Genomic DNA, 71102 nt, shown 5'->3' with positions numbered 1-71102 from the left:
AGAATGATAAAATACATATATATATTTACATGGTTTGCCCGGTGGGATCAATGCATGAAATATTTTTAAAGCAACAAGAAGGACACTGAGAAGGTAACCCCCACTGAACTTATTGCTCATTTGCTTATTTATTTTCCTTTGGTTTGCGTGCGTAAAATGGCTACAAAGATCACATCCCATTGTTGTTTCCTCAGGCTGACCACTCTGTAGTGCAGTTTGTTAGTCTGTCTTCCCCGACAAGGCAAGCATGGCAATATTTTTTCAAAGGCTTTTTAACATTCATATGTAGGTGTTTTTATTCAACCACTGACCATGTTAATGATGTACTGTACATACAGCATAGTGTACTAGTGAAGTACCAGAGCTATCTGTGATGGTCAGATGCCACAAATAGCAAATGAACATGTAGCTTTTCTTACATCTCTTTCAACAGGCCTGTGAATTATTCAATACATATTCAGCTTTTATTCAGCTAATTTTTTAAGAGCAAATACAAATTATTTTTCTTACATCTCTCGCTCTCTCTCGCTCTCTGTCCTTGCTCATTGTTTTACACCATTGTTTGATATTCGGAGGCCCAGTATAATAAGAGGTGTTTTGTGTATTTTTGTGTGTACACACATGGCGAGTGTCTTTTCTAGACAGTGTGTCTCTAGCCATCTGTTAACTTGAGTGTGTGAATTAAGCTGTATGTCAACAGTCTTTTGCAATGGTAACAGGACATGAGTGTATGTGACATAGAGAGAGAGAGAGAGAGAGAGCTATAGAAACAAGAGAAAAATGTGTTGAGCAGCTCTGGGTAAAAACGTTGTTGTTATTTCTCTCTTTCTCTGGCCTTCTCTCATTCCTACAGGAAAAAACAATCAAGCTTTAGGACATTGTACATGTAACATTGTTTGTATGGTGTTCTGAAACTCCATGGTAGGAGGCTGGAAGCCTATCGGTCAGTTTTTATGTGTTTACCCACATTTGAACATATCACACATCTGTCTGCACGGAAAACCTGACTTTATGAGTTACGACAAGCACAGCAAAGAGAGGGGTATTGTAAGTCTCACTTTTCTGTCACTGCTACGTGTAATGGGACAATAAGGGCATGTCAGGAATTGTGTGTGTCTCACTGTCGGTTTAGCTTTAAGTGTACCAAGTCTCAGATATCCGGGATATTTTTTTGTCATACACAGGACCATCACGATGGAGAAAGAACGAATGCCATTATGCTGCACAATATAATATAACTTAAAGAAACTCTATTTGCATTGCTGAACGAGCATACTGGAGTTTCAGTATGCCATAGTGAACTTCATCTGCAGTAATGGACTAAAAACCCAGTGGAGCAACACTAAACAAGAGGGAAGACTGTACAAACAACAGCTACTACAAGAAATTCATTTTGAGGTCTGAGAGTATAGTTTGGACCTGTGGATACATACCATCTGTGGACTTTATGTGGTTGTAGGTATAACTGAACTCCATTTTAAACAAACTGAGGAGTTTGCAAACAAAAAACAGCCTCAGTTCTAATAATCAATACCAATTTAATGAGGGATGAATTTAGGATGCTTTGTTATTTTTCTTGTTTGTTTTTGTACATTCAGCCACTAGAGTGTTATGTTGTGGTACATACAGAATAAAGACTCTACATCCATAATGAGCCATTCATTGGGTCTTCAGTGGGCGTACAGTGAGAGAAGGATCCATTAAAGTCAATTGTACATTTTTAAGTGTAAAAACAAACCAACTGAAAATATTTGTAAATATTCAGTTACTTGGTTGTTTGATGGTTTGTTTAGTTTTTTCCTTTGCTTTTTTTCTGGTAGAATGAAATATGAAATAATTTGTGACCAGGACAACAGGTGCAAGTTGTAATTCAGCCACCAGCAAAATTGACAAATCTCATTCATAAGAGATTCAATTCTCTTTCTGCTGCTTCATTTAGTTTTGGAATCTGTGGGTGAAGATGATTTATTGCTCTTGAATATGAGCATAAGAAGACCATGTTGCATATCAATGTCACTTGAATCATCACAGCTAATCAAATATCTGCACAAGTATGATTAGCAATTTCTGATACTAACCTGCCATTTCACATATAATGTGCAAGTTCCAAAATAATCATTGATATGGAGATGGACAATAACCTCTAAATTTTATTAAGGCAAAGGAAACATTGAAAAATATAGTAGTTATGAGAAGTATCTCTGCTGATATAAACTCATTGTAGCATTAAATTCTTATCAAAATGTACTATGATTTCATGAAATATCTAATATTGGGGGAAATATTACTTTATGGGAACATTTTACACTTAACTAGAACAATTCATCAATTGTGATTGAAATCAGGAAATATTGGCATAATGAAGATGGAATTGAGAGTGAATGAGGATCTCAGTCAGTATGCCTGGAGGTTTAAAGATACCTGAATAAGTGAAGCACATGTTAATCCTCTAAGAAATTTTGTTTTATTGTGCCCTAAAGCAAATTTACACCTGTTGCCCTGTTAAACTATATTAAGTATGTTCAGAATCAAAAAGACACACTTGAGATGAGGAATAAATGTTAATAAATGATCTTTGAAAAGAACTAAAGCTAAAATATATTAATAAGGTGATATTTCTCTTCATTTAGAAGTTATCACACACTGTATGCTGTGACTCTGATCTGGGGAACATTAAAGAAATTCATAGCCAGACATCAGACTCTGTTTCCTTTTAATCAAGCTACAAATCATCCAATCCACTAATTTACTAAGTAACGCCTTAAGTTATACACATACACAATAACTGCAATAAATGGCCTTGCCTTAAATGTATTTTCCAACGATAAATTATAAAAAATGTCCTCTCCGACCAACAAACTGCATGTGCTTTTCTGTGTCCCAAAATACGCACTATACTCTGCACTCACACTATGCACTCGGCCACCTAAGTATGAATTTTCAAAGTGTAGGATCGTCTCTAATAGAACACTGTTTTGTTTTTTATCTAAACTGAAGGATTTGCTGTTTTTCAGCTGACAGAAGTGACTTTTCAAATGCACTAGCTTTAGTGCGTTAGCAAAACTCAATTCAACACTCTCAAATAATACAGGTAACTCCGCCCCTTCCACTATGTAGGGCAAGCCATGTGCACTGAGTGCATGAATTTCCAACATTTCCAGCCTGATCTTATAAACATTTTGTGACCATGGCAACAATTTTTGCCACAACAAAATGACATGCTTCATTACACGTTTGACTGCAGTTTCCCAGTGAAATGTCCAGCAGGGGATGCCAAAACCCAGTGAAATTGTGTCACAATCAGACAAGGTTTAAAGGTGAATATTAGAGGGGGACAGGGTAGCTCAGTGAGTATTGACGCGGACTACCAGCCCTGGAGTCGCGAGTTAAAATGCAGGGCATGCTGAGTGACTCCAGCCAGGTCCCCTAAGCAACCAAATTGTCCTGGATGCTAGGGAGGGTAGAATCACATTGGGTAACCTCCTCGTGGTCACGATTAGGGGTTCTCACTCTCACTGTGGCGCATGGTAAGCTGTGTGTGGATCGAGGAGAGTAGCATGAGCCTCTGCGAGCCATGTGATAAAATGCGCGACTTGACAGTCTTAGAAGTGGAGGCATCTGAGACTTGTCCTCCACCACCCGGATTGAGGTGAGTAACGGCGCCACCTCAAGGACATACTAAGTAGTGGGAATTGGGCATTCCAAATTGGGGATAAAATAAAATAAAACATTAAAACAAAAAGTGAATATTAGATGTAAGTTTTAATGAATAAAACTTACCAAAATTGATCTAAAACAAAATTAGAGTTGAACAAAACAGACATCCTTACCCTTTACCAACACCTAAACCTAACCAATAGTTTCCTAAAACAAAATGAGAAATTATAAGCACATTTTCCAATCACATTAGAATATGTGTGTAAATGTAGGTGAGTCTGTAATATAAGTTTTAAAATGTATAATTTGTCAAATGATGCATTAGAGTAAAAGTGTTTATCACAGGGTCTGACTAATAGAGTGAAAAAGAAATAGTGTTTATGTAAGGAATAAATGATGACGGACCGTTGGAGTGACTGTTACATTATTTTTAAACAATTTAATGGGCCGGAGTCAATTATTCCACTTATACCACAGTTAGCACACCTTAAGATATCATTTTTTCTCAAGACATTTTCTGGATTTCATCACTAAAACGTTCTTATGAGAGGATCTACTTTCTGTTACGATCCCCTGTTGTCTGCCCTATGTCCTCTGTCTCACTAGTCACGTTCATGTCACGTTTCCTTGTTGTCTGCTCCGTGTTTTACATTTCACCCGTCACCGATCCCGTTCCATGTCACGTTTTCCCTGCTGTCCACCCTGAGTCTCACTGTCCGTGTGTTTAACTGCACTTCCCACAATTCTCGGATCACTCTCCCAGCCCTGATCATTGTGTTATTGTCCGCACCTGTCGGTTATTTTGTCATTACCATGTCTGTTTATTTAAACCCCGCTTTCTCCCCTTCCCGTTGTCGTTCGTTGATGTTCCATGTCTCCGCTCATGTATGGTTTCACTCTCTCTTCGTGTTCCCTGCCTTTCTGTCACCCCGCACAAGGTTACCCTGTTATCTGTCCGTCCGAGGTTACCCTGTCGTTCTCCGCCCTCCGTATCCTCTAGTATTTAGTTTGCCTTTCTCCCATCGAGGACTTTCCTTTGTTCCTGTGTTTTGTTTGTTCTGTTTTGTTTCAATTAAAAGCCGCATTTGGATCCACACCCCCGTCTGCCTTCTCCTGCTTCCACATTTCATAACACTTTCTTTCGCCACAGAATGCTTACGTTTATCCTGTTATTCACTATGAGATCAACATGCTCATCTAAGGAGACTTAAGGAGACTAAATTTAGAACCAGCTGGATAAAAACAGGCATATTAATACTAATAAAGAAAACCCGAATTCAGATTAGACCCATTCAGAATGATTAAAAGATTGATAACAAAAAACAGTAGAAAATTATTATAAATCAAAATTAAGACATGTGTATTTGATCTAAAAACATCTGTATTCATGGTTTAGAATTCTGCTGCAGTACTACATAGTTGTTATAATAAAGAAATAAAACATAAAATGAAGATTAGAAAGAAAGGTAGAAAAGTAGAAAGTAGTGCATAATATTTTACCACAAAATAATAAAAATACATTTACCACATGTACTAACATATGAGACATTCAACCATGGTATGTCTGCACCCTTGCAATATGCCATGCACTTGGTTCATTTTCTTTTTAATTTTGAAAGATTATTATTAACTTCAATATAGGTGCAAGTGAAGTTGTTGGTAACTAGCTTGGGCCATTTGCAGGCAACCACTGACGTGCGGTCTGGGTAGGCAAACTAGGCACTGCCTACCCTGCCAAAATTCAAAAATAAAATGTTTATTAAATAATAAACTTGTATTTGTATTTTTACTTTTTATTCTTGTGATTTATATATTGTGTTATTCCAGTTGTTTAGACGTTATGATGACAAATGTAGCAGTTACGCATAATCAACTAAAAACGAATGGTAGAATAAGCAGTGCTTTTACGGTCCATTCATTGCAGACGACAAGCGGAAAACCCATGTTGCGCATGCGCGCTCGATCCTGTATTCTTTAACATGTACGGCAAAAAGCACAAATCTGCTGTGCCTTTTGACGTAAATATGTTATGCCCGTAATCATCTCCGTTACGTATCAGACATGGACCAATTAAAATCGAGATATTCCTGGACATTTGCGTAGCTAACGTCATTACACCACAGCTAGCGTAGCCTACATGCCTAATCCCCGCCAAATTCAAAATCAAAATGACAGCACCGGCCGTAATCACGGAATTAAGAAATTTTTCCAAGCTCGATTTTAATTCCAAATATGAGTTAACTGCAAGAGGGAGGTCTACGCCAGCCTTAGATTGACTAGTACAGCAAAAGGGCCCAAAAAGTATCCGATCATTTCAAACTGATTGGTATGTAAGAAAAGATTGGCTATGTGGCTGTGCTAACAATCACCGGCTGTACTGCTATCCCTGCCTGCTTTTTTCAACCAGTCAGACTGTTTGGACTTCAGCGGGATATTGTCGATGATATGCCTCGCTTGTGCGTAACATTCACCGTTTACGCGCTTGTGTGTGTGTGAGAGAGAGAGAGAGAGTACACGATAAACATCCTGATTTGTAAATTTCTTGATATGCCGCGCTTGTGCGTAACGTTCACTGTTATTACGTATTATTAGCTTAAACAATAAATCAGGTAATCTGGCTTTCATAACTCAGTGCCTAGCCTCTTTAAGACATCACCGCACGTCACTGCAGGCAACAATAACATTTTCAGAATGGTTTCAGAAAGGTTATAACCATTGTTAATATTTGTTCCGATGACAATGATACTGGTGCATATTTTTTTTATATTTGTAGGCTGAGAGGAGGAGACACATCATAAGATAAAGATCTAATTTTGAGAAAGAGCATGATGGTTTACTTGATGTTGAAAGACACTTTGAGACTGTTCTCTGCTTGCTGCTTTGTGATTAATTTCCAAGTTAACGGTATATCAGCAGGACATGCATTGTATTCTTCAGCAAACTGTGTTTTGAACCGAACCATCACATATTTCCAGTAGCCTGAGGCCTATATGCTAGCATCAGCAGGGATGTGCCAGTCAGGAAAGATTTCTGTATCTTTTGCAAGGATGGCATTCTTATTCATTCTCAGCACACTTGAAATGTACTTCACTGTAGACATCAGTGCCGTCATATCTGTACCAACCAAGTCCCTGAGGTGTACTGAAGCACAGTGATTTGTGTGAGCCTCTCCACCCGCCTCATATGGAGTTTTGCAGAATGGACACGGTTTCCCACATCCAAACACTCGCTTGAAGAGCTAATCCTGGGGTTTGATTTTGAGTTTGCACAGTTTGCTCTGTATGTTGTCTTTCTTTAATTTTTCCCTCAGTATCTGTTCCATTTCTTCTACAGATCGAGATAGCCATCAAGCAAATGGCTCTTGAGATGCATTGTTTAGAATAACCACTGTTTCAAGTACATCCTTGGGAATTCTAAGTTTCTGTCCAAGCTTTCTATAAATGCAATTGATGAATCCTTTAATACTATTGTAAAGGGGAAAATGGAAAGGAGGAGGCAAGAACCAGCTTGACAATATAAATAATATTTTAATATAAAACTAAACAAAAAGACAAAAACACACTCATAGGACGGACAGTTGCCCGTAAATGTTCTCTCTCTGTCACACCACCGTCCGCATTCGGCCTTTATCCCTCTCGGAGGCTTGATTAGCCTGATAAGGGGCCGGGTTGTGATTTTACACTCCCTCCGCCCTGTCACAACTATCTTAATTTGTTTCATTCTGTGCCCTTTTGATGGCTCCCAGTATCTCATTGGTGATTCCTCTGAGGTGATGTTCCTCCAACTCAGACACTTCATGTCCATTTGAAAACTGTTCAGTGATTTGATCTAATACCCAGCTCTTAACAAAATGTTGATAGGAGCAAATGTATTTCACAAACTATTTGAAATTGTCTTCATTGACAAGCTGCTTTAAAAGTGAGTACTGGAAAAATGTGCAGGTGCTGAATTGAAATGCATTTTTACCCTGAAGCATTTTGTAAACGATGAGCTGTAGATGAATGTCTCAACTGCAGGAATCAAGCACAGTTTAGTGAATTCTTCAGCCTTTCTCTGATACGGATCACGATCGTGGAAAATATCTTTGAAATCATTGCAATATTTGTCTTTAAACTGATCAAGGCATCTATGTGGGACATTCCCCATAATTAAATAATCATGCATGTTTTGAAATTTTCTTGCAGAGAACCCACAAATGTACAATTTGAGGGATAGTTCAAATTCTTCTGAAAATCAAATTTTTCTTATTAGAATCCAAACTTTCATCAATTATGTTCAGGATCTCCTGAATGTAGGTGTTGTGATAATCTAATCAGGTCGGACTCTTCAATTTATTTTTAAGGTCATAAACAGCCTCAGAGTAGCCAGCATTCCCTGGTGCCATTGGAGGATTTCCATGCCAGAGTCAAAGAATGTACCAATTATAAGTCTCTGGATCATACTCCATACCATCAATAAACCTTTTCTACTCCTCCTTGTTCTCTGTTTTTGCTGCTGCCTCAGTCATCTCATTCAGCTGCTCCAGAAGAAGCTTTCGGTCTCTCATGTTCTTGTCATAGGCTGATACATCAGCAACATTCTGGTGGACAAACTGACACTTGGGTTTTTCCTTCATTCTGTGGAACACATGGACCACAATCTGCAGAATATCCTTCATCTCTGTGGAGTATTCCATTGCAATATTGATGATTGCAATATCATTAAATCCAACCACAAGTGAAGCTCTGGGGATTTAAGGCCTTCAGTGTCAATTATCACTAAATATTACAGCAGAGTTCTTCTCTTATGTCCTCTGTGACTCTGATCAGCAGCATGAAAGCTCCTCTGGTGCATCTTCCTCTTCTGACTGCAAACTGAACTCCAAACGTGGTGTTCAGCAAGGTGGACTTCCCTGTGCTCTGGACTCCCAAAACTGTGATCACCATGGTTTTATTATTGGGCTGCACCAAATGCAGAAGCACATCACTGACCCATCTGAGATGGATATTTGATGCATCCTTATCAACCAGTTCCAGAGGGAAGCCAACCAACATCAGCTCAGCACATAATCTAGGTAAGTGAAACATTTGTTTAGATGATTCTATGTTTTCTGGAAGATACACTGCGGCTTTATAAAGCTGACCCATTTCACACAAGAAGTGCTCTGATCCTAAGGCATTGTTAGAGATCTGTTGGTCAAGTTGTGAGCTTTCCTCTTTGTTTTCTGAAAATTGCTGACACTATTCTTTGTACTGCTCTCGAGGCTAGAGAGGCTTTTGCGAGAGAGATTGTCAAGGTCCATCTGCATCCACTTCAGGAAGAAGGACCTCTCCTTGTTCGAGCTTGTTAGTGCACTAACAAGCAACTCATTGCCCCTGAGATGTCACATTTACTCTGTTTTTTCCTATGTTCTGTCTTTTTAATCTGGAGGTCACTCTTATTGTCACGTTCCCTTGTTGTCTGCCCCGTGTTTTCTGTTTTACTCAGCACGTCACACTCCATGTCACGTTCCTTGTGATCCGGCCCATGTTTTCACCAGTCCTTGTCTAAGAAAACTACACTTCCCATCTTTCCTTGCCCTCACCACCTGCCAGCACTCACTCATTGTTTTCACCTGCTTATCGTTTAGTTCCATTACCTCGTGTATTTAAACCCTCTTGTTTTCCCTTTCCTTTGTCGTTTGTTGACGTGTCATGTTCTTTGCCAAAGTACCCTGTGATTGCTGTCTTCCACTTACCCTTCATAGATGTTTTTCCCAACCTGTGTTCTCCTGGGTGTCGTTTTGTATTTGAGTTTAGTTTTCCCATCGTGGACTTTTTCCTTTGTTCCTGTGTTTGTATTATTATTATTTGTTTGTTAATAAAACCACGTTTGGATCCGCACCCCCCGTCTGCCTTCTCCTGCTTCCCACACACGCATAACAGAACGAACAACCAAACAATGTATCCAGCGGTTCAGCAAGCGAACTACCGGCTGCTCTGCCTAAAGCAAGAGGACCGACCGATGGAGGACCACATCCGCGACTTGGGCGTTGCTGGGGAAGACCCTACCTCTCCATCCACGGCGGTGACTCTCCAGTCGTCCTTAGCGCTCCCTGTCACGCCAGCCCCACCGGTCTGCGAGCCAGAGCCCACGCCTGTCCCGGTCTGCGAGCCTGAGCCCACGTCAGCCACGGTCAGCGAGCCTGACGCCACGCCAACCACGCACAGCGTTCCAGCATCGCCAGTCTCATCCGTCCGGAGGAAGAGGAGAAGGGGAAAGTCCTCTGCTCTCCAGCCTCCGCCTCCCGCAGCTCTGTCCCCAGAACCCCCAGTGGCTCTGCCCTCAGTGTCCAGCGGACCCAAGCTCACGCATACCATGGTTAACCAGCCAGAGCCTGAAGCCTCAAACATCAGTGAGCCAGTGCCAGGAGCCTCAAATGTCAGAGAGCCAGTGCCTGTAGCCTCGACCGTCCCTGAGCCAGCGCCTGTAGCCTCGACTGTCCCTGAGCCAGCGCCCGTGACCTCGACCGTCCAAGAGCCAGCGCCAGTAGCCATGACCGTCCAAGAGCCAGCGCCAGTAGGCATGACCGTCCAAGAGCCAGCGCCTGTAGCCATGACTGTCCTAGCGCCAGTAGCCATGACCGTCCAAGAGCCAGCACCAGTAGCCATGACTGTCCAAGAGCCAGCACCTCCCGAGCCTTCCAGGGCTCCGCCTCTCGAGCCTCCCAGGGCTCCGCCTGTCGAGCCTCCCAGGGCTCCTCCTCTCAAGCCTCCCAGGGCTCCTCCTCTCGAGCCTTCCAGGGCTCCGCCTCCCAAGTCTCTTGAGTCTTCTAGGGCTCCTCCCCCCGAGCCTCCCGAGCCTTCCAGGTCTCCGCCTCTTGGACTGCCTGATTGCCCCTTGTGCCTCCTTGGTCTGTCTCTGTGTCCCTTGTGCCCGCTTTGGTCTGTCTGTTTTCCCCCTTTTCTAGCCCCTCTCTCCTTGAACATTTGTTTATTTTTGCTATTTTTTTGTTTCTTAGGACCGTCTGGAATCCGGTCCTTTTGAGGGGGGATTATGTCATGTTCCCTTGTTGTCTGCCCCGTGTTTTCTGTTTCACTCAGCACGTCACACTCCATGTCACATTCCTTGTGGTCCGGCCCATGTTTTCACCAGTCCTTGTCTAAGAAAACTACACTTCTCATCTTTCCTTGCCCTCACCACCTGCCAGCACTCACTCATTGTTTTCACCTGCTTATCGTTTAGTTCCATTACCTCGTGTATTTAAACCCACTTGTTTTCCCTTTCCTTTGTCGTTCGTTGACGTGTCATGTTCTTTGCCAAAGTACCCTGTGATTGCTGTCTTCCACTTACCCTTCGTAGATGTTTTTCCCAACCTGTGTTCTCCTGTGTGTCGTTTTGTATTTGAGTTTAGTTTTCCCATCATGGACTTTTTCCTTTGTTCCTGTGTTTGTATTATTATTATTTGTTTGTTAATAAAACTGCGTTTGGATCTGCACCCCCCGTCTGCCTTCTCCTGCTTCCAAAACACGCATAACACTTATATGTCTCTATGTTTTGATCACCAGCTTTCTGGAGTCTGCATTCCTCTTTTTCCAATTTTGTCAAATCTTTCCAGAGTTTACCCTGTAGGGGAAGATGATCCTCTTGAACTGCAGAGTGTCCTCTATAAGTTTTGTAATGACAAATGCATTTGTTTTTGGCATTCTGACATTTTATGCCATCTTCATTGACCAGAATTCCAAGTTCATGTGCTACAGTGTCTATTTCTTCCAAACATACAATTTAGTTTATTGTAGAATGAAGATTTTTTTTTAAATATGCATCATTTTGCTTGGTGTTCAGAATTATATAGGTTTTTTTCAAACTCATTTCGGAGGCTATTCTTTTAAGTTACTCCAATTTGAAGGCATTCCTGTGTACATTTCCCACTAAAAACAATTGTGCCTTAGCATGTTGATTGGTAAGTAACCTGTAGTTTGTGACCAAATTGTCAAAGAAGAAGTACTGTGTTTCAAATGTACGTATGTTTGCAACAGCCACCGCTTCAGGAAAGACATCAATGTTCTTGTTTTCACATATCATAGATACCAACTGATCTCCACCAACCCACTTGATGTTCTTCTTGGGATGTCTCCACAATCCATGTCATGATGTACAAATATATCATGATACTGTTGAGGATTGCTGAGCAATTTTTTCAAGATCTGAGATATAGAAACTGAGGGGAAGGGGAAGCTGAGAGTGAACAATTCTGTCTTCAGCAAAGCCTCTTGGATCTGACACTGAGTGTGGTCTGAATATCTTCTCAAAATCTCTCATTACCTACAGTTTGGAAGAAGCAAAAGAACAGAGAACTGGCACATTTACATTTTTGAGACCATTTCCTGCTGTAGGAAACCATCTGAACAAAGGAAGAGGGCAGTCACTGCGTCTAAATGGTTCACACTGTTGTTCTGACCATTAAGATACTCGTCTAGGTTACTGTAATCGTCTAGGGAACAAGACGTTGTAACGAGTGAAGCGACACTAGGGGACTTCTTTGAAGGCCTCGGTTACCTCTGAACTTGAGAAATCGCCAATGAGAAATTGGCAGACAGGATTTGCATGTACCTCCCCCGGACATAAGGGCATAAAAGGAGGAAATCATGTATCTGTCCATTCAGGCTTTGCCTTGAGGATCCGAGAATAAAGTTCGGCCATAGCAGTGGCTCGGTTCAGCGTCATGACGGTAACAAAGCGAGCATGGGAGCAAGCCGCGCCAGCCGCGCCTTTTCTCTCTCTATGTTTCTCGCATAGAGTTAAAGTGGCTGGGGCCATCTCATCGCTATTACATGCATTGGGGAAGGCATTCTTTTCCAACTCCTAATCTTTTAGGGGGGAAAACCCATGGAGACCACCACCTGCCCAGGCTGGGGGGAGGTAAAGAGTGGCGAAATACCTCACATGGGTTTTCAGGCCACATATGGGAATGGAGCGGTTGTAGATCCTACCTGCTGCGAGGAAGGAGTTGCTAAAAAACCCGTGATCACCTCAGTGGAGGGCAAAGGTGCTGTGTGCAAGCGGAACACCCAGTCAGACATTCCGTATTCCTGAGTTCTACGTGCTCGGACATGACAGTACACGGGACGAGACCGACTCAACCCTGAGATTGTAAAATCTCGTAAAGGTATTGGGTGTTGCCCAGCCCGCTGCTCTGCATATTTACATTTACATTTACATTTATGCATTTGGCAGACGCTTTTATCCAAAGCGACTTACAGTGCAATTATTACAGGGACAATCCCCCCGGAGCAACCTGGAGTTAAGTGCCTTGCTCAAGGACACAATGGTGGTGGCCGTGGGGTTTGAACCAGTGACCTTCTGATTAACAGCCCTGTGCTTTACCCACTACGCCACCACCACTGCATATGTCTGCTAGGGAGGTGCCGTTGGCCAGTGCCGACGAGGATGCCACACGTCTTGTCAAGTGTGCTCGAACACACAAGGGGGCGGGCACAGCCTGGGTGTGATAAGCCAATGCAATGGCATCAACGACCCAGCGGGAAAGCCTCTGTTTGGAGACAGTGTTCCCTTTCCGCTGTCACCAAAGCAGACAAAGAGCTGCTCAGAACATCTAAAGCTCTGCGTGTGGTCCACATAGTTACGCAAAGCACGCACCGGACACAGCAACAACAAGGCTGGGCTTGGGCACGTAGCACTATCACAGTCTTAGGAAAACATGGGTGTCTGCGGGACCGAACTCCAGGAAACTGTCGCTGACAGAAAACGCTTGCAGATCCCCAACCCTCTTGATGGAAGCGAGCGCGATCAGGAGAGCCGTCTTCAAGGAGAGGGCTTTGAGCTCGACTAATTCTAGCAGCTCGAAGGGGGGTCTCTGAAGGCCTGAAAGGACCACGGAGTGATCCCATGAGGGGAACATGCATGGCCTGGAAGGTTTCAGCCTCTGGGTGCCTCTAAGGAACCTGATAATCACATCGTGCTTCCCTATGAACTAACCATCCTCTGCGTCATGGTGAGCCGATATGGCGGCTACATACACCTTTAAGGTGGAGGAGGACAGCCTCCCCTCCAACCTCTCTTGCAGAAATGAGAGCACTGACCCGACTGCACATCTCTGCGGGTCTTCAGGAAGGAAGGACACCAATTTGCAAACAAGCGCCACTTTAGGGCATAAAGTTGCCTGGTAGAGGGAGCTACGGCTTGGATGATCATGTATATGAGACAGCAGGTGGTAGGCCAGTTAGATCTTCTGCATCCCAGCCAGGGGCCAGACGTGGAGGTTCCAGAGGTCTGGGTGCAGATGCCAGAGGGCACCCCATCCCTGAGAAAGAAGATCCTTCCTCAAGGGAATTCGTCGTTAGGAGCGTGAGATCCAAGAACCAAGTCCGTGTGGGCCAGTAGGGGGCCACCAGAGTGACTTGTTCCTTGTCCTCCCTGACCTTGCACAGCACCCGTGCAAGTAGGCTCATTGGGGAAATGCATATTTGTGCAGCCCCCGGGGCCAGCTGTGTGCCAGTGTGTCTGTCCCGAGGGGAGCCTCCGCTAGGGAGTACCAGAGCGGGCAATGGGAGGTCTCTTGGGAAGCGAACAGGTCTATCTGTGCTTTGCTAAACCGCTCCCAAATTAGCTGGCCCGCCTGGGGGTGGAGCCTCCACTCTCCACTAAGCATACCTTGTCGTGACAGCATGTCCGCTGCAGTGTTGAGGTTGCCTGAGTTGTTGCTGGCTCCAAAGGAGTAGATGGTGGGCGAGTTGTGACATATAACTCCTTTGCGATTTATGTATGCTATCATAGCGGAGCTGTCTGAATGGATCAAGACGTGCTTGCCCCGCATTAGCAGGAGAAACCTCCGCAGGGCAAGGATTACAGCAGCAAGTCTAAGCAGTTGATGTGCCAACCCAGCCGGGGCCCCGTCCAGAACCCTGTTTGCAGGCGTCTGTGGTGACCAGAACGCATCGGGACACCTGCTGTATGGGGACTCATTTCCACAGAAAACAGAGCTCTGTCCAGGGGTTGAAAGTCTGGTGGCAGGCAGGGGTGATGAACACAAGGTGCATTCCACGGCGCCATGCCCATCTCAGGACTCCAGTCTAAAGCCAGTGCTGAAGCAGTCTCATATGCATCAACCCCAGTGGCGTGACCGACTTAGAGGAACCGCTGTGCCTGGCTTGAATAAGGTTAGGCATTTCATCACTGACTGAGTGCGCTCGTTGGTGAGGCACGCTGTCATTGAGACTGAGTCTAACTCCATGCTGAGAAAAGAGATGCTCTGAACTGGGGTGAGCTTGCTCTTTCCTAGTTGACCTAAAGCCCTAGATGGCTGAGGTGCCTGAGCACCTGGTCCCTGTGTGTGCACAGTGACTCTCGAGAGTGGGCTAGGATGTAGTCTGCCTCGATGACTGTAGTCCAGTCATCGAGGTAATTGAGTATGTGAATGCCCACTTCCTTTAGCAGGGCAAGGGCTGCCTCTGCAACCTTTGTGAAGACGCGAGGGACAGGGACATGCCGAAGGGCAGGACCATGTACTGATACACCTGGCCGTCGAGCGCGAACAGTAGGAAGGGTCGTGTTGAGGCAAGATAGAGACGTGGAATTATGCATTCTTCAGGTCTACCGCTTTGATTGTTACTCATCTCCCATTTCCTCCTTGAGAGAGTTGAAAGAACCTTGTCACAGTGGTGCCGAAACCTGGGATGGAGGAAGGATACGCTGCCATGACGTCCTCGCCGCTGGAAGAAGTCTTCAAGTCTATTCTTCAAGTATCTACTTGGCAACAATGGCTCTTTGGATGAAATGATGGTTTCTCTGATAAGAAAAACATTTTGAGCCATTTTAGAGCAAATACATAATTATGGAGATATACACTCACCTAAAGGATTATTGGGAACACCATACTAATACTGTGTTTGACCCCCTTTCACCTTCAGAACTGCCTTAATTCTACGTGGCATTGATTCAACAAGGTGCTGAAAGCATTCTTTAGAAATGTTGGCCCATATTGATAGGATAGCATCTTGCAGTTGATGGAGATTTGTGGGAGGCACATCCAGGGCACGAAGCTCCCGTTCCACCACATCCCAAAGATGCTCTATTGGGTTGAGATCTGGTGACTGTGGGGGCCATTTTAGTACAGTGAACTCATTGTCATGTTCAAGAAACCAATTTGAAATGATTTGAGCTTTGTGACATGGTGCATTATGCTGCTGGAAGTAGTCATCAGAGGATGGGTACATGGTGGCCATAAAGGGATGGACATGGTCAGAAACAATGCTCAGGTAGGCCGTGGCATTTAAACGATGCCCAATTGGCACTAAGGGGCCTAAAGTGTGCCAAGAAAACATCCCCCACACCATTACACCACCACCACCAGCCTGCACAGTGGTAACAAGGCATGATGGATCCATGTTCTCATTCTGTTTACGCCAAATTCTGACTCTACCATCTGAATGTCTCAACAGAAATTGAGACTCATCAGACCAGGCAACATTTTTCCAGTCTTCAACTGTCCAATTTTGGTGAGCTCTTGCAAATTGTAGCCTCTTTTTCCTATTTGTAGTGGAGATGAGTGGTACCCGGTGGGGTCTTCTGCTGTTGTAGCCCATCCGCCTCAAGGTTGTGCGTGTTGTGGCTTCACAAATGCTTTGCTGCATACCTCGGTTGTAACGAGTGGTTATTTCAGGCAAAGTTGCTCTTCTATCAGCTTGTATCAGTCGGCCCATTCTCCTCTGACCTCTAGCATCAACAAGGCATTTTTGCCCACAGGACTGCCGCATACTGGATGTTTTTCCCTTTTCACACCATTCTTTGTAAACCCTAGAAATGGTTGTGCGTGAAAATCCCAGTAACTGAGCAGATTGTGAAATACTCAGACCGGCCCGTCTGGCACCAACAAACATGCCACGCTCAAAATTGCTTAAATCACCTTTCTTTCCCATTCTGACATTCAATTTGGAGTTCAGGAGATTGTCTTGACCAGGACCACACCCCTAAATGCATTGAAGCAACTGCCATGTGATTGGTTGATTAGATAATTGCATTAATGAGAAATTGAACAGGTGTTCCTAATAATCCTTTAGGTGAGTGTATATATAGAATATCGTCAATAGGCTGAAAAATATTGAGATATACGTTTTTTCATATCGCCCAGCCCTAGTATATACTATATATATATATATATATATATATATATATATATATATATATATATATGCAATTTCAAGACATAAAAAGGTCAAAATGTGACAAAATTTATGAAAATCTAATGATAAAATAAAAATGTGTTAAGTTAATATTTTCATAATGTACCAAATTAGAAGGCCCCCTGTATAATGAACAGCATTAGCTTAAAGAGAATTTCTTTCATATGTAAGAAAAATGGACATTATAACTGAAGTATGCCCAACTGAATCAGAATGGAATCTATTAAAAATTGGAATTGAATCAAGAGCTTGTAAATCAAAATTTTATTCTGGAAATCTGTATCAATATCCAGCCCTAGTGTCCTCCCATTAACATCATTCTTATTTCATGTTTTAAGTATTGTAGACACATGAACAGAGATGTTATCATCTTCCAGAGATTCCTGTAAGTCTCCTTAAGGTTTTTCTTAATATCACTTGAAGCAGCCTCTTCAGAAAAGATGTTATGCTCTTGCAGTCATTTTTGCAGGATGTCCACTTTTATCCAGACTATGATGAAGAGTGCTGACCATTCTCCTTTACAGAAAGTTTCTTACCATTGACCGAAATAGTCAATTCTTAATCTTAGATCTGATATCTCTTTTGTTCGAGACACTAGGGATGGGCGGATCAATACTAAAGGATTAATACTTCTGATACTGATGTGGTATCAAGAATATCGATCCTCACATAAAAATATAGATTCTGACGTTTTTTTTAACAAGTGATCTTATCATTTAGATTACTTGAATATTAATGCATCTCATAAACATTGAAGTGGAAAAATTATAATATAAGTGAATTGTTGCATGTTGCAAACCAGAAGACACAGACAGTGCTCACCCTTTCAGTCATAGTGCTCATTCAAAGAGGGAGCAGTGCTTTCCTGAGGTAATGACAGAAATACAGCATCTGGATTTATTCTCACAAGTAATGACAATCCTAGACGTGACTTGTATTATAATGGGCTTGTGTGACCATTTTTACAGGTTTATTTAAATTCAGAGTTGTTAAAACATTGATAATGATCTGTAATCCTCGTTAATAAATAATACCCTTATGAAAACTTACAATGGCTTTACTGTAGTAATATTGTATTAACCATGTTTTTGTTTTCTTTCTTTTTGGCAGTAACCAAGAATTTGATACAATTAACCATGGATTTACTACAGCATTACTGTAGTATCCATATTGTAACTTGGTATTAGTAATAATAAACATATAATAATATCTATGGTTAATTTTGTTGTTTTATATGTGGCTTATACTAACAAGTTATTAAAGAGTAAACAAAGCAGCCTAATCATTATAATAATAACCCCCAAGATTTGCCTGAATTCATTTGACTCCAATTATCACTAAAACAGTTGTTGTTCTCCTTATGGATCTTATCAGATATAACAGATTAACTGGTTCATTATATTTTTTACCTTATAACCTGGTAACTTCTTCCTTTCGAAATGACTCAACAGAATGTGCTCCTGAATAAATGGTTTGATGTTCATCTTCAAGGTGTACACTGGCATCTTCATATTCCATCATTTAACGTTTTTCATGCATTAGTGGCATGCACCAAGGTCAATCTTGACAAAATTTCTATTTAAAGTCCTATTGTGTGTCTGAAAAATTCAGCATAGAAAAATATCTATGAGACATCGCTTGCAAAGCTAATGCAGAAAATCAAAGAAAGAAAGACAATATAATTCTTACTTCTTCCTTTCTTGGGCAGTCCATTGCAGCCTTCGGAAGTTGGTTGAGGCACTGAAAGAGAAATTGATTCTGTTTTGATTACATAATTTAGTGCAGTATATTACCATAACATAACTGTAAATAGTGAATTGTTAAAACGGTGGCTTGATTTACATTTATGCATTCGGCAGACGCTTTTATCCAAAGCGACTTACAGAGCCCTTATTACAGGGACAATTCCCCTGGAGCAACCTGGAGTTAAGTGCCTTGCTCAAGGACACAGTGGTGGACACATGTGCTTTAGCCGACTACGCCACCACCAATCAACACGTTTACAATGACACAACACTAAAACTAAATTGTATATGTCGCAAGCAATACAAGATTTTGAGATTTGACCCCATCAGCCTCATTCAGTGGTAGTTAAATATGGTAAACACATGTGACCACATTGGGCTCCTTATATCTCAGCATCTTTGTGCATCATGGAAATTATTTAATTTGTCCATGAAAACCTAAAATGCAGTTTTATTTGCCAGATACACAAAAATGCAGGGTAAGAGAGGTGATGCTTTGTATATGGTGGCTTTCACTCTTCCAGGTTATCAGTCTGACATGGAAAACCATGAAAGAACACATGGACCAGCCTGTCTTTGCATTAAAATGGGATATTTTGTTATAGAACCACCTGATAATTTATCAGCTTCCTGTTTGGATTCTTTCTTTGATGGCTGTTTTCAATATTTCACTCCTTACATTTCTTCTATTGATAGGATTGCATGTAGCACACACCACAGTCTCTGCCAGCTTTAAAGAATGCAGTCACTTCTTCTACATGTATAAGCATGCAGATATTTTATTTAAAAAAACGCCTTACAAATAAACAAAATGCATGCAGTCCAAGAAAGAAAACAATACAAGTACCATATCACATTTAAATTCAGTTCTATTATAGCACAACAAATCTGTAGTGATACCACTGATAATATTCAGTACTGAAAGGTTGCCACATTAAAGGGATAGCTCATGTGAAAATTCTCTCATCATTTATTCACCCTTGTGCAACCCAGATGTGCATGACTTTCTTTCATCTGCTGAACAAAAACAAAGATTTTTAGAAGAATATCTCAGCTATGTTGGTCCATTTATTGCGAGGACCTACAGAGCTGAGATATTCTTCTAAAAATCTATGTTTGTGTTCAGCAAAAGAAAAAAGTCACACATCTGAAATGGCATGATGGTGAGTAAATTATGAGAGAATTTTCATTTTGGGTGAACTATTCTTTGAAAAGTTTTCATGTGAAATGATCAGCCAATACAAAACCAGCCGAAAAGCTGCCTGAGCAGTGAATAAACTCACCTAGCAGATTGTGTCTATGTGGCTATTTCCATTCTTATCATGCCATACAGCAGAACAGTGTATATACAACAGGAACATTATGCTCATACTTTATATCACTCTTTTCAAATATCTCTTAATTGATAGTGAATGTAAAGATACAGTGTATTTAATGGCTGAAATGGTTCCACTCTAATCATTTCAATTAGCTTTACGTTTTTCACAAATTTAGGTGGGGACTAATCATGTAGTTACAGACAGTCTGCTCTAACATTGTTACTGTTCGAAAGTATCACTGCCAGCCGGTTAATTGCAGTAATTATTGAATTTTGATCAATTGAATTGAACACAATATCAGGTCCAATATGTAGAGAGAAACTACATGGAACAATGCAAATGTATCCTCTTCCTATGTCTGCCTCTTTAATAGTAACTCTTCCCAGCCCATCCCATCCCATCCTCTCTCTTTCATACCCTGTAGATGCCTTCCATCAGGAGTGCACAGTTTGGAGCAGTCATCATGCCAGAGAAGAAGATGTCTACTCTATTTCTTCCTTTCATTGTCTTCTTGTACTTCTCCCTCAGCCCTTAGTTATACATGACACTCTGAGAGGCTGTCCACGCTCCATCTACCACCTGCTTTCCTACCACCTACAGGTCCATCAGATCTATTACAACATACTTGGTGTGCCACTTTATGCCAAGCTCTACTAGTAATTATACTTCATGCACCTCCAAAAGCTTCAATGGAAAGGAAAAAGGAAAAACATACCCCTGGATACATTAACCATATGCCGATTCTGTTCATAAGCGTAGCTCATTAATTTATTTTATCACACTGCTTTCGTAGAGTATTTCATGAAAGCAATACTCAGTAACAAACTATGCAATTGCGTGGGGCCCCGGACATCGGACGTCCTTTAGTGCTGTACCGTGTCTCACTGTTTCTTCGGTGTCTCTTGCTGGACTGGCACATTATTAGACACTGTTTGAAGTTAATAAGAACTTCAGGTCTCAAAAATGCATGTTGATTTCATTCATTGCACTGCGCCTAGACTGTTTTTAGCGCAGGTGTCACAAAGATTTAACGAGAACAAGTTCAGGCTGCAAAGAGGTGACTGTTACAATTTTTTATGATTCCAGATTATTCTGCACCAAGAAAGGTTTCAGCTCTTGATAAACGGCAATGGCTGAGGGGTCGCCGTGGCTTGTATTTTTACTGTTACAATACTGTAACGAATGTTGCCTACAATGCTTAACCTACATAAATTACAGACTTTTGCAACATGATGAACAATACACTGCTGCATTAGAATATAAGCTCCAGGTGAAAGTAAATAAGACAGAACTATATTACTATTGTATACATCAAATCCTCAAAGTAATAATAATAATAATAATAATACTGTATCATATTATAGTGACAATCTGGACAACAATAAATAATTGGCTACAATGGCTGATATGAATAAATTAATAAATTGTCTTTTTTTTTTAGCAAAGTTTTCGGAATGGGGCCCCAGGTTGGTTGGTTGCTCGGGGCCGCAGAAATCGTAAATTTACTGGCAATACTGAATCATGTCCAACTGTACATTACCCTACTCAAACATTGTGTGAAACTAGATGTCTTTAGTTATGTGTGCATTTTCAAAGTAACACATTTGGAAGGATTATAATAGTTTTGACATACAGTAAGTGGTTAAGATGTCATTTAAATAATGGAATATTTCCATAATATAAGTCCATAATGTCTTAATTTGGCCATTGTCTTCTTTTGGTGCCATCAATGAACTAATGAGGACATAAGACAGCTCTTTGCTTTTTCACTTCTGAAATTAAGTTAAAGGAGACTGTGGCTGTTCTGGCTCTCTATACAAATGCTTTGAACTATAACCATCTTCAGCAAACCATGATTATACATTTAGTTTTTCACAATCAACACTCCAAGCTAATGTCAATACTGATTCCTAGTAAGATTGATGTAAAGTGTTCGTTCCTTTACTATTGGCAGGCCTGGTTGGTTTTGTTCACATCAATGAACAGTAAGCCTGTTGTCAGCATATTGACCTTGCTGATTTGCATTGAGAAAAGGATAATGGCATACTGAAATTTGGTTATCTCTGTGCCTCCATGCAAGTTTTACTGTAGATCAGAGGTTCCCAACCTTTAATGACTTGTAGTCCATACAGCCAACCACAAAACTCATGGCTCACAATAAGACCTACTTGTAACTGTTTCAAAATTAAAATACTGTACATTAATGTAATATAATTGTGAACAGGTTCGTTGAGCAATGGAGGAGTCAGGAGACAGCGAAGCAGGTTTGAAATCAGCTGTTTAATTTCTGGCATGAACATACGACGGTCACTGCCGTAGAAATGTAAATATACACAAAACAATAACACACTCCGTCTGTGGAGCTCTCTGGATCCACTCTCTCTCCCCCTCTCGACACTTGGCGTCCCTTTTAAATGTCTCTCTCCGTATCACTACAACAAGACACAGGTGTTAGAGATAATTACAAACCAGGTGACAAGCCTTACCGCTCTCTCTCTCCCGCAGATCGACACACGACCACGCCCCCATGCCACATGCCCCCACCGCTGACTCAGGCCAGGGCAACATCCGGCCTGCCTATCAGTCTGCAAAATAAGGGGGAGAGAGAAATCAGGTTCATGTAAAAGCAGCCACCCACACAGTGAAGGCCTGTTGGCATGACTCTGTCCACTGGACTGGATCGGGAGCCCCCATTTTAGTAAGGTCAGTCAGCAGGCTGGTGACATCAGAATAACTAGGCACAAACCTTCGGTAGTAGCCAGCCAGCCCCAAAAACTGCCTTACCCCCTTTTTGGTCTTGGGTGCCAGGCAGGCTGCGATCGCTGCAGTTTTGTCAACCTGTGGAACCTTGGGTCACACGCACCTGCCCGTGACCCAAGTGGAACCCCAGATACCTAACTTCCACCCGTCCAATTGCACATTTCTTCGGGTTTGCCGTGAGTCCCGCCTGCCTCAGCGCTCTCAGGACAGCCCTCAGATGTTGCATATGCCGCCGCCAGTCATTACTGTAAATTATAATGTCATCTAGATATGAGCCGGCATACGCAGTGTGTGGTCTGAGGATCTTATCCATAAGACGCTGAAACATGGCCAGGGCTCCAAACAAGCCGAACGGAAGTGTTACAAATTGGTGTAATCCGAATGGTGTGGAAAAATCGTTTTTTTCTCGGGACATTGGAGTTAAAGGGATCTGCCAATACCCATTTGTTAAGTCCAGCATCGAGTAAAATTGAGCCGCGCCCAACCGATCGAGTAACTCGTCAATTCACGGCATTGGATATGCATCAAATTTGGACACCGCGTTCACGTTCCGATAGTCAACACAGAAGCGGACCGAGCCATCGCAAACGGGCGGCCGTCCTTCCTGAAGCTCGATGAGCGGAAAAGCTGCCGACTCTGCTCCGGGGTCTGACCGACCCGTTGCTGGATGGCCTTCTTCAGGTGATTATAGTCCAGGAGGCTTGTGGCGGGAAGTTGTTGTGCCGCCAGCCTCCCCGGAAAGCAGGGGCAATAGGCGCGCCGCCCACTGATCGGGAGGCCACCTCCATACCTCCGCAGTTCTTTCGAACAGGTCGATGAAGGCCTCCGGATCATCGCTTGGCCCCATTTTCGCGGGGAGTTTGGGCCCCTGGCGATCAGGCTCCGCAGCGTTTGCCGGTCCTCGGCTTCCTCGGCTTGTGCCTGGAGCAAGGCTTGAAAACGTTGTTCTTGCTCCCAGCGAACCTCCAAACCCGGGTTCTGGCACCACTGTGAACAGGTTCGTTGAGCAATGGAGGAGTCAGGAGACAGCGAAGCAGGTTTGAAATCAGCTGTTTAATTTCTGGCATGAACATACGACAGTCACCGCCGTAGAAATGTAAATATACACAAAACAATAACACACTCCGTCTGTGGAGCTCTCTGGTCCACTCTCTCTCCCCCTCTCGACACTTGGTGTCCTTTTTAAATGTCTTTCTCCATATCACTACAACAAGACACAGGTGTTAGAGATAATTACAAACCAGGTGACAAGCCTTACCGCTCTCTCTCTCCCACAGACCGACACACGACCACGCCCCCCATGCCACAATAATGTATAGTCAAGAGAATGCAGGCCTATCTAATATTTAATATGTACTGTAAATATCTTACAATTTAAATTATCCTCTTTAGTTTTGACTAATATTTTAACAATTCTATACAAAACAAATACAAAATATATTAACTGACAGTACCCCTGCTGTAAACCACACACACAATATGTAAATCATTAATATAGTAATAATACACAAATTGAGGTGCATGGTGTGGCTGAATCTGTTGCAGAGGCTGAGCTAATCACAGACTTTTGTGTTAAAACCCCAAAAGAAGCCTATAGGGTGATCAATAACATTGTGTACTGTAATATAAGCATTTAATTTAGCAAACCAGAAGAGCCTTAATAAAAGGACACACAAAGTATTTTTACTTACATACAGTTAAACACTGCGGTAGCACTTTATTTTACAGTACTATTCTACATTTACATACTATATAAATACAACAACTACAGTAATTACTAGGTACTAACCCAAAACCTAGCCCCAACCCTAACCCATATTAAGTACATGTAGTTACCTAATATTACTCAGTACTTTCTTGGGTACTGTAAAATAAAGTGCAACCAACATTTCCATTCCATGCATTGGATAAATAGATAATCAAACACATTGTGTGTATTTAAATATTAATATTTCACAAATACAGCAATACAACTCCATATCAGTTGAGTAGTGAGCTGTAAATCTATCTGCATCAAAACAAATGGGGTTTTTAGGATTCTTATCACTATTTGAATTGTATTCATATTCCTATTTGCAACACATTTCCTGCCACACATACTCAAACATGCCCTTCCTGAATAAAGAGGAATAAAGAGTTGCTGAAATGTTCAGCTCTTGCAGTTGCTTAGAGATGACAACCATGTGATCGTCACAAACTCCTATTTTTCACCTCTCTATAAGAAGACATTTACATGCATTTGTACAACGTTCATGATATCTAAAGACAGCTTTTACAAAATACATGACTTTTTAAGAAACAAATTGAAAAAGACTTATGGTAACATTCACTATGTCAGATGATGGTGTTCTTCAGTTATATCTTCACTACAGTAGGCAATCAAACTCAACAAGCATGGTTTTGCATGTTCTCTGCATGAGCACATTATATGGCTGGTTAATCAGGGCTGAAATCAGACTGCTGTTGTATTCTCCTCCTACCAGAAGTTGAAATGAAATGAAGACAAACTAGGAGACAGTGGACAGCCACAGAGAAAGCAGCAACCTTTTTCTGAAATCATCTGTTGAGATACTGTCCTACTTTGAACATTCCAAAGAAGATTTCACAGAACAGTCAACAACTGAAAACTCTGTGGAATAACATGAAGCTCATTTGCCTTTCTGTAGCCTTGTTGATCCCACTGCTGTCTCTGGTATTGAGATCACAGGCTGGAGTGGTGTATGACTTCAACCACGTAGAGAGCTGTAAGGATTTTCTTTATATGGGCACTCCACCAAAAGGCTACCTTAGTGCCTCTTTAAAAAAGATTTGCCAGCGATACATGGACAAGCCTCGCTTCATCACCTTCTATGACCCCCAAAAACACATTCCCATATACTCAGCCTACACTTTCAAGAAATCAGATGGGGAGAAACGAGTAGATGTTCCCTGGATGTTTGAACCGCAGGTGAGTGTGTGAAGAACAACATATTGGATAAACTGGCTGAAAAATACACTGGTTTGTGATATGTTTCACTAAAACAATGATACAGAATAGAATTGTTGAATATTTCTCTTCTGAAAGATTTGAATGTGATCTGGGCATTATTTACATTGTTATGTTTACAATACATCTAGCGAGGGTGTTAACTTGTGTGTTATATCTATCTGTACAGCTGGCTATTGAGAAAGGTAGCAGTAGCATGGAACCCTTCCCCCAGTCATCCTTCATGCACAGAAACTTTGAAGACACACAGGCTGTGTTGGAAGACTATGCTGATGTGATCCAATATGAACGTGGCCAACTGAACCCAGATCAGCATCAAGCAGACCCGCTGGACAAGGCCGCCACATACACCTTGACCAATGTGGTTCCCTTGATAAGGGAGTTCAGTATTGGTCCCTGGAGCACACAGGAAGATGCGATCCGCAAACGGCTCAATAATTTTTGCCACGGTAAGGCTTATGTGATTACTGGGGTGACAACATCTGGTAACATGATCCGGCGTGATAACCTGGATCGTGTAGCCATCCCCGAGTACATATGGACAGCTTATTGCTGCACAGATTATGATCACAATGCTCCTTACTCAGAGCGCTACAAGTTTCCAGCATTTGGTGCCTACGGCCTCAATGATCGTGTGAACAACCAGATAGTGGAGGTTCCAATCAAGAATCTAGAGAAATTTCTCAAGGGCAAAATGCAGGTGGACAGGAACTTCCAGGTCTTTTACAGCGACTGTGTGTCTGATTTATAAGGGTGTTACAAACCAATTAAATGGGTTCATTATCATCAGAGATATTAATACACATGGTAAAACTTAACATTTGTGGTGTTGCATTTAAGACACATATAAAAAATAAATATTAATTTCACAAAGGCCTTTAAACCCCTTGAGATTATAGATAAATAATTTATACTACAATTACTTATAACATTACATTAAAATTATTAATGTTTTATATATATATATATATTATTAATACAAATATAATTTATCAGCCATTGTGTATGTCTTGACCTCCTACTCAAAGTGTTAGGGAAACAAGAGGTCCAAATTGGTCTTGGTTGTAAGTGTGAGATGCTGGTAAATTACAGCTTTCATTAGATTAGCAATATCTGTTGTAAAAAAAAAAAAAGACAACTGAGCAAGTTTTGATCTTTTCATTACAGGCTGCATCTGAAAGTTTTCATAATATCATGTGATCACCATGTGAAAATTAAATCCCATTTTAGGCTTTGGTTAAATGACTTAAATGAAAGCAAATAACAGTGTGACATAAACATTAAAATGGTCTTAACGTGTAAGAATCTTATCTGTGCAAAGAAAAATATCAAAATAAAATGTAATGCTTTCTGCCCAGTCATGTGCTTCATTTATCATTTTTTTCCTGGTTTTATATTCAAATATTTATTTATTCTTGCTTAGCATAGCTTTGAGGTTTATCTTAAACATGCACTATGCAGGGAGACGATGTGCATGGAAGTCTATACCATTTTATTAATGTTTGGTGGGAAGAAAAAGACAACAAATAGACATACTCTATAGCCCTACTTTATTTATCCCCATGGAGAAATTATTATTTTTCTACACCATACATAACATTCATATTTGGTAGAATGAAACTGACAGAAAAACTAATCGGCATACACATTATTTATCCCCATGGAGAAATTCAGAAAACACTATCACTTCTTTGCAGTAAGAGGCAGACAAAGATTGTAGAAAGAGCACTGATCCAGAGAACCAACTGCTTTCCATGAAACCCAGCCCTGCTTTTGCACAGAGTTTTTATCTAAAGGACAGCCGAAGTAGTGTGGATCCATCACAAGCAGATAGCTCCCCCGTATTCCTGTGCACACACCTAAGACACCCTTAGAAGAGTTATCCCTGTCTCCTCCCATCATTACAGGTGACCCGTACATAAGGAAGTGCTTATGGAGGTCCTCCACAGCTTGCTCAAGCTCCTTGCCACACCGCACATGCACAATGCGGCAGGGAACATTAAAGAGCTGGTCAAGAACAAGACTTGCCTCGAACGTGCCTATCCACTCCCTGGAACCCAAAAATGAATCAGGCTTGTCCCCTATTTTCACCAAAGTTTGTTGGATTTCTGAAAGGCTGGGAGGGTGTTTGGGACTCACACAGAGAGACTGATTAAGACAAAACCATGAAGACATGGTCTGAACAGTCCTGTATCCACAACCCCAACCTCTGTCATCCTTTCCATCACAACCATAATGGTAATAGAGACACTCTCCTGATATGACTGAGCATCTGTCACAGTCTGAAGATGGCAGGGGCAGTCCATCATGGGAATTCTTTACTAATGTATCCTTCCAGGTTTTGTTATTGACTGTCATACGAGTTTGTCCACAAACCTGTCCACCCCAATCTATACACTCAGTTTTCTGCGTTATCCCTGTTTCTTCTGTCTCCTGCATGTTGTCAGTGGCCTAGGCTCAAATGTATATTAGCAATGATCAACTACAGTACGCACACACAAAACAAATCTCTCTAATTCTGCCGTCTACGGACATACCAAAAAGGAGCAGAGGGAAAGGAGGTCCATCCACGAAACTCATCCCCGTGTTACAAACTCGTTCTGAAACAGTTCCGCCTCAAATTCGCGCTCTTGACGTGTGTACATTACACACACTAAATTGTTTACATTAGACTACCAAAAGACGTTTAAAAAAAACGCAATGATAACATTAATCTATGAATACAACACTGGTGGGACTAAAAAGAATAAGCGTTGAATGAGCGCGAGACTTTCGCGATTTAAATATTGACATTTTAATGGCTTATTTGCCATTTTTGATGAGGACTTTTATGTGACTCTAAATACTAAGTATTTAAGTGCTTATTATAAAATTAACGTGTTTGTACATTTAAATGTATGATAGGAAGTGCTTATTTTGCTCTTAATGTGGTTAAACAGAAATGGTGAATGTGTACAAAGTTTACAGTTAAATATGCGTTAAGCATAAAAGTATATAAGGTCACAAATCTTAACCAGGTGGGTCGGTGCAAACAGGGTTACTGTCCAACAATGGCCAATGGACAGTTTATACGTAGTTGCCTATTTGTAATTTGGATTTTACAAAGCGCCCGCCAAACGACACATTACCTTGAAAACTTTCCCCTTTTTACGTCTGTTTAATGAAAGGTTTACAAGTACATATTTATGCTGGCGTTTCAGGGCACTGGAGCTGTGCTGTTAGTCCGCTTACACACCAGCAGAGGGAGCCAGTGCTTTAGGAAACCCGTAGACACCCCGTGGACAAAACGGATAAATGTTTGATTTTGACCCTCAGTTTGGCCCAAGCTATGAAGAAGGTACGTTGTTACATGAGTTATTGAAAATGTAATGTTTATGACTGGCGTAATTGTAATTCTTAAATAATCACTGTCATATGTTTCAGGAAATGCTATGTATTTTTTGTTGCCTCTATTACCAGTGTTGTCATAGTTTACCTCTCTAATCCATGAGATTATCATCAAAAAATTGTGCTCAGAGGTTACAGCCTAATTGTTTCTTTGAAGGGATTTTAATTTTTTTTAATTGTCTGTAGGCCCATACAATGCAAGTGAATGGTGGCCAGAACTTTGAAGCTCCAAAAAGCACATAAAGGCATCATAAAAGTAATCCATAAAACTCCAGTAGTGATTTCTATATCTTCAGAAGCAATATTATAGGTGTGGGTGAGAAACAGGCCTATGTTTATGTCCTTTTTTACTAAACATTCTTCTCCCTGTCCCGAAATCACACACACACAAAAAAAAAAAAAGAAATGTGAGAGTGGAGATTTATAGTAAAAAAGGACTTTAATAATGATCTGTTTCTCACCCACATGGAACATGATAAGATGCATTGAGCACTGCTGCAGGTTATATAAAAACACTCTCCCATGCAAAATATTATTTTTTAGAAGCAACATAACTGATTCCTTGGCAAATTAGAATGAGATTTTAGTTTTACCAGCAGAACAATCTGTAATCAGAATTTCCAAAACAACTATGGCCAGACGTACATTCCAACAATAACATTAAAGCAACAGCAGGAGGAATGCCCATCAGCGACACTGATTGCAGAGTTTAGCAACACCAAGCGAAAATGCCGTTTGCTGTGTGAACTGGGCTTAAATGATGAGACAATTTCCACTTTTGGGTGAACTGTTCCTTTAAGTTGTTTCCATATGGACAGAAACAAATGGACAGCAGAGTCATTCTGCGTCCTCCTTTGTCCATTTCCCATACACGTGACAATAAACTCATGCACCATAGAAACCAGAGTAGCAGACCTATCTCAAACCACTCAGCCAGTAACAGCTCCAATGCAGGAACAAATCCCAAAATATCTCTGGACAGATTGCATGCCATTGTGAAAGAGAACCAAACAACCTTATTGAATATAAACAAAAGGTTTGATTCCTGCCTATAATTGTTTCAACAAATTAGTTGATCTGTATGTTGTATGGAACTGAATGGAAAGTGGAAAATTACATGATATGTTACAGATCATGTGAAGAGATAGGGCCTTTAAAACTGAAAGTTACTTAAACTATTTCTAAATCAAGGTCACAGACATAGCAGGTAAAAAAGGGCGACACAGCAAAACATCAGTATGTATAAAAACAGATAACGAGGTCAAACAATAGACCACGATAAACAATGCATGATAAGGGAAATGTGAATGCTGGCCCAAAATTGAATGTTTTGACCTAAGATGGACTCAAGATGAACACTTAAGATCAGTCACAAATCTGTAGATGGAAGGAATTCCGAAGCTTAGTTAAATGTCAAATCCCTGATGCAAAAAAGCACTGGTCAGAATTGAAAAAGAAACCCCGTACCTAGAGAGGTCAAACTGTGTAGTTATGGTTCAAGCTGGACACAAGACTGTCCGGAAAACTGTAGGTGAGTTTTTTGGTTTGTTTTTTGCATCTTTTTCTTAGGTGGAGATGTAGTTGAATGTGTACATTTTTTAATACTAAAAAAATAGCATAACAAAAAAGCATATTGAAATCAACAATATACTGGAATTACTGACCTATAGTTGATGACATTTTTGCCAAAATGTGTTTTGAAAATGTTTTCAAGTTGTTGCCAAAATCTTACTAAGCTCACAGGATGAGCATTTTTGTTGATGTGTATTATGAATATAAGTAATATTATGTAAGATACTTGTAACAGTATTATTGGCTCCACTAAATCCGTTGTTTAGAAAATGTTATGTTCATTCATGAAATGACACCAGGATTTCTTTTTGTCCATTAGCAGGCTGTTATTCATTCTCTGAATGGTTTAACAGTGATTTTGGCATAGAGATATGATTAGCATTCTTCTGCTCTATGTCTGTGCAAAAGGCAAAACAAGCAGTAATGATCTAATTGCAATAAGTATGCCTGTGGTGGCGTATCAACTAGTCCATCAACTAATTTTAAAATAATGCTAACCTGTGTTTGTTGGGGTACGAAAGAAATGTTTGTTTTGTGACTTTATGGGCAGTATATTTTTTACTAATCTTCTTTTTAACACCAGCTAAATGCTTTGAAAAATTAGCTTTGTGTGTCTCTGTGATAATTTCAGAAGCAAAGTAATGAATCTCCAGTATTTAGTCCAAAACTATGCAGGACTGTTCAAATTGATCACCAGATTTTATCACCGGATGGGCTTTTCAAATCACCTAATTACATATTGCCTTGTGGTACTATTGGAACTATGACTGCAAAATTAGGAATGCCAAATGCAAGTTATTTATGTGTTGGGACATTTTTCAGTAAGCTGATGGACGATGTGGATGAAATATGAAATGTCATTGAATTGTATTAAATAGAAAGATCTGAGTGAAAATAATCTAAAAATAACAAAGATACACAATTGTGCTAGTGCCAAAGATAATGAGAATTTCTATTTATTTCCTGACTACTGGAGCGAGCAAAGGCCAAAGCTAGAAATATACCCATATGCTTCCAGCCAAAAAAATGTGGCAATCTATCATTGTAAAGTGTGGATTTTATCAGTTGACAAAGCTTTATCCAGTCTATTAAAATACCCACACCTCCTAAAGACCAATGTATTTATAGCTGAAGATGAAGGGGTGGACAGCAGGGTCTAGTGCAAGAGGAAGAGGTCTTCCTTAAACAATCAGTCAGACATGGGGTTGTTTAAAGCAACAGATCTACCAGCAGACTATGCCTGGGAGAATCCAGCCAAAAATCTTATCAAGCTGCAGGTTTCCCCTTTTGACCAGTCTTGTCATGAAGAAGGGGCATCACCTTTTAATTCATCCCCATGACGCCAACACATTAACATAACAATGCCTTTAGGATGTACCAGGCCAGACATTGAGGTTGACCATTGGTTGTATGAAAGATAAATCTGTATTGTTAGAATATTGTATGACATATATCACAGTATAATACTGTTTTGAAAGCCCAAAGCTAGTTATGTGTTATCCCATTTGTACTTATTTAAACATTTTAAACATTTATTACATAACGTTGTATGAAAATTCTTCCAGAAGGACTGAAAAAAATATTTAAGTGAAAAAATATTGTACTACTAGTTTTAGACTGTATAGAACATGTTTGCATGAGGTGATAAATGACTTGGAGAACTTATGCAATAATATATAGTTGATAAGTTAACTTACCAAGTGAGGTGTACAGAGAATCTCAAGTGAAAACAGTCTTGCATTAAAGCAATACCCAATGAACTCGCGATTATTAATTCTGGACACTTCTTACTCTGAAACAATAACTTCCGACAGGCCACCTTAGTGGCTCCGACCTCCCCGTCCCCCATTCTTTCATGTGAGTTTCCTGTCTTGTGGCACGCCACTGGACCTGAAACCAGGAGCCTTATCTGGCTCTCTTCCCATTCAAGACTCTCTATCTCTGCATCACTGACACCTGGCAGTCTTTGATTATTTAGAAAAGAGAGAAGGGGTGTCCTTGGGTTTCACTCCCACACATAACCACCCTCTATTTTTTAATCATCCCAGTTTCAATGACAGGGTCCAAGCCTCGGAGTCACTATGCCGAGACGCCCCCGCCCTCACCCCCTCCCCAGCCATTACACATGTTCCACAGCACGTACCTCGTCTCTTCCCGCTCTCAGTTTGGCTCAGGCAGTGAGCAAACAGTAGTTTGATCAAACAAGACAACAAACGATTTGAAAGGACTTAGAGCCATGACAACAAACATGGTGACATAGGTGATAAAAACTTGTGTGTGTGTGTAAACACCTTATTATTTACTAAAACAGAGGAAATAATATATTGCGATATCCATATTTTTTTAATAGTCATGTGATGCTGGAAATACATCAGTCAAGGCTATTTGGTGTAATTTTATAAGCATAAGAAAAAAATATTTATTCTTGTATTTACAAAAACGTTTCATTTCTACAGCTGGAGAAATGTATAATATTGATTATCCTAAAAAAAAATGACAGCAGGGTTCATATTTGTTTTTTCTATTTTATTGTCTAATTCAATATCTAAGTTGTTACTGTCTAATTTTATACTGGTTTCAGTTTTTCCCAATAATTTAAATTATTTCCGTTAATGAAAATGTTTTCATTTTGTTTGTTTTTTTCTTTAACAATAATAAAACTGATTGGCAGATGTTGGACCTCAATTGTGAACCTTATAAGTACAAGCTGTAGCCCCACCCTTACAGTTTGGGGCTTGGGTTTCATTCAGTGTCCACTAAATACCATTTTCAAAATGTGATCCCCCTGCTCATGTAAATTAGATTTTATAACAAAGAATATTGGTTAAGCACCAGAGCAATGCTGCTAGTGTGAAACCTTGTTGTTATAGTTGCGCTGTTGCTTTGCTTTCGCACTGCTTTTACATGCAGTACGAATCTGCCCTTACACAATGGTTATTCATTCAATGGAGGGGCTTGTGGATGAAATTTAACTAAACTTCCTGCTTTAAACTTCCCCCCAAGCTAATTAAAAGAAATATTAGAAATAAGGGCTTAGATGAGCATATGTCTAATGTTCATTTATCACACTCCAGTTTCAGTTGCTCATTTGACATTGATCCACCATTTTTTGGCTCGAAGCTGCATCTCCAAGGTACTTGGATACTAGCATAAAATCTATAAATTATATGTTTAAAGGATTCACAAGATTTGCTGGGTGGGAATGTGTAAAACAGCCTTCCTGAACAAAAGCTAATTTTGTAAGTTAGCAAAAGTATGTCTAATCAATATATATATTTCTGAGTGTTGTTTCAATTGTTTGTATCAACCCAGTCTGGAAATCTGCCAAATGTAAAATGCAGTTAAAAGATTATAGAAATTGCCACAAGAGGAAAGCCTATTTGAAAGGACACTATTTACTTTTGAGAATTATTTTGAGAAAACAATATATGAGTTATACGAGTAACAATGAAAGACTAAACCTTTCCAAAACAGGAAGTTGATCAGATAACTATCACGAGACTGCTGTTATATTGAAATTGTATTTTTAAAGTCATGAATTTCAAATAAACAAATAAGTACGGAACCGATGAGTGCTGACAATACCTTAAAAAGCTTCGGTTGCAATTAATGGGCAATAGACGGAGCCATGGACAAATCGGAGAGGATCCTGTAAGAGACAAGATTCTGAGATGCAGTTACCCAGTGAGTAAATAATAAAGAATAAAAAGAATTCACCTGAGGTTCAAAATCGTTTAGATGTCACACGACTGGCAGGTCCATTCTCCACCTCTAGCTTGGCATTAGTGGAACCGCTCCAACTTTTCTGCCTAATCGCGATATCGCTTTCGTGGTGTGAGGGTGAATATACATGCATAGAAAGCTTGCCAATAGGGTGATGCAAAGCCCTGGGTCGCTGTACGTGGGAAGGGACTATGTCAATGTATTTGATCCTGTGTGCTTCTCACGGAGAGTACTTGGATGCAGCGCGCAGAGCTGGATGCGTCTATGTTCCAGTCTGTCGATGTCTTTTGTACAACTAGTTGAGCTGTCTTTGCACGAGAGTTGTCGTTTCTAATCATGTTTTTGAAAAATGCCAAGTTGCTTTGCGAATGTTTCACAGTTCAGGTAAGATTCTATTTTTAATATTTGAAATTAAATTGTGACACTCTTATTCATATGTGCGTCTAGCAGAAGCCCTTTGGTAGGCTAACGGTCACACGTGAACGTTATTGCTTTTATTTCTTTGTATTGTTTAAAATTACATTTCAACGTTTTAGCGGTACATTTTTATTGAATGCATTGAAAAGCAAGCAATAAGTTAAACTTAAAACGATAAACGTAAATTACACCATTTGTTCGACGAGAGTTAAAATATGTATTCCTCCATTCTTGTTACAGTATTTACCGGTAATATAATTTTTACAATAGAATCAATTGAAATCACTGACTTAATCAAAGGCAAAAGCTTTGATTCCCTGAGTGAGTCATCACATTGATGGAGAGCACAATTATGATTGGGAAACAAAGATTCCCAATCATAAGTGATGAATATGATTAGCCAACAGAGTACTTTGAACTCTCAGTAATCCGTTGTGTCGGAATTGTCCATGCATGACCTGGCATCTTTAGTAAAGCATAAGCTTTACAATACAAGGGGATCTGACGCGCTCAATTTCAAAATCGCTGAATCATCAAAAGTTGACAATGAACCTGCACATTTTCTACTGAAAGTGAGACAGTGACTTTGCAGAAAAAGCTTAGGAAATAATAAGTGAATATATGTGATTTATTAAGTGACCATAATAGCTTCTGGTTTTATATTGTAAAAAGAAAATATTTTACTTTATCTCAACATACAAGAAAGTAATAAGGAGACATTTTATACAGTACATCATGTTGAATCTAGAAGAGCTGAAATGTATTTAATTTAAGGAATACGTTTTCAAGTGGAGGTCCTCTTTGTCATGATAAAGCCTATATGGATTTCTATTAACAAAGTCAACAATGCTGAAAAATCTAGTGCTTTGTTGGATTTATGTTGAATCACACAGTCAATGTGTTATATATAAAAGTCATATTTTTGTTTGCTAGCATAGGTCAAGGTCTTTTGTTTTACCAAGGGTAAGGCTTGACATTGTGTCTGGGCTGTCTCTTGCAAGGCAGATAATAGACTCTAGTTGTTGGCATTTAGTGTTGGCACTTTCCCTGTTCCCTTTAACATTGGCTAAGATCCTAACTTCAAGCCCTTAAACTCATGGACACTGTGGTTGGCTGTGCCCTATGCCAAACAGTGAGACTGCATGGGATATTCTCTCCTCCTCTTCCTGTTTCTATCACAGTCTTATTCAAAGACAAAGTGCTAAGGTCAAGTGTATGTGTTTGTGCAAGTATATGGAGGGTTACCGCATTCTTCTTCAAGTAACTTAGAGGCTCTAACCTAAAATAATCAACCTCAAACAAGTGAATATTACAAATGATTACAAATCTTAGCATCTTTACATGTCTTTTATGTTTATAATTCAAAAGGCTTGTCATGAAAACACAATTAAGATTTCAAATTATGCTCTCTGTTACATTTATATTTATTTATTTACTTCTGTATACAGTACAGTGCCAAAGTCTTATAGACACATTAGATAAAAAAAATTACAAAAAAATTGGAAGATGCTTATATTATATCTTCTGCTTTATTGTGTCAATAGGACATATCGATTTTAGATTTCCAAAAATTCCTTTTGCAAACAGAACAGAGTAGAACAAGGAGTCCTGCAACAGATGGCATGGCCCCTACAGACCCCTGATCTCAACATCACTGAGTCAGTCTGGGATTGTGTGAAGAGACAGAAGCAATTGATACAGCCTAAATACATAGAAATGTGTGGCAAGTTCTCTAAGATGCTTGGATCAAACTATGGTGGTGGCTCAGCTGTTAAGGTTCTTAGTTACTGACCAGGTTCTTGGTTACTGACCAGAAGGTCAGGGGTTCAAGCACCAACACCACCAAGACACCACTGTTGGGCCCTTGAGCAAGGCCCTTGAACCTTCTGTTCCAGGGGTGCCGTATCATGGCTGACCCTGCACTCTGACCCCAGCTTAGCTGGGATATCCATCCATCCATCCATCGTCCACCGCTTATCCTGTGTACAGGGTCGCGGGGGGCTGGAGCCTATCCCAGCTAACATTGGGCGAAAGGCGGGGGACACCCTGGTCAGGTCGCCAGTCCATCGCAGTAGCTGGGATATGTGAAAAATAAATAATTTCACCATGTATATGCAGAAATGTATGTATAATGTGTGACAATTGATCAATTTATTTTTATTTTTATTACGTGCCAGCAACCTTGAAGTCCCATGCACACGTGTACCTAAGAGAACTGGTGCTGGTATAGTGTGGCCACACCAAATATTGATTTCGTTTTTCATGTTTACTGCACGTTGTATGATGGTCGTTGATAGATAAAAAAAAATATTCATGGCTTTATTTTAAAAAAAATATCCTCACTATCCAATTGTTTAGGTCATTAGGTGTAGAGCTTTTGCTCTACTATATATTATGATATACTGTATGTATTGCATAACAATCCATGCACGGTGGTCTTCAAGTGACCTCAATAGTATGGGTCACTGTAACTGAATGAGTGATGGAGATGGGGCTGGCTAAAGGAAATAAAGCACTGTTTACAGAGATAATATCCTTATGTATAGTTGTGGGAGGCCATTCTGCCTACATTTAATTAAATATGTGACTTTATAATGCTAGAGAGTTGGTCACATGAAATCTAGTTCTTGGAAATGCTTTGAGGGATTGGCTGATTACATGGTGGACGTGCATTCTGTAGCATTAAGGCATGCTCTATGTGTTTCTGTAGCAGTTCTTGGTTTCTAGATGGGTCATGGTGTAAACAGAACCTCTATTGCATTAGTTACAAGAGACCATTCTCTGCCAAGATCCGCAGTAATGTGATTTATCAAGCTTAGGTCAGCAGAGAAACAAAGATTCACATACATTCTTTTCGCAAAGTTTACTTCTATAGAAAAATCTAATTATTGCCGTACTCATTTGACCCAATCTGTAGTGCTTCATGACGCTTTGTAAGCCACAGGACCAGAGGTGCACAATTATGGCCTGGGCATCTCCAGAGGGTATGCTTTGATTAGAGTCTTACTGCGTCATTGCCTATTAAGGCTGAAAGACTGCATTCAAAATGTTCCTGTAAGAAATAAATGCTAGATGTCCACATGACAAGCTACATAGACCGAATACTCATTCACTCAGCACTGATTTGCCATGAAAATACAAAAGCAATACTGAAGGCTTCAGCAGAATAATGAGAAGAAAGTAATAGGAGAAGATTACTGAATTTTGGCTCCTATTCTGGAAAACAGTTTGTTGCCACTGCAAATATGTATTTTTATCGTTGCATTTTTGCTTTGACTCACACATTAGCTTTCACCCAATCTGACATGCATGTGATGGAGGATTAGACGTTGCAGCCCAGACATACACAAACACTCTGTGTAATATTTTTTCAATGTCAGGTGAACAGAGATCCACTGTTTGGAAAGTTCTGCCCTTATTGTGTGGGTGTGTCATAAGTGTCTTTATGAATTAAATTTGTTTAGGTTTGTTGCATTTTCAGATGCTTCTCTTATCAATCTTAAATCCTTTCACAGGTCATGATGTTGGTTACTGGTCATTTGATCATCTTATATAATGCATTGTTTGCCTATGTTTTTAAAGTAACTGATTTCTTTTGATGACAAGCCTTGCACAACAAAGAATGCAATCAGTGGACTTTGAATAGCACGAGCATCGCTACAAAATTACACTTCTTAAGGGTGTTTATTATAGAGGAAAATATGACATTAAGGCACTTAAGGAATAGTTTACTGAAAAAAGATAATTCTCTCATCATTTACTCACCTTAATGCTGTCTCAGAAGGTCACTCATATGACTTTCCTTCTTCTGTGGAACACAAACAGCCAAAGCAGCCAACGCTTGAATGAATGATGGAACCTTCAGATGGGGAGCTTGAGTTTGGATGTCTATGTTTATTGTTGACATGGAAAGGTCTACATTAGGATGAGAGAGGAGTTCTAAAATATCTGTGGTCATATAGAGTGAGGTGGCATTATGTATTGGTGGCATTATATGTTGTATACACTGAGTATAAAGTCCGCTAGACAGGAAACAAATATTGCACTTGTCATGAATGAGGTAGAATACTCTCTGTAGATCTGTGTCCTTGCAAGTCTCTACAGGTATTGTCTATGGCAGTGCAATGAGTTTAGTGCAGTAGGAAGGAAACCATGGGTTGTATAGTGTGAGACAGGGCTGTTATGTATTACAGCTTGTGCAAAGAAAGTATTGGAATCTGGTTGCCCTGGCTGGAGTGCTATTTAGGCCATGTCCAAACTCATCATTTCGGTTGAAAACTCTGTTTTCCATTTCCTAACGTCATCGTTTCCCAAAGTATAAGCAGAAGCGTTTTTCAAAAGTCTCAGTTTTCAATGGAGAAAACACCATTCCAGTGGGGATGAGAGTCGTATCAATAGCAATAGCAATGCCTTTTCCAAAGCAATGTGTCTTGAACCGAAAACATATTAGTGTGGTCATGGTCTTGCAAGGTCTAAACAAGCTCTGGGACGGGTGAGAGAGATTTTCTAGGTATTTTTCATCCATAGAATGAAGTATCATTTTGAACTGACCTTCATTTTGTTCTTGTGTGTCAGGACTCTTTGCCTTACTGCTGATGGTGCTGGTGTGGACACATCTTGGCCTGTCCTCCCCATTACGCCCCATCTGCGACCTGCGCGTCCTCGACCATTTCATCAAGGAGGCCTGGGATGCAGAAGCTGCCATGGTAAGAGACAGACACACAACTGCTAAAGCTGGATTCTTAGAAATACATTTATTTGTAATTCCAAGCACACTTTGATAGACTTCTCATTGTGTGAACGTTCTGTCTTATCATCATAGAAAGCTTGTAAGGATGATTGCAGTGTTGCAACAAACCTCACTGTTCCTCTGACTAGAGTTGATTTTGATGTGTGGGAAGCCATGAATGTAAGTAGTTTTCTTACTTGTGGCTGTTTTAAAGATCAAATGCTTTCAAAAGTGTGCTTGCCAATTTTATTGCTATTGGGTGTAGGCATTTTTTTGGATGTTATACACAGTGGTGGTCCATCAGGTACGCTGAGATTCCTCAAAAGTTTATTCAAAATGAAAGTAACAGATAAAGTGATACAATTATTGATTTAATAAATTTACCTGTTAATGTGTATAACACAGATGTGTTTAATTTAAAAGGATGTATTTTTTACATTTCTTTCATGTGCCATAATTCAGAGTTTTCAACACTTCAATAATGCCAGAAAAGGCTTAAATAGTAAACTGACAATTCAGAATAGACATTCAAATGACATTTTTTTTAAGATATCAGGAACAGACTTTGATGCTATCTTGACAAAGCATAGCCTGAAATGTAAAAATCGTTTTAAAAGATATTGTATGTATGTCCCACAAAAAATATAAAATGTCATGTAGATAGATATGTCAGTGTCAGAAACAGGAAAATCAAAATTCTGATCAGTTAGAAAGGACATAGAATGCTAATTTAGATCTTAGTCAGTATTAAGATCTAGTCTAATCAATCGAAAGGTCTGTACCAAGTTAGGTGGATGTAGCTTGATAGCTCCAGGAGGAGTAACAATCTGAAATTTTAATATTTGGATGTGAGTTTAATGAGTATATGCATCTGTCAAAACAGATAGAGGAGCAAGCTCAGGAGGTCCAGTCAGGCTTGCAGGTGCTGAACCAGGCCATCAGCTCATTACAGTCATCTAATCAGACTGATGTGCTACACTCCCACATAGATGCCAGTATTAGAAACATTGCCAGCATCAGACAGGTGCTGCGAAGTCTCAGCATACCGGTGAGTCACAAAGGTCCCTTGGGAAAAATCTATGGAACATTTTATTTGAAAAGAATTTGAAATATCTGATTCAGAATCTGTTTTACTTTAGAATGCATTGTGGGAAATTACTTACTTTATTAACCATACAATTCTTATGAAATTACACAAAGAACAAAATTTTAGCCACTACCAAACAATCTGAAAAGAAATCTGGAAATATCTGGGAATTTTATAATGGTCATTTCCAGTAATGGAATTTTCTACAATGAATATAATTTTTTCTAGTTATGCTCATCTAAAAATTGCTTACATTGTAACATTAGCTGGCAATAACAGGCAGACAAAGACGATGATGAAGTGAGAACCCAAGTGTAGTTTATTTACATAATTGATAACCAAAAAAGTGAATCCAAAACATAACAAACATAAACGACTTGACTTAGGCAGCGCCGGAGGTTTGGATGACCAAGGCAGAGCTGGGGGATCAGAAGACTGAGGCGGAGCCGGTGGGGCTGAGGACCAAGGAGGAGCTGTAGGGCCAAGGCGGAGCCTGGTGAACGACAGTCCAAGGAGGAGCTGGATGGAAGTGTAACCCCGGTAAAGCCGATAGGCTGGAGGACCGCGGTGGAGCAGAGGGAATGTATAGCCGAGGTGATGTCAAGGGATCGAAGGGCAAAGGTGGATTCCAGGGCTCGGAGGGTCTAGGCAGAGATGGAGGGTCGGAAGTTCTCCTTGTCTGGGATGTCACAGGGGGCAAAGGTCGAGCAGGTGACTTGGGGGGAACCGGCTGATTAGGAGAACTCAGGGTGGGGACAAGGATGGGAACCAACTCCAGCTCTAATAGCCCAGTGAGAGCTGGCTCTGGGACGGACAATACTTGCAACGCTGGTCTGGGACAGACAAGGCATGTAATGCTGGCTCTGGGATGGACAAGGCTTGCAACGCTGGCTCTGGAACGGAGGCCGTGGCAGGCATGGACGTTGGCTCGTGGACCAGAGGTGAGCCTGTGACATGGCATGGAACAGACTGAAGCTTGGCTGTGACATGGCATGGTGCAGACTCAGACATGGCTGTGACATGGCATGGAGCAGACTCAGGCGTGTCTGTGACATGGCATGGTGCAGACTCAGACATGGCTGTGACATGGCATGGAGCAGACTTGGGATCTGGGGCAGAAAGTGGCGCAAGTTCTGTGACAATGACGTGGAACTCTGGCTCGGCCACCATGATGTGGAACCCTGGCTCGGCGACCATGACGTGGGACCCTGGCTCAGCGACCATGACAGAGAATTGTGGTGTGGTATCCATGATGGTGGACTCTGACATGCTGGTCATGACTGTGGGTTCTGGCATGGCGGGTGCTGTGGAATTGCTGAGTTCCTCATCCGCCACTTCCAAAGTGAACGACGAACCGCTCCGCACCAGAGCATAGTCCATGAACTGAGCCGGATTGAGGGTAATCTGACCATCAGGGAGGAGACTGGCTCATTCAGCCCAAAATGGAAAGTTGAGTCCTTGAGGGCAATATCATTAAAGTCAATCTTGCAGGCTAGAGCACAGAAGTCCTCTACATATTCCTCCAGGGGATGATTCCCCTGATGTAGGTGCAGGAGCTGAACTGCTGGGCTCATAGGCAGTCAGGTATTCTGTAGCTTTGGCTGGCAATGACAGGCAGATGAAGACAATGATGAAGTGCAGTTTATTTACATAAGTGATAACCAAAAACATGAATCCAAAACATAACAAACATAAACGAGTTGACTTGACTTGACTTGACTTGACTAGACTTGACATGAACATGAACACAAACAAATTTAAACGTGACAATGTGCAATCTCTATAGACCATTTCATAACGATATTCATTGATTAGAGAATTTACGTCTTTGTGAACATTTTTCATTTGTTGTTAAACTCATTAAAAATGGCTAATGTTAATAAACGTTAATTAATAAACCATGTTGTAACACTTTTTATCTCTAGTAGGTGAACAATGTTTTTGTCAACTAATTGGTTTGATCGAAAGAGTCTAGCTGGCTAGTTAGGTCAGAGTATTTCTTTACGTACTCTAAAAGTAACTTTATAGATCACTCCTAATTTAACGAATGAAGCTGCGCAAATCATAAGCTTGCAGTATTAACAGATTTTTTTATTGTAATTGGAACTATGAAATATTCCCAACCTCTCTACTGAGGAAATAACTGTAAGCGTCTAAACTATGATATGCTTTCATAGCCTCTCTCTTGTAGACACACTGAGTGACTACATATTAGGACATATTAAACTTTTAATGTCCTGAGATTTGATATGAATAAAATCTTATTTAAGGTCCGGTAATGACACCACATTGTTTATTTTCTGTTTTTGCAAATGTCAAATTTTTAATGTCATGGCTAGACTCTAAAAGTACACACTAGTCAATTTGCTTTGGCAGTTCTGGGTTATAAAAATGCAGCTACCAGAAATGCTTCAGGAACAGACAGTAGTGTTGATATTCTTTGTTATTGTTTATGTCTGTGAAATGGTCTATAAAATAATTTTTAAAAAGTAATCACAATCAACTTGAAAAGTAACGGAAATGTCATGGAAAAGTCTTTTTTGAGCCCAAAGTGGGAATTTAAAGGAATAGTTCACCCAAAAAGGATAATTCTCTTTTCATTTACTTACCATTATGCTGTCTCAAACTCTGTTCTGTCTTCTGTAAAACACAAACAAAGATTTTTTTGAAGGCTGTATGTTTGGAAAGGATTTAACGGCAATAATCCATAGGACTCGAGTGGTGTAATCCATGTTCACCTAAAAATGATCAGCGAATTATACATTTTTAATTATCTTATTTATTTATTTGTATCATTACACACTTGTAACAGTTTCAGGAAGAGAGCATATAGTGGTTGTGTTTTTGTGTTTTGCATAGAATCACACAACATAAAGCTGTTATCAGATATAACTGAGCAATAATTTATAGTTCTAAACTCTTACACAGCTTATATACACTCTTTAACACATTGCAAAGTACTTAATGCACGTGACAAGCCTACACCCTCTCTCTGTGTCTCTTAGGAATATGTGCCTCCAACTAGTGGTGAAGACGCCCAGGAGACCCAGAAAGTATCCTCGATCTTAGAGGTGTTTCAGGTCCACATCAACTTTCTGCGTGGAAAAGTGCGCCTTCTGCTTGCGAATGCACCTGTCTGCCATCAAGGTGTCAGCTGATAGAAACTTAAGGGCAAGGGCCAAGTTAATTGGAGATCATCATATCAGGAGGCAGGATATGGACTATTACTGAGATTAACTTATGGGAAATGATAGAGTCACAAAGGATATTTCGCGAAAGTTTGAAGAAATGATCGCGAGCTGAAGCACTTTGAAAGATTACATCATAAGGGGAAATCTCACCACACTCTACATTCTCCAGAATGCTATGCGCCCCTATGGCATTATTAAAGCTTTCTACCTGCATTAACTGGCAAAATCAACCAAAAGGAAAAACAAATGCAAGAAATCACTCCTCTTTCCCTACATGACTGCACTGATTGCCCAGCACAACTGAGAATGTTTATCGCAGACTCTTTAAAAGTTTATTTTTTATTTTTTTTATCGCTTATTACATTGTCATTATTTATACAGATTTGTTTCTTAGAGTTGGAGTCACTGGCTTTTGCAGACTCGTCTCTGAAGTAATTCTTTTCCTCCATCTACCATGGCCTCAAGCACCACCAAATGTTGAACTTTTGATAGTGAAGAGTATTTATCAATGTTAATTATGCACCAGGTTTTATATTCATTTCAGTGTATATGAGTGTAAATGCGTATGTATGTGTGTCTGTCTTTTGAGAATGCTGCTGGGAATGATTAATGGTCAGGGGAAAACATTTTGTAATGCTGAATTGTTACGGGTCTGTTGGGGTTAAAAGGAGGAAGGACTAGATTGCTGCTCGTGTTGGGAGAATTGGAAGTTTCGTGAGAGCTGATGAGGCTCTGTGATAATTATCGCTGCTCACGTCTGAATTTTGTTGAAGAACACTGTCTTTTGCCGATAACAGCACTGCCAGGAAAAATATTGATTAGTGTGTGACGAACATCCTGCCTCACTTCCACTTTACTCACGATGCTGCATACTTGCCTTTGGGAAATGATCGTAAGGTTGACATTTTGTTTCATTTTTTCTTTTCTTTTTTGCTAATTCTTGTTTAATGTTTTTTCTAAATACCCTGTTTGTTTTTGTTTTTTTTACATCTGTCAATCAGTCACTGCCGGAATGCAACAAAGTATGTTTTATCTGTTTTTTCCTGTTATTTTGCTTTTATTTTCGTTTCTTTCCTCAAAACATCATTTGGTATTCATTTACAAAGTATTATTCTTAGTAAATAAAAAAAAATTGAACTTTAAAAACAAGGAGAGGAAGTTTGCCTTTTTTATCTCTCATGAGATTCATGCAATACACTTCTGCCATTCTGTAAATATATGTGATTCCAAGGTGAGTTTTAGAAGTGAAAACAAAAACTTTTATAGGTATGGTAGTAAGAAATTTAGGCATTTATTATGCCAAAGCCATAAATTGATAAAAAATGAGCACCACATTTTTGTCTTGTTTTGTTTCTCTATTCTTCTACAACCCCAATTCCCCAAAAGTTGGGACAATATGCAAAATGCCAATAAAACAAAAAGGAGTGATTTGTTAATGTACTTTAACATGTTTTCAAACTGTTTTTTTTTTTTTTTTTGCTGTTGTTGTTGAAAAAAACAGCTTTTGTATTCTCTGAGCCAAAGAAAAAAGTGCCATCCAAGCTGTCATCAGCACCAAGTCAAAAAGCCAGTGTCTGTCATGGTATGGGGTGAGTCAGTGCCAATGCATGGGTAACTTGCACATCTGTGAGCACACCATTAAAGCTGAAATATGTACAGTATGTAGGCTACACATTTTGGAGCAGCTAATGCTGCCCTCCAGGTGGTGCGTTTTCCAGCAAAACAATACCAAACCACATACTACTACCCTGATTACATGGCTGTGTGAGCAGAGAGAGTGGGTGCTAGATTGACCTAGGATTGAGAATGTGTTGTGCATTATGAACCACAAAATAAGGCAATAAAGGCCCCTTATAACTGTGCAGCTGAAAACCTGCAGAATGGATGAATGGGGCAAAATTCTGCTTGCTAAACTTGTGTCTTCAGTGCCCAAATTCTTAAAAATGTTATCAAATAAATTATGTTACACAGAGGTAAACACTCGACTGTCCCAACTTTTTTGGAGCATATTGCAATCATCTGAGTATAAATGAGTGTATATTATTAAAAAAAAAGATAAAACATCGAATGTGTTGTAGTGCTTTCAATATAGCGCAGCATGAACTGAATTTACAACTTTTTGGAACTGGATTTGTAACTGAATTTAGTCACAACACTAACATTACTGTCCATCACATTGAATCATGTCTCCCTTCTTTTCTTAGCTGTCTGCTACTCACCCACAACATCAGTCACCACCAAACTATCAACTCCCAGTCTGATTGGTTATGGTACAAGGCCCCTTTGAACAAATTCTTCACTCAACAAGCACTTTTATTGAAAGAAGATCCAATCCATTACTAAGCCACCAAAACAGCTGATCTTCCAGATAGAAGGAAATGTAATGACTAATTCACGCTCCCCCAACAAACACCAACTTCCAACAGTTGTCAGGTTTTGTTGCACCAGTGTGAAAATGACTTTCCAGCAATATAAATCAGAACTTTACAATGCTTGAATGTTGGCATCTGTTAGGTTAGTGTGAACCAGCATTAGCATGCATCTCCTAGGAAGATCAAAGCTGGACTCCCCAGACTCCATAAACTCACAGGCTTTTATCTTTTATCTCCCCTTACTCCGTAAAGTTTAAGAATCTACAAAGTTGAGGATATCAGAGAAAAGAATTACCTCCTACTCAAAACTACCAGGTGATCAATGCATTACTCCTTGTAGGTGAAGGCATCATATGGTTTCATCTGAAATTATTTCTTTTCAACCCTCTAATCACTAGGGACCTTCTTGTATATCACTACATGTTTTACAATAGTTCAGCTTGAATGACCACCAATCAACTGACAATAAATGTATGAAAAAATTAGCTACTGTCCTTCCCTGCCAAAAGCAACTTTCACCAATATCTTGCTACCCAACCAACCCATATATATTAATATATTATTAATATATATATATATATATATATATATATATATATATATATATATATATATATATATATATAACATGTAAGAACAGCACAGCAATACATTTAACACACAAATTCAGTGAAAACTTCCAGAATTCCTAGTTTCTTTGGACTAGTATGTCACATCGATTAAGACAAACGCTGCCTTTAAAGCACTGCTAAACAGCAACAACTTTCAAATAATGTTTACATCTGTCCCACACAGTGTTGAAAATTATGCTGGCTCTACGGATTAGGATAAAACACCTTGATATGAATGGCCGAGCTATAGCAGGTGTGAGTGAGTGGCTCTCCTGCCTCATCTGCATCCTCGGGTTCCAGATCGTCGATCAGTTCTACGGTGGATGTGTTGACTACCAGCTGCAGCATACCCTGGCTGTACATCTGCAGCTGCAGGGCAATGTTAATGTCCCGATTAATAGCCAGTCCCAGACCGAGGATGAAGATTTCCCTGTGAGCATCCAAAAGCTTCTGACACCTCGCCAGCTGGGCCTTGAAGTCTATTTTCATATTGATATAAATGTTGTTCTGTCGTTTTGGCAGTAGTGTGTACTCCATTAGGTCCATTTCTAGAGTGGAGCCCTCGGGCGGACAGTACCATCAGATTGTGGGGTACAGAAGCAGACACCGGGCTGCGTGGCTCGGCCATTTCAGGAGGTTGCATACACTGTACAAACACAACCAGAAAGAAGTTATACAATAGTAAATGTTTCACAACAATACAGAAAAATTATTTATTACAATTAAGGCTGTCGATTTAACAAGTTAATTCAGTGGATTTTTTTTATTTAAAAAATAGCCTGTTACATAAAAATGTACGCAATTAATCATGCCCCCTGACCTTACATAAATTACGTTATGAGGAATTTCCTATCAACGGAGCAATACAAGCATGAAATACCACTGTTTTTGCAACTCACAGTCAGCAGGGGGCAGTTATTTATTTGTTTAGTTTTAACGCCATATCAGCAACCAGGATATTCACATAGTAAACAAAGGTTCATCCATAAATATTTACAATATTAAATAAGACACTAAAATTTACACAAGATAAAAACTGTAAAATCTGTTCAGATGGTACTTTTTTAAAAATTAAACAAGTCTGTGTATAAAAGCATTGTCTGATAGTTCCAGTTCAGTTCAGTAAAATGTGCTTTAGGGTCATAGTGGTTTGGCAAGGTATACATATGGAAGGATCTTCACCAGTTTTTTAGTAATTTCTTTGGATCCTGAGGTTTATTTTGTATAATTTATTGCTGTTGCAATCAGTCCTTTCTGATTGCCACTTATTGGTGATATATGAGTTTATTATTGGGCTGAGGTCAGAGGGTGGCATCAGACATTCCAAGATCTCCAAGTTTATACTCCCGTAATCCAGTCGGGAACTAATTAATGTTCTGTAGAGATGTAAAAGAACGGTAGTGTCCGCACCCTATTTTGTATTGGCCAGCACTTTTAAAATATTCATTGTTTAAAAAAAAAAAATCCTCAGCATCTTCATATGTGGGATAAAGGTGGATTTATTATTTATTATTAAGGCCTAAGAATTTTAAATCATTCACCATTTTAATGGGTTCTCCCTCAATACTCAACTCTGGCCAGGTCTGGATTGGAAATCTGGCATACCGGGCATTTCCCCAGTGGGCCGACACACTTTGGGGCCGATCAGGGGTGGACTGGCCATCGGAAGAACTGGGCAGGCCTGTGGGTTTGGAATAATGCACAGATTTTGCTGTTTCGGAAGGAAATTGGTACTTTAATTCACCAAAGTGGCGTTCAACTGATCACAAAGTATAGTCAGGACATTAATGATGTAAAACAGCACCATCACTATTTGAAAAAAAGTCATTTTTGATCAAATCTAGAAAGGCCCCATTTCCAGCAGCCATCACTCCAACACCTTATCCTTGAGTAATCATGATAAATTGATATTTTGATACTAGAAAATCACTTGTTATTATATCAAAGCTGAAAGCTATTTAGTTTGTAGATGAAGCTTAACATTGTCTTTGTGTTTGTTTTTGAGTTGTCACAGTATGCAATAGACTGGCATGTCTTAAGGTCAATATGAGGTCAAAAATGGCAAAAAAAGAAACAGCCTTATCTAGAAACTTGTCAGTCAATCATTGTTTTGAGGAATGAAGGCTGTACAATGCTTGAAATTGCCAAAAAAACTGTTTCATAGGCATAGACTACAGTCTTCAAAGACAAAGGACAACTGGCTCTAACAAGGACATAAATAGATGTTAAAGGCCAAATGTACAACTAAACAAGAGGATAAGGACATCAGAGTCTCTTGTTTGAGAAACAGACACCTCTCATGTTCTCAGCTGACAGCTTCATTGAATTCTACCCGCTCAACAACAGTTTCATGTACAACAGTTAAGAGAAGACTCAGGGGTGCAGGACTGTTGGGATGAACTGCAAAGAAAAGCCACTTTTGAAACAGAAAATCAAAAAGAAAAGGTTTGAGTTGGCTAAGAAACACAGACATTGGACAACAGATAATTGGAAAAGAGTGTTATGGATCTTAACCCCATTGAGCTTCTGTGGGATCAGCTAGAATTTAAGGTGCATGAGAAGTACCCGACAAGACAGACACATCTATGGCAAGTGCTACAGGAAGTGTGGGGTGAATGTCACCTGAATGTCAAGGATCTGCAAAGCTGTCATTGCTGCACATGGAGGATTTTTTGATGAGAACTCTTTGAAGTAGTTTAAGTTTTTTTTTTAATTTGAATAGTAATTTATCACGTTATTAATGTCCTGACTGATAAATTATGTTCAGCTGAATGCCATTTTGATGAATAAAAGTACAATTTTTTTTCCATAAGAGTAAAATCTGTACATTATCAATTATTATTAAGCCTAATAATTAATTGGATTTAAGAAATTACTCATTTGATAGCCCTAATTGAAATACATGTCAAACACATAATATGCATTATCATGTATGGTTTTCACTGATATAAAAATACAAATAAAAGTAAAATACTTATATGCAAAATATAGGCTATTTCAAAATTCTACAAATGGGTTTCATTTAGGCATCACATTTTCCCAAATCATGGTTTAATACATTCATATATGATCTTTATGATATCATCACCAATATATGACATTTACACTTTAATATACAGGTGAAACTCGAAAAATTAGAATATCGTGCAAAAGTTCATTAATTTCAGTAATTCAACTTAAAAGGTGAAACTAATATATTATATAGACTCATTACAAGCAAAGTAAGATATTTCAAGCCTTTATTTGATATAATTTTCATGATTATGGCTTACAGCTTATGAAAACCCCAAATTCAGAATCTCAGAAAATTAGAATATTGTGAAAAGGTTCAGTATTGTAGGCTCAAAGTGTCACACTCTAATCAGCTAAACACCTGCAAAGGGTTCCTGAGCCTTTAAATGGTCTCTCAGTCTGGTTCAGTTGAATTCACAATCATGGGGAAGACTGCTGACCTGACAGTTGTGCAGAAAACCATCATTGACACCCTCCACAAGGAGGGAAAGCCTCAAAAGGTAATTGCAAAAGAAGTTGGATGTTCTCAAAGTGCTGTATCAAAGCACATTAATAGAAAGTTAAGTGGAAGGGAAAAGTGTGGAAGAAAAAGGTGCACAAACAGCAGGGATGACCGTAGCCTGGAGAGGATTGTCAGGAAAAGGCCATTCAAATGTGTGGGGAGCTTCACAAGGAGTGGACTGAGGCTGGAGTTACTGCATCAAGAGCCACCACACACAGACGGGTCCTGGACATGGGCTTCAAATGTCAAACGTCTTACCTGGGCTAAAGAAAAAAAGAACTGGTCTGTTGCTCAGTGGTCCAAAGTCCTCTTTTCTGATGAGAGCAAATTTTGCATCTCATTTGGAAACCAAGGTCCCAGAGTCTGGAGGAAGAATGGAGAGGCACACAATCCAAGATGCTTGAAGTCCAGTGTGAAGTTTCCACGGTCTGTGTTGGTTTGGGGAGCCATGTCATCGGCTGGTGTTGGTCCACTGTGCTTTATTAAGTCCAGAGTCAACGCAGCCGTCTACCGGGACATTTTAGAGCACTTCATGCTTCCTTCAGCAGACAAGCTTTATGGAGATGCTGACTTCATTTTCCAGCAGGACTTGGCACCTGCCCACACTACCAAAAGTACCAAAACCTGGTTCAATGACCATGGTATTACTGTGCTTGATTGGCCAGCAAACTCGCCTGACCTGAACCCCATAGAGAATCTATGGGGCATTGCCAAGAGAAAGATGAAAGACATGAGACCAAACAATGCAGAAGAGCTGAAGGCCGCTATTGAAGCATCTTGGTCTTCCATAACACCTCAGCAGTGCCACAGGCTGATAGCACCCATGCCACGCCGCATTGAGGCAGTAATTAATGCAAAAGGTGCCCAAACCAAGTACTGAGTACATATGCATGATTATACTTTTCAGAGGGCCGACATTTCTGTATTTAAAATCCTTTTTTTTTATTGAGTTCATGTAATATTCTAATTTTCTGAGATTCTGAATTTGGGGTTTTCATAAGCTGTAAGCCATAATCATCAAAATTATATCAAATAAAGGCTTGAAATATCTTACTTTACTTGTAATGAGTCTATATAATATATTAGTTTCACCTTTTAAGTTGAATTACTGAAATTAATGAACTTTTGCACGATATTCTAATTTTTCGAGTTTCACCTGTATGGCAATATCAGAGATTGTATGGGCCCAGTGAAAATTAAACACACAGCTGGAATCAAATTAAGCTTTACTCATAGATGTTTTATATTTGATACTGAAAGTTTCATGTAGAATGTATATAATGTTCTGCATTATTTATGATCACACGTGTAATTATTTTTCATAAGCATCATTTTATTTTACAAAGACAAATGAAGGAAGGAAACTGCGGTAGACAATCACTGCTCTGTCTGCGCAGGTCTGTTTTCATGTGGCGGAAGAGATATCACGCGCACCGGAACTGCTTTTTAAAGCAGCTCAATGTGACATCATAAAACATACCACACTTTTTAGAGGAAACATGATATACTTTCCATTATAAAATTATAAATATATATCTATGAAATACATTATGTTTTAAGTATCTGAGTGCCACTATGAGGATGTATAGTAGCATGCTCAAGAGGACTTTTATTTTGATGTGCCACTAGTTTGACGGTGCTGCAGTGTGCATGAACGCTTCATTCACTCAGCGTTTGTTTAGTCGACCTAAACTAAAATCCACGTACATTTTATTTCATTCGTAAGGTCAGTTTTTCTAGTTGTAATTAAGCATGTCGGACACATGGAGTCACATCCAAGCGCACAAAAAGCAGCTGGACTCCCTGCGAGAGAGGCTGCAGAGGAGAAGAAAAGACACCACACAAATGGGCATTGGTGTGTTGGGTAACTTTATTATGTAGCTGTCAGATCTGCAAAATTGTAAACTGCGATCCTAGTATTTGATTCACCTGCTAATAAAGTCTGTCTAGCTGTGAAAGTAACGAGAGAACTACTATAGCAAACCATTTAAACGGTATAGTTCAACCAAATGTAAAAATGCTCACCTCATACCATCATAGATGTGTATAACTTTTCTTCTTCTGCAGAACACAAATTAAGATCTTTAAAAGAATATTTCAGCTCTGTCGGTCTATACAATGCAAGTGAATGGTGGCCAGAACTTTAAAGCTCCAAAAAGCACATAAAGGCAGCATAAAAGTCATTAATAAAACTCCAGTGGTTTAATCCATGACTTCAGAAGTTAGTGGTGTGGGTGAGAAACAGATAAATATTTAGTAAATATCCACTTTCACATCCTTTTGTGCAGGAGAGTTTTATAGTAAAAAAGGACTTAAATATAGATTTTATTCTCACCCGCACCTGTAAGATTGCTTCTGAAGACATGGATTTAACCACTGTAGTCTAATGGTTTACTTTTATGCTGCCTTTATGTGCTTTTTTTTTTTTAGCTTTACAGTTTTGGCACCCTTGCATTGAAAGTCATTCACATCTGGGATTACATGAGGGTGAGGAAATAATGAGAGAATTTGAGTTGTTTGGGTGAACTATTCCTTTAAACAAGTTGCTTATTCCATCAGCTTGATTTACACTGTTCCATCAAAAATGTGGCTGTAAATGGTTGTACTGGTGTAATTGAGTTTGAATGTTCTGTATACCAAAGGGAGGTGGAACCAAGTTCCAACCATTATATTTGTCATATCAGTGAATTAATTACAAGTCTATAGTGCCACCTACCGCATGGGCATTTTCCAACAATGAGTTCATGTTTCTAAAAGAGATTGGAAGTGGTGAGGGAGTGTCTGCAAGGAGTGACAGCCCTGGACCGACCCTCCAGAATCTGCCGCAAATGGAAGTTGAGCAGCCCCCAGACCCAGAACTGGAGAGGAGGCTGCTGGCATACCTGTCCGAACTGAGTCTTTCTCTGCCAATCGATTCCCTTGCGATCACCAACCAACTAAACACGGTAAGAGCTGTGAGCATGCTTGTGTATGTGTTTTTTTACAAACATCCCAGAAACTAATTTCTGTGTGAATCTTTCTCCCTCACCCTTATTTTCTCTCTCGCTCATTTACTTGGATTCAGCCTGAGTCTCCAGTTACCCACACCTGCATCCAAAGTCTCCTACTCAAATTTTCTGCTCAAGAACTTATTGAAGTTCGGCAACCTTCTCTCACTGCCTCTTCATCATCCTCCTCCTCCACCCTCGTCACTTCTGTCGATCACACCAAGCTATGGCCTATGATAGGGAATGCAGCCCAGCCACAGAGAACTGCCATCAAAAGAAAAGGAGATGACATCATACACCAGAAAAGAGCTCCAGGCTCCTCCCCTTTGCTTCAAGCACCATCTTCTCCTCCCAAGAAATCCTCTGCCTCTCTGGCACCTCTGTCCAATTTGCAGCTTACTGGATCATCTGGGGGTGGAGGTGGTGGGACTGAGAAAAAGGGGCGGAGCAATAAGGTCCAAGCATCTCACCTGGACATGGAGATTGAGAGTCTATTGAGCCAGCAGTCAACCAAGGAACAGCAGAGCAAAAAGGTACAGTAATTAAATAGCAAGTCACCAGAGCCTTGTCCAAAAAAAGTTTTGTGTGTAGATGTGTATTTATAAGTGTGTGTGCTTGTGTTAGGTGAGTCAAGAGATCCTAGAGCTCTTGAACACTAGTTCAGCAAAGGAGCAGTCGATTGTGGAGAAGTTCCGCTCAAGAGGCAGAGCTCAAGTGCAGGAGTTCTGTGATTATGGGACCAAAGAGGAGTGTGTGCAATCTGGAGACACACCTCAGCCCTGCACCAAGCTGCACTTCAGGTGAGACCTTATTCATGCCATCTTTGATTTTTAATGGGAATGACAACAAGGCTGTGAGGGATTGACATATCTTCAATGGACTGTACTACAGTTTAAAGTATTTTGGATTGTTCCGTGGACAAAATATTGATATAATATCTGTCCAAGAACATTCATTATACAAAGAACTCCAGACAACATTAGCTGTGGGAAATCAGATGTTATCTAAGAGCTTTATACCGTTTGTGCCATTGAAGAGACTGTAAGTCTGTCCCACACAGCCTTGCTGTCATCTTTGTTAAAAATCAAAGATGGCATTAACGTGAATAAGGTTATCTAGTGAATTTATGTAGATTATCAAGTTTGTAGCTTTTATATTTTTATGCTTTAAAGTAGTGGTCGATCAATATGTTTTTTTTTTCAATGACCGATATCTATACTGATATCTAGAGAGCAATACATGTCGATAAACATAATACAACTTAAAAACGGCTATGCCGATGCTGATAATCGCAAAATGGCCAAAAAAGGTCTGATTAATCACATTTAGCGATTTATCACTACTTTAAAGGGGATACATTTAGAGACGCTACTTCTTGGAGAAGGTTTCAGAATGATAACAGTAACTGTGAAGTTGTGTCTCTAAATGTATCCCGTTTAAAGGGATAGTTCACCCAAAAATGTAAGTTCTCTCATCATTTACTCAACCTCATGCCATCACAGATGTGTTTGACTTTTTTCTTCTGCTGAACACAAACAAAGGTTTTTAGAAGAATATTTCAGCTCTCTAAGTCCAAACAATGTAAGTGAATGGTGATCAGTATTTTGAAGCTCCAAAAAGCACATAAAGGCAGCATAAAAGTAATCCATAAGAATCCAGTGGTTAAATCTATATCTTCAGAAGTGATATGTTAGGTGTGTGTGAAAAACAGATCAATATTTATGTCCTTTTGTACTATAAATTTTCCTCCCTGGCCAGTAGGTGGTGATATACATGAAGAATGCAAATAGTCAAAAACAAAAGAAGAATAATGTAAAAGTGAAAGCAGAGATTGATAGTAAAAAGGACTTTATATATATATATATATATATATATATATATATATATATATCGATCTGTTTCTCACCCACACCTATCTTATCACTGAAGATATGGATTAAAACACAGTTTAAATTTAACCACTGTCGTATGGACATTAATGCTGCCTTTGTGTTTTTTGGAGGTTCAAATGTTGGTCCCCATTTACTTGCATTGTATGGACTTACAGAGCTGAGATATTCTTCTAAAAATGTGTTCAGTAGAAGAAAGAAAGTCATGCACATCTGGGATGGCATGAGGGTGATTAAATGATGAGAGAATTTAAATTTTTGGTTGAACTTTTCCTTTTAAAGCACCACAACTATAGCTGTCAAAGCATTACTTTTGTAACAAATTCACCGCCTTCAACGAGAATTCTCACACACCATGTTTGCATGCACTTAAGAAAACATTTTATTTCATGTAAACACCATTTTCCTTCCACTGTTTAAGGGATTATGAGAAAACGGTGTAACACACCTAGGTTTCTCCCAGAGAACACAGCTTATGTGGTCATGTATACACATTAGCGTTGTTCATGTGCCTGGAATAGACCGAATAACTAACGTCATAGGTTGGAGCATACATCAAATTAACATGTCAACACGTGCAATGGAAAGAATTCAATAGTTCTGGGAGTACAGTGGGAAAAGGGAGAAGCACATAAACTATTTACACTATACCCATTTTATATACATCCGCATATACGCACTCAAGAACAGGGAATCCTGGAGTTTCACATAATAGGGAAAGCCCACTATTGCAGCACAATTCCTCTGCTGATTGCGATGGAAAGTTAAAGAAACAAACACAGCAACAACTCTGGAATATCTGGAAATAAAGCGTAGCAGCGGAGAATAAAATAGTGAAGTCTTCCTCAGATCCCATGTTTATTTACACAAGCGTTGTGGAGAAATTGCATTGCTATGAGAAAGCTGCTGCTTACTGACTGAGCCTCATCTATACTGGAGTAAACAGTGCATAACCACAAACACTGCTTTCCAGCTTTAAGCAGTTTTCACGCAATAAATGGCTTTTTAGAGTCCATGTAAACAAGCTCATAAACTGAGCATGTTTCCATGCACAAATTTAACAGAGATTATGCCTAATAAGCCAACTCTGTGTGTGATCATGTAAATGCCTTAAATGGTTTTCTTTTATCAGGGTAAGGTCATAAACGGTTTAAAATAAAACTGATCCACACAGGCAGTTTTTTGCCCATTACCTGGTTTTGAGTTGATACACCTCTACTGCTGTTTATGTTTTGATGTCAAAAGCAGAGAATAATCCAATGATTTCAAGACTCATTTAACAGTTTTCTTGTGTTGTTGTCTTGTTTTGAATAAGCTGATTAATGGTATTTATCAGCGAATTGGTGTGCATGTAAGTGCACTCATTGTTGGCAAATCGCCTGCAATGAGCAATGTTCACATTGTTATGAATAATATGTTAGATCATGGTAGGGGTTGTGAAATAAAAGGCAATGGTTATTTACTTTACAAATCTGAAAAAATGACATTTATGCTTTCCTATTTGCTCATAGTCTTGTAGAAGTCAATTTATAATCTACATTTTGATTGCTCATTTGTTGATAAATGTTTAACTGTTGGTTGGTCACATGCTATTATTATGTGATTTTTCAAGGCGTATCATCAACAAACACACAGACGAGAGCCTGGGCGACTGCTCCTTTCTGAACACCTGTTTCCATATGGACACTTGTAAATATGTCCACTATGAGATTGACAGCCCTCCTGAAGCAGAGGGTGAAACCTTGGGGCCACATGCAGGCGCCACTGAGCTTGGACTGCACTCCACCGTGGGAGACAACAACGAGGGCAAGCTGTTTCCTTCACAGGTATCGGAAGCAGTTACCTGCTCCACATCCCCTGATAATGCCTTATAATAATATGAAAGTGGTTCAGCGGTTAAGGATCTGGGTTACTGACCAGAAGGTCTGGGGTTCAAGTCCCAGCACCACCAAGATGCCACTGTTGGACCCTTGAGCAAGGCCCAACAAAGCACAGTCCCCGGTGTATTTTGGAATTTACTCGAAGTCCTCGTGGTGGCGTATTGACTTGTCTCAATCCGGGTTGCGGAGGATGAACTTCAGTTGCCTCAGTGTCTGAAACAGTCAATCCGCGCATCTTATCACGTGGCTTGTTGAGCGCATTACCGCGAGGACGTAGCGCGTGTGGAGGCTTCACGCTATTCTCCCCAGCATCCACTCGCAACTCACCACACGCCCTACCGAGATCGAACTACATTATGGTGACCACGAGGAGGTTACCCCATGTGACTCTGCCCTCCCTAGCAACCGGGCCAATTTGGTTGCTTAGGAGACCTGGATGGAGTCACTGAGCACGCCCTGGATTTGAACTTGCCAGGGGTGGTTGTCAGGGGCTTTACTCTCTGAGCTACCTAGGCCTCCCTTATGCACTAAATCTTAATTTTTATGGTTATTATTGGGATTTTGGTTGCACAGTAAACTGCTTATGGGATTTTATTAATTTAAGAATCTTGTAGCCTCAATGTCTGTGCCCTACATAGTAAGGAAAGACTTAGAAATGTTTTATCGTTCTTTAAAACAATTTTTTTAAACAGTCAGCCAATAAATCGGTTATCAGCCTTTTCCACCACCTTAGGGGCTCGAGGGGATCATGGCACACAAAGCTTCGGCAAAACCCACTATCACCTGACCTCTTTTCATAAGATTGTGCATACTGCTATTGAAATTTGGTATTGTAGCTCTGCTAATATTGTTGGCTCTTATATGATAAATTGCTTGTTTTTTTTTCTCATTAGAAAGTCACTTTAGATCAACATTTAGTAATATAAATGTAATAATTACTGATTCTAAATTGGCATTTTTACTTCAAGACACATTACAGATTTCCACTCTAACCTTTTTACCCCCATCTCAGTGGATTTGCTGTGATATCCGTTATCTGGATGTGTCCATCCTGGGGAAGTTTGCGGTGGTGATGGCCGACCCACCGTGGGACATCCACATGGAGCTTCCCTATGGAACGCTCACAGACGACGAGATGAGGAAACTCAACATTCCTATACTTCAGGATGACGGTTTCCTCTTCCTCTGGGTGACAGGAAGGTAGGGGCTCGAGGGGATCATGGCACACAAAGCTTATCGTCAGAGAGTCTCATTGTAGTAATTAGATCATTTTGGCATCACTTGTACTCCACAGTGGAATGTAAATGACTTATTTTCTAAAAATCACTTGTGGTCATTGCCGATTGTGTTTTTATTATAACAGAGTTGTTCATCTAGCTCTACACATTTGTCTTGACATGTGTCTGAATTTTATGTACAGTAGCACTATTGTCATATGCATGCCATAAGAATAGTTTTCTATGAATACATGGTCTGTAAAAGCTGAAAGGAGATGGATGTAATGTTAGCTTTACAACAATCCAAATGCAAGTCAACAAAAAATATCTTGTCATTACAGAGCTATGGAGCTGGGCCGAGAGTGTCTCAACTTATGGGGGTAAGTGTCTTTAGATGCAGAAGACAATGCAAAGTGAAATGAATCTTAAACTACTATTAATTTAATTTTCTTTCTTTTTTCACACAATCAGCTATGAGCGTGTAGATGAGATTATCTGGGTAAAGACTAACCAGCTTCAGAGAATCATTCGCACTGGAAGGACTGGACACTGGCTGAATCATGGCAAAGAGCATTGCTTGGTATGTGTGTATGTAAGAATACATTATTTTTGAGCAAGGGTCAGAAAATAAGGGTGGATCAGGGTAAAAATGCCCCAGAAATTCAAAATTTCGGGGGCAAAAAATACCTCCTGGATAAGTGTGTTTTAATTTGCAACATGTGATCTTGATCTTATTGTTCTATTCTAGGCCTAGTTACATATTAACTCATAAATATAAGTTGGTTTAATTTTATGGGAAAAATTATAAATTCAATAAAATGAATAGACATTGTGTGTGTGTGTGTGTGTGTGTGTGTGTGTGTGTGTGTGTGTGTGTGTGTGTGTGTGTGTGTGTGTGTGTGTTATACAAATATATATATTATTTAATATTAAGATTTATTTTTATTTTTTGAATGGAGCAACTGACATTAAGATTAAAACACTTTATTTTGTAATATGAATATAAATGCCCCAACAAAGGTAAAAATGCCCCTGAAAATCAAATTTTTGACATTGATATCAGCTAATATATTGCCTTGCTTTCTCTAGGTGGGAGTAAAAGGAAAACCACAAGGTTTTAACAGAGGTCTTGATTGTGATGTCATAGTGGCAGAGGTAAGTCATAATAAGTTAATTGATAAAGCAGTGAGAAACTATTGAACTACACATATTCCTTGTGTTTGATAACTTCTGTAGTTTATGTAGCTCAAATTTCAACATCATTTTTAACAAATTGATTATATGATCACTTACATCTGTTTACACGAAAGGTCCGCTCAACCAGTCATAAACCAGATGAGATATATGGAATGATTGAACGTTTGTCACCAGGGATGCGAAAGATTGAATTGTTTGGCAGACCGCACAATGTGCAGCCTAACTGGTGAGTCAGACTTTCAGGGGTTTGAATCGGGAGCTATCTTGGTGTCCAAATCTCTTTCAAAACGAAGTAAACATTTTCAGTCAGATACACTTTTTGCCTTCCTTTTTCACTCACTTATTATCTCACTCGCTACCTTTTTGATTTGCAGGATAACTCTTGGTAATCAGCTGGACGGTATTCACCTTTTAGACCCTGAAGTAGTTGCACGTTTTAAGAAGCGCTACCCAGACGGTGTCATCTCTAAACCGAAAAACATGTGAGGACTGGAATAGTGAGATAGACACAGGTCTCAACACTGAAACATTATTTCAGACAGGACCACCAGTATCAATATTAAGCCTTTTGTACCAATTTTTAAAATAAAAACACTGAACCGTGTTTTTTAGTTGTGTTTTGACAGATTCATTTGGCTGTTAGGTCACAAGTGATTTTCAAAGAGACAACATTTATGTGAGAATAGTAGACAAAAATGAAGACACTTTTTGCAAAAACATATTATTATTTATTTTTTTTTTTCATATATTTGACAACAAAAACAAAATTGCATATGTTGCTGTTTTTCATATCATTTAGTTTAGGATTATTTTTATTTTATAAAATTAGATTTACACTCTCTCATACAAAACTTACAAAAACTTTCTTTCATAACAGTAATAATGAATTGTGACCGTGTAACAGTGTTTTGTGAAGTATCTGTTCTTTTTGAAGTTTAGGTGTAAAAAGAAACGTATATAACTTTTAGAAACCTCAAATGTTGTTCCTGTATACATGCACAAAGACAAAGTCAAGATGGCCAGATGCACAAACATTGTTAGCACATGTGAACCCTGTTTTTACAGACATTTGTTGCAACAGAAACATAGAGTGGATCATGATGAACATCGCCATTTTCTTTCTTTCTTGTTTAATACATTCAGTACATTAAATGGTGAGATCATAAAATCGTACATCATTCACATGAAACTACAATCTTTTTAGAATTGCTTCATAAACCTTTCTGGGACATAATGTGTTTCAGAAGGCACTGAAATCATATATAATCAAACTGAACTTGAAATTATGTTCTAGCTGTGCACTAAATGCTTGTTAATGTACCTTTTACAGCTTGTAGGGGAAGAATTGGCACTTACAAAGAAAGAAAAAACAGTTTTAAAATTCTCCTTTCTGTTTACGTCAACATATTCAGTTGCTTTCATAGTATCCACTAAATGTATGTCTAGTGAGGCATATGTAGTGTGAACTTTTGAACTATTTGTTCTCTAGCTCAAAATACTTAATTGCATTGCTCAGATTACACTAACCAGAAGCATCCAGATCAGTTAAAATCAGAATCACAGATGCTACAGATACATGTAAAAAACAGACTGCAGAGGACAAATACTACAGGCTACAAAAAAAGCACTTTGTGATCATGTAAATGTCTCACTAGAGGGTTTCATCATTTCCCCTTTCACCAAATGACACTCACCTGTACCGTGTTAGAGAAATGTATGCACTTATATTGACATTGCAAAGTCACTCACGGGTGCCCGTCGAGGTGAAATTTAGTGCACAAATTTGAATAGTTCTTTTTCATGCTGCTCCTTCCATCTTCCCAACGCCTCATCCTCCAGCTGCCCTCTAAGGCGCCCAACCAAGGGATGTAAACTGGTTTGGGGCTGAAAGGCTAAAGTTCACTTTCAAGGATTCTCAAGAGACTGCTTGCGGGACAGAGTTAGTATGTGGCATCCACTGCGTTGATGTTGCTGTCCATCTGGTGTCGGAGGGAAAGCCGAGCCTTGTGGGAAAAATAGGCCTGTGGGCATCTCGTACTACTGCCACTGTCCCCTTCACTGCCCCAGGACGCAGTGGAGGACAGCCGAGGTTTCAACTCTTCACTTGCTACTGCTAGAGAAATAAAAAAGCAGGATAGAAAAAAAAAAAATAAGATGTATTTAATCATAATGATTAAAACGTCACAAAAGCAAATAATGTATGAATGTAAGAGGGAAGGTGTATACTAAATAGTTCATTTTTTTCAGTATTAAACACTAACTATTTGCAGTAGTTTCTCAATTAATATTGCCATAAAAAGGCATGTATAATAATTAAACATTAATATTCTTGAATAATTATTAATTATTTATTTTTGGCCTGAATAACCTCCTTTTATAAAGTTTTATATTTACAGCAGAACATAAAGTGTCTTACCAGTCTCTGGAGGGCACTGTCTTTTGCACCTCTCCTTGCAGCGTCTGTAGAAAGGGAAGCACAGCAGCATCTTCACACCCATTTCAGCAGGGGGCGCTACAGTACAAGAAAAACACCTGTCAGACTCGTCACACGGCCACTTGTAAAGCTGAAGTGTGTAACTTTTTATGCGTTTACATTCTCTTATCCCAGCTTACAGGAATAGTTCACAGAAAAAATTAACATTCTCTCATTTACTCAACCTCATGCCATCCCAGATGTGTATGACTTTATTATGCTGAACACAAATTGAGATTTTTAGAAGAATATCTCAGCTCTGTAGGTCCATAGAATGCAAGTGAATGGTGATCAGAACTTTGAAGCTCCAAAAAGCACATAATGGCGGCTTAAAAGTAATCCATAAGACTCCAGTGGTTAAATCCATGTCTTCAGAAGTTATATGATAAGTGTTTGTGAGAAACTGATCAATATTTAAGTCCTTTTTTAATTCTGAAATCTCCACTTTTACTTTAACATTCTTCTTTTGTTTTTGGCCATTTGAAGTTGTTGTGCATATTGTCATCTACTGGGCAGGGAGGAGAATTTTTGTACAAAAGGACTTGCAGATCTGTTTCTCACCCACACCTATCCTATCATTTCTGAAGACATGGATTAAACCACTGGAGTCTTATTGATTACTTTTTTACTGCCTTTATGTGCTTTTTGGGGCTTCAAAGTTCTGGACACTATTCACTTGCATTGTGAGGACCAACAGAGCTGAAATACTCTTCTAAAAAAAATCTTCATTTGTGTTCTGGAGAAGAAAGAAATCATTCACATCTGGATTGGCATGAGAGTGAATAAATGAAAAGAGAATTAGCATTTTTGTGTAAACCATCCCTTTAATATGCAGAGGCAACTATAAGTAAGCTATTTGTAGGTTAATGTTCTTCTCTGTTAGATTTGAGCCACCTGTCCATACAGACACAATAACGTTGACCAATTGCGTGAGTTGGGGGCGTGACAATCTGTTTGTCCAATCAACAGAAGGCTTATTCAGAAAGCTGAATTTAAAACAATCATTTGTTTTTGCAATTCAGTTCAGTGGTGCTAATGGAGCAGAAACGAGACAGATTAAATTGTGTATTTCTAAACTAACTAGTTTGTTACTCATACTCATCAGGAGCTAGTCAACAGAATAAAACTCTTGCTTTTTGTTCTGATTATTAGTTTTCTAAAATTAACTTGTGAGCATGACTTTGATATACAGACTAATCTTTATCTCATTACGGCTAACAGTGTATGAACAGCTCGTTCAGTAAACTCTAGAGCAGCAGGAGACCTCTGCTCCCCTCTACTGTCTAATCCCATATACAGCGACGTCAATGGTAGACTATACAGAGACATCCGATATAGTAAATCCATGACTGTTACATGGCAGGTCAAGTTCTCCACGATAGAAATAGTCAATTTTGTCATGTTAGCGATATAGGCCATATGGCAGTGTAAAACCACTTTGACAGCTGCTAAGTGTATTAATAATCATGGTATGATCAGTTAATAAACTTGTGTTCAAAATGTTACACGCTCTGCTGTTGTTGTACTGACAAATACGAGAGCTGCAGCGGCATCAACCAGATCTATGAACTTTCTATGGCAGAGTGTCTTTAATGGAGGCCTCTCTTATCAGCTATTTTTCTGGCCTAAAGTGTTAATGGTTAATTTTCAATACGAGTTGACTTTAAACTGTTCTGAAATGCTCTATGAATCCGATCTGCCCCAGAGCCCATAAAAAGGAACTTCAGTGGCTGTGAAAGTTTAATGTGGAGCAAGTTTCTGCAAGTTAATGTAGAATAGAATTGTGAATGAAATGGGAATGCTGATTGGGATCTGACCATTGGTGAATTATGGACTGGGCCAATGGGGCCAGTGCCCAGCGGCTCTTGACTACCAGGTGCTCGGGGGGGCCCAACTAATTTGAAAACAAATATTTAATATAAGCTTGAATATGTGTGCCCCACAGCTTATATAAGACCCCCTCACTAGGCCCCTGTGAGAGGGCCCTCAGTCCTCTTATAGAACCCTTTTTCCTTCCTGTATCTAATTTAACCCTATAACGCCACTTGTATCATATTTGATACATTCATTTCTAGATCCTCTACATCTTCAATATGATTCCTTATTTAGCTGAACCACCAGTTGAATGCAATGCACTAGATGTCTTCTGCCTCCTCGTAAAAGTTTCCATGCTCTTCTGGAAGTAAAAGACCTAGTAATATATTCACATTGTGATACGCTCGTCTTTTTGATGTGAAATCTTTGCTGATTTTGATCAAGTAAAATGAACAATATTGATTATATTTTTACTGATATTTCAAAATGAGTATATACTGAATTGAAGCAACATGTGCTCACTTAAATCATGTTAAATATGTGTGTATCAAATATGATCAACAGACGTTTGAGGTGCATCTCTCAATCATTATTCCACTCCATTCATGTCCACCACAATAAAAAAAGCTTTTAAAATACTGACATATAGTTTTTAAAGATATATTTGAAGTGTGATTTATTTTACATATGCAACTTGCTCTGTCATTATATAGATCTTGCTGTTTTTATACATATATCACTGTTTGTTTTTAATATGTGATCTTACTATTAAAAAAAGATTTTATCTTTTTTTTTTTTTTTATTTCAAACATCAATATAGTGTTTGGTGTATAAAAACATGATAATTGATTAAAAAAAATCATATTGCATTTGAGGTGCTGAATTGTAATAGCATGCATTTCTATAGAGCAAGGCGAGGAAGTTGTCATGGCCAAACTCCGAAACATTTGGCATCTCTGAAAAGCACAGCACAGGATGTCCTCTTAAGATACACAAATATATACTATTCATTGCTCTAACTGCATGTTTGCCCTACATTACAAAAAATAACTTGGCCCTTGGGGTCATATGAAAAATATGGTTTTGATTTTTAATTTTGTGTGGTACAAAAGTACAGATTTTACTAGATACGTAAAGTTTGTCGAGACTAAATATAATGTTGGTTTGACAAAACTTTGTCTTAAAGTGTTTTAAATAGGGTATAGGGATGATCACTTCTGATCACGCTGATGAGTTACAAGCGCGAGCCAGAACTGCCTGAACTCTTTGCAGAGTTTCACCAAACCCATGTGTAGATGCTGCAAGAGCCTGTTTTTAAAATTCTTCGATATTTTAGGTGTTTGATGAATTTAAAATATTTCATAATATATTCTTGCCCCTTTAAATATATGCATGTTTACACATTTTGTGAGATGCTTGTTTTTTTTTTCATTCATAATTTAAGTAATAAAATGTATTTACATTGCGTTTACATTGATATGTATAACAAATGTTAAAATAGCGCTGTCTCTTTAAGAACAGTGGCTGTTCAGCGAACAGTTGAGCGTTTTTTACCACATCTGTGCTGTGTGCTTGAATTAATCTGACTGTAAATAACAGAACGGGTATTAAAAGAGACTTAGATAAATGAACAAAAATGGATTGCATGGATCTCAGCTTTAAAATACAATTCAATCTAAAAGATAATTGGACCGGGGGGCCCCGGGGCCCTTGCTAGTCATAATCCCCCCTGGATCTGACAGTCACAGCTAATGGAGTGAACTGGCAAAACAGCCAGTCCGCACTCAGCAATTTCTGCACAGAAATATGGTCATTCATTTTCATACAACACTCTGTTCCCACAAAGCCTCTTCCCTTTCCCACCACAGTTCTTATTTAAAGAGTCAAACGTTTAAGCATAGCTTGGTTTAATTCAGCTTTGGTTTACTAAATCAAATTTGTATCTGTAATTAGCTACAATAGCAAGTTCTGTGGTTGTCGATGAACTAATACATTTTCACATTCATTTTATTAATATAACAGATTCATTTATTCATGGATTTTGATTCCAGTGGTGGCTGCATAGGATTGTTTCCAATTTCCAATAACTCCAGAGCGTTGTAAAGTCCAAAAGTCAACATGTTTTGAAAAAGGATAGATGTAATAATTTCCAAAATTCACAACATGTTTTTATCTAACGAAATATTCCGCCTCAATCCATGTTTGTTGGTGTTTAGACTTTCGAAAACATTTTCACTGTGGTGGAAAAAACTTGCTGTACACAAAGCGAGGCACGCACCTTCCGGGGCAGTCTAGCAGCTAATATATAATATATATATAGGCCTATGTATGTGTATAGTCTAGCACTATTATATATTACAAAAAAAGATCGTATTATGTAGGACTATCTGCGTTCACTTGGCGCTCCATTTGATCCATATTATTCTATTTTATTCAATACATTTTTAGGGTGATGACGCTATAAAATATGACGACAGACATTAGAAGCTTCATTCTAAAACCTCAATAGAAGTTTCGAATGTAAATATGACATGACATTTGGTACAGTCTAGTATGAACGGTCAGAATGACCACTATGGCTATTCTAGTAGACTTCCGGTAGTTCTCGTGTAATTAGTGTCCTTTGGAAGATCAAAGCGTGTCTCAGCCATGACAGTATTACAAATGTCATAGACAGTAATGTCTTTGTATTGAAGGCCAAGTTTAAAATATATCTCTATAAATTGTCTCAGACCCAAAGTAAAATAAAACCGGATTAAACTTGAAAGGCGGGACATGTTTACTTCCATGCAATCCAGCTAAAATATAGCTCCTGGCAGGATTTTGAGGGATCTCAGTATTTTTTTTAATGAAAAATTATCTCGTAATTCTGAGATAATTAAGTCGTTAATTCAGAAAAACAGAGTAGATTTTTTTTCTCAAGTGAATGCAATAGGCTACGCTTCCGTAATGTCCTGTACAGTCAGTGTTCACAAAGTTGTTTCAGTTTCAGCCATTGCTTTAAATGTGTATTAAAAACCTTGAAGTCTGTCAATGTTTTAATTTCAGATGCATTCCACAAATGTATGCCTCTTACTGAAAATGATGTCTGACCAAATGTTGTTCTACGTTTTGCGGCTATAGTTTCCACTTATTGTGCCTCTAGTTCTTTTGTTTATGTACTAGTTGACAGAATATTTCTGGTGCAACGTTGTTCACACACTTAAAAATTAGTTTTAAAAAAGAAAAATTTACAAAACTGTCAAAAACTCAAGATATTATGCTTCCTTAGAATGATGCAGTGATGCCATCTCACAGATTTCTGGTCCATTACTTTTAATGCTTGTTTATATAATGACTCTTGACCGTCGACTGTGAGTGACGTCTCTTCCCAAGACAAACACGCCCATAGCATAATCCCACCCTTGACCCTGATTGACAGGTTTCCGTGTAAGGCATCAATGGAAATACTAAGGGAATTAGTATTCCATTTGAGTTTTGGCTGGCTACATACGCGACGCTGAGAAAGTGAAAAAGCAGACGTGGTAATTGAAATTGCTATTTAAATATGACAGGGCCAAAACTCGTAAGATATGGGAAACACAGTTGCAAACGGACTTTGCTTTTCCATTTGAAATCTGGCAGTCACTGTGCGTTCGCTTAAACGAAAATGCAAACGGTAATGCGCGATTTGCAATTGCGTTTGGATTATGTCACATTTTATGCGTCCACAAATTGAAAACGCAATTGCAAATACAATTTGCAATTCCTTTTGAATAATGTCCGGAAAATCATTCCATATCTCTCTGTGATTAACAGTGTGAGCAATGTGGCTTTTGTGTCAGTGTTCTGTCTGTTATTGGTCAAGTGAACTCTTTGCTTTGACATTGTTAAGTAATATAAAATTTGTTTACAATGCTTTAATCCACCTTCCTCCTCCTATATCCCAGCCTCTTTTCTGAGAATAAGACGCCGCCTATGCACACGTTCAATTACACACCCTCAGAAGGTGTTAAAGACAAAGGCGTTAAAATTCTTTACCTTCTCTCATTGATTTACAGTATGAGAATTTTACTTGGAATCACAGAGCATGCTCGGAATTTTAGAGAATGCTGTTTAGAATGTCCAGAAACTTCTTAAATGGAGTGACTATTTGCCCCAGGTGTAAATACCACCTGCCACACAGCCAGGCTATTTGCACCCGAATAGACTAGTGGAAAAATAGAAATTAATGACAAACTGCATTATAAGTGTCGTTGCAGTGATGTGGGGATATGGTATAGCTGCAGGCATTGCAGTCGCTCCAAATCGCCATTGAAGATATAGCGACCCCCTGACCTAACACTTTCCCTAACCTTATCTGTGAGTGGAAGTGACGCCCCCATTTGGAGTTGGTGCAACCCCCTTTTGGAGTAACCCCACCCCATTTGGAGGTCTCCAGCCTGCAGCTATAACTACTTGGATGTGGGTGTAACGCCTGTGCAAATATGCCTTACCATGTGGGCTCCGGTTTCAAATCTGCCTTTGTCCCTCCCTTTTTCCAAATCTGTTTTCTGTCTCCACTCTTAGTATTTTCTTTAATACTACTTATAATAATAATAAATACAAAAAATGTTACCATGATTATACAAGATTTACCAGTAATTTCTTACAATAAAATACTGTATTCTGAATTTTATTGTAAAATGAATGCAGGCTAGGTCATTTTCTTCCATAAAACAACAAATTACTGTAAGAAAATTAATTATAATATCATATTGCATTGTAGGATAATAGTGTTCCATTTGAAATCGCCATTATGGTGTTTAGTGTTCCCTTTCGAACTTAATCTTTTCTCATTTTCTCTCAGCTGATGCAACTGTGTTTAAGAACACATTATACTGCATAGAGATACGTGTAAAAAATCATTTTTATTTAGTGATTGACTCCAGTGTTAATCACAATGTGAAATATTTTTTTTACGGTGCAGTTACAAGAAAAGCAACATAAGTACTCTAAATAATGAGGGAGGAATGCATGCAACAATGGGATTACTTCTAAATTGCTCAAGAAAATTTGGTGGGAATCAACGTGCTCTAAAATTGTCGTTAGGAACCATGAACCAGGCACGTACAGATATCAACTCTTAGCATACAAATCTCAACAATGGTGACAATTAACGAACGTTGCGGGTTAAAAATGTATATACATTTAAAAATTTAGATTCTGCAACACTCCAAAATTCCAGTAATTCCCTGTTCCCTGCAAAATCACATTATAAAGTTGTTTTTCAATTGTAATAAATTGTAGAAATACAATTGCATAGGTATGCAGGACAATGTTTGTTGGCCATTTACCCAGTAGATCTGGTGTATAGACTTTTGGGACTTTTTAGCAGCATGCCTTCAATTAGCCAATTCGTTTCTTGCCAGGAATTGCATAAATTGGGAGATACTAAGAAAGGTTTAGTTATAAACAATGCACTTCAAATAATAACGTTTAATGATCTTGTTTACTTATTTTTATCATCTTACTCGCCTCGCCCATCCCCTTTTGCCTCTCCATCATCAGGCACTGTTTAGAGCTCGCACACACGCACGCGCTCATCGAGCCTCGCGCCGTCTATGTGCAGTACGTGACGTTCTGGGACCCGGTGGTCCAGAGAGGCAACAGGGGGTCAGTGTGTGTACAAGCGAATGAATATAAATGATTGATAATAAAAGCATGTTTACGAAGTCTCTTTTGAATCCCCGTGCAGACATTTAAGCCTATTCGTGGTCTAGACGGCATCATTTGTGGAAAAGTACGTTACATAAAATCTCGGCGCAAGAGATCAGCGAGAGCTCCTAAGAAAAGAAAATCTCTCACTGGAAATGCGAGCTTCTTAAGAAGCTAATATTAATAAACAACACCTTCACAGGCGACGAATGAATATATATATATATATATATATATATATATATATATATATATATATATATATATATATATATATATATATATATATAATGCAATTTATTAGTTATTTGGTCAGTACTAAGTGGATAGATGTACGGGTTAAATGTTAACCTTCAAGATATGCTGTCAGATTCCCACAGTCAATCAATCGTGCAATTATTTACAGTGTATCTGAGACAAAGTAGGACATGAATACCTGTTTTGAGACACTCCCACACTTTGACACACCTCCACCAGAGTGTTTAATAACTTTTTTATGACAGAAAATGTAGGCTACTATAATCTAAATGTTATTGAAATGTGTACATGCTCATGCAAAGGACAATTTTATAAATAATAACAATAACAGTGATGATGATAATAATACAAATAAAAGCAATACATAATCAAATTGTCATTGACTCACCAGTTGTTCTGCTGAAACGCACGTACTACTTTGGCACTGTAGTGCAAATAATTCTTCTTCAAATTTCCAAGCGACTTGCGATCGTTCAAATGTTCTTCAACTCACTGATTGCAGTGATCACTGGCGATGGATCCTGTTCAGCTATGACAACATGGAAAGCTTCAGGTCTAAACGCGCAAGGGACGTTCAGCTTTAAATAGCTTATCTGAGCAGCACGCCCTCCTGTTTCTACCCCTCCCCTTTCACTCAGATTGACAGAGTTCTGTCAGGTTTCCAGTAAATAGTACGGGAAAAATCATATCTCTCTACACGACCAATTTATTAAACTATTATTTATCTAATGTTTGACCTTGAATTTATTTTAAACTAAATAAATAAATAACAAAACAAATGTAGAAATTAGATTTAAAAACAAAATTCTGTCTAATTTAATTGGGTAATCTATATAAAAATAAAAATAATAGTTTTATTAATGTATTTTTTTAATGACGCTGATCAGTTTGATGGAGTTTTGTTATGAAATACAAATGTGTACATTTTAAAAATAAATAATAGGCTTAAATATGTTTTGAGTGTAACTGGGACTTGAGAGAAGATTTAAATTGTACCGTTTTTGGTGTTTTTTGCAGTTGGTTAATAGTTCATTTTCTAGTAGTAATACAAGACAACAGAGGAGAGCATGATTAATTTAATTAGTGGGCACATAAAGGAATGAATGGACATGCCCGAGTGAGAGGGACAGCAACAGATGGGATTATAGATCTTTTGGAAGTCCTCTGTGTGCTGTAATGACACTTCACACAGTTATCTGCTCTGCTACACTTTGGCATGCATGCAAATACAAGCCATCGGGAGAACGTTCACCTCCACCTTGCCATATTGCACTTTAAATCTTAATGCAAAAAAAAAAAAAAAAAAGCCCTCTGGTCATTCTGAGGGTGTGATACTTTGGATTTATATGACTTTGATTTACTGGCTTTATTTTTATTTTTATTTTTATCTGCATAATCAAAATGATGCCTTAAACTTTGTGTTAAATATACATGTATTCTAAAGTTACAAGTAACTCCTACTGTTTTAGATTTGTTTTAT

The 71102-nt window shown here is 39.2% G+C and overlaps 6 protein-coding genes, 2 long non-coding RNA genes and 3 pseudogenes across 11 annotated transcripts in view; 4 read left to right on the top strand and 7 right to left on the bottom strand.

Annotated features, from left to right (window-relative positions):
* The window catches only part of LOC127623700 (neuroligin-2-like), a 275308-nt gene extending 272621 nt beyond the window's left edge, over nucleotides 1–2687 (top strand). For all 3 annotated transcript variants that reach the window (XM_052098278.1, XM_052098198.1, XM_052098359.1), the window contains one exon: nucleotides 1–2687. This exon is cut by the window's left edge and continues 1577 nt beyond it. The gene's annotated coding sequence lies outside the window, so the exon portion shown is untranslated.
* Nucleotides 2688–7969: 5282 nt separating this feature from the next.
* LOC127624131 (interferon-induced very large GTPase 1-like) lies at nucleotides 7970–9138 on the bottom strand (annotated as a pseudogene).
* A 464-nt stretch (nucleotides 9139–9602) lies between these two features.
* Nucleotides 9603–10733, bottom strand: LOC127624206 (putative per-hexamer repeat protein 5). The gene is made up of 2 exons (XM_052098960.1): nucleotides 10277–10733; nucleotides 9603–10222 (listed from the first exon to the last, which is right to left on the bottom strand). Exons 1-2 carry the CDS (start codon nucleotides 10731–10733, stop codon nucleotides 9603–9605), a joined length of 1077 nt encoding a protein of 358 aa, XP_051954920.1.
* Nucleotides 10734–11076: 343 nt separating this feature from the next.
* Nucleotides 11077–12277, bottom strand: LOC127645104 (up-regulator of cell proliferation-like; annotated as a pseudogene).
* Nucleotides 12278–17847: 5570 nt separating this feature from the next.
* Nucleotides 17848–34343, bottom strand: LOC127625718 (uncharacterized). Its single transcript, XR_007968358.1, has 3 exons — nucleotides 34172–34343; nucleotides 18507–18557; nucleotides 17848–18415 (listed from the first exon to the last, which is right to left on the bottom strand). It is a non-coding gene; the product is annotated as an uncharacterized LOC127625718 (long non-coding RNA).
* On the top strand, nucleotides 25119–27092 carry LOC127624284 (endonuclease domain-containing 1 protein-like). Its single transcript, XM_052099080.1, has 2 exons — nucleotides 25119–25588; nucleotides 25797–27092. Exons 1-2 carry the CDS (start codon nucleotides 25283–25285, stop codon nucleotides 26376–26378), a joined length of 888 nt encoding a protein of 295 aa, XP_051955040.1. The 5' UTR covers nucleotides 25119–25282; the 3' UTR covers nucleotides 26379–27092.
* LOC127624362 (ufm1-specific protease 1-like) lies at nucleotides 27087–28193 on the bottom strand. Its single transcript, XM_052099196.1, has one exon. It carries the CDS (start codon nucleotides 28064–28066, stop codon nucleotides 27311–27313), a length of 756 nt encoding a protein of 251 aa, XP_051955156.1. The 5' UTR covers nucleotides 28067–28193; the 3' UTR covers nucleotides 27087–27310.
* Nucleotides 34344–34453: 110 nt separating the features above from the next.
* On the top strand, nucleotides 34454–45751 carry LOC127624933 (erythropoietin). Of its 2 annotated transcripts, none has more exons than XM_052099988.1 (5): nucleotides 34454–34693; nucleotides 39302–39432; nucleotides 39549–39635; nucleotides 40339–40503; nucleotides 40929–41977. In XM_052099988.1, exons 1-5 carry the CDS (start codon nucleotides 34678–34680, stop codon nucleotides 41019–41021), a joined length of 492 nt encoding a protein of 163 aa, XP_051955948.1. In that variant the 5' UTR covers nucleotides 34454–34677; the 3' UTR covers nucleotides 41022–41977. The 2 variants fall into 2 exon arrangements, with proteins under 2 accessions (XP_051955948.1, XP_051955862.1); XM_052099902.1 differs by lacking the exon at nucleotides 40929–41977 and adding an exon at nucleotides 43548–45751 and having other exon boundaries at nucleotides 34463–34693.
* A 1169-nt stretch (nucleotides 45752–46920) lies between these two features.
* On the bottom strand, nucleotides 46921–47344 carry LOC127625249 (ribonuclease P protein subunit p20-like; annotated as a pseudogene).
* A 4526-nt stretch (nucleotides 47345–51870) lies between these two features.
* LOC127623868 (N6-adenosine-methyltransferase subunit METTL3) lies at nucleotides 51871–60261 on the top strand. Its single transcript, XM_052098480.1, has 11 exons — nucleotides 51871–52085; nucleotides 52988–53175; nucleotides 53295–53750; nucleotides 53842–54017; nucleotides 56719–56932; nucleotides 57999–58186; nucleotides 58545–58583; nucleotides 58675–58783; nucleotides 59293–59358; nucleotides 59514–59626; nucleotides 59775–60261. Exons 1-11 carry the CDS (start codon nucleotides 51983–51985, stop codon nucleotides 59884–59886), a joined length of 1764 nt encoding a protein of 587 aa, XP_051954440.1. The 5' UTR covers nucleotides 51871–51982; the 3' UTR covers nucleotides 59887–60261.
* A 33-nt stretch (nucleotides 60262–60294) lies between these two features.
* Nucleotides 60295–70166, bottom strand: LOC127625675 (uncharacterized). Its single transcript, XR_007968337.1, has 3 exons — nucleotides 70011–70166; nucleotides 61817–61912; nucleotides 60295–61513 (listed from the first exon to the last, which is right to left on the bottom strand). It is a non-coding gene; the product is annotated as an uncharacterized LOC127625675 (long non-coding RNA).
* Nucleotides 70167–71102: the final 936 nt, after the last annotated feature.

This window comes from Xyrauchen texanus, chromosome 1 (genome assembly GCF_025860055.1).
Source record: "Xyrauchen texanus isolate HMW12.3.18 chromosome 1, RBS_HiC_50CHRs, whole genome shotgun sequence".
In the NCBI taxonomy this organism is placed as follows: domain Eukaryota; kingdom Metazoa; phylum Chordata; class Actinopteri; order Cypriniformes; family Catostomidae; genus Xyrauchen; species Xyrauchen texanus.
Note: the sequence above shows the minus strand (reverse complement) of the source record. Positions and strands in the feature narration are given on the sequence as shown.

Excerpts from the sequence above, each read along its gene's own strand:
- LOC127624206 (XM_052098960.1), bottom strand. The coding sequence starts at position 10,733 with ATGGAGTGTGACGTGCTGAGTGAAACAGAAAACACGGGGCAGACAACA. Across the intron at positions 10,223-10,276 it reads TTGGACAGTCATGGCTACTG|GCGCTGGCTCTTGGACGGTC; the intron begins GTGCTGGCTCTT and ends TCATGGCTACAG.
- LOC127624284 (XM_052099080.1), top strand. The coding sequence starts at position 25,283 with ATGAAGCTCATTTGCCTTTCTGTAGCCTTGTTGATCCCACTGCTGTCT. Across the intron at positions 25,589-25,796 it reads CCTGGATGTTTGAACCGCAG|CTGGCTATTGAGAAAGGTAG; the intron begins GTGAGTGTGTGA and ends CTATCTGTACAG.
- LOC127624362 (XM_052099196.1), bottom strand. The coding sequence starts at position 28,066 with ATGCAGGAGACAGAAGAAACAGGGATAACGCAGAAAACTGAGTGTATA.
- LOC127624933 (XM_052099902.1), top strand. Across the intron at positions 39,433-39,548 it reads GGGATGCAGAAGCTGCCATG|AAAGCTTGTAAGGATGATTG; the intron begins GTAAGAGACAGA and ends TTATCATCATAG. Across the intron at positions 40,504-43,547 it reads TGCGAAGTCTCAGCATACCG|GAATATGTGCCTCCAACTAG; the intron begins GTGAGTCACAAA and ends TGTGTCTCTTAG.
- LOC127623868 (XM_052098480.1), top strand. The coding sequence starts at position 51,983 with ATGTCGGACACATGGAGTCACATCCAAGCGCACAAAAAGCAGCTGGAC. Across the intron at positions 53,751-53,841 it reads AGGAACAGCAGAGCAAAAAG|GTGAGTCAAGAGATCCTAGA; the intron begins GTACAGTAATTA and ends TGCTTGTGTTAG. Across the intron at positions 59,627-59,774 it reads CACAATGTGCAGCCTAACTG|GATAACTCTTGGTAATCAGC; the intron begins GTGAGTCAGACT and ends TTTGATTTGCAG.